The sequence below is a fragment of the Cyprinus carpio genome, chromosome B8 (genome assembly GCF_018340385.1).
Source record: "Cyprinus carpio isolate SPL01 chromosome B8, ASM1834038v1, whole genome shotgun sequence".
Taxonomy (NCBI): domain Eukaryota; kingdom Metazoa; phylum Chordata; class Actinopteri; order Cypriniformes; family Cyprinidae; genus Cyprinus; species Cyprinus carpio.
The window spans coordinates 18,296,841-18,368,929 of record NC_056604.1 but is presented as its reverse complement, the minus strand read 5'-3'; the positions used below and the strand labels follow the sequence as shown (position 1 = coordinate 18,368,929).

General features: G+C 39.9%; 2 protein-coding genes across 2 annotated transcripts; both read left to right on the top strand.

Moving 5' to 3' along the window:
- Window positions 1–18,616: 18,616 nt before the first annotated feature.
- Window positions 18,617–22,939, top strand: LOC122138147. The gene is given in 2 exon segments (XM_042729096.1): window positions 18,617–19,127; window positions 21,402–22,939. Coding segments are annotated over 2 exon segments (1,839 nt in total). The 3' UTR covers window positions 22,730–22,939.
- Window positions 22,940–37,820: 14,881 nt separating this feature from the next.
- LOC109073532 (globoside alpha-1,3-N-acetylgalactosaminyltransferase 1-like) lies at window positions 37,821–44,716 on the top strand (the record flags this gene model as incomplete). The annotated part of the gene is made up of 7 exons (XM_042729095.1): window positions 37,821–37,936; window positions 38,495–38,524; window positions 42,665–42,700; window positions 42,788–42,832; window positions 43,124–43,156; window positions 43,245–43,379; window positions 43,527–44,716. Coding segments are annotated over 7 exons (1,086 nt in total), but the record flags the coding sequence as incomplete, so codon positions are not given.
- Window positions 44,717–72,089: the final 27,373 nt, after the last annotated feature.

The following is a 72,089-nucleotide window of genomic DNA, read 5'->3' as shown; positions in this document are numbered from 1 at the left end:
ATACATACAAAACTAGCATCCTGCATCTCTGATTTGCCAGATTCATTATAACATCCTAATTAATCAATAATCACTGATGAAAGTGAAAACATTTTAAATTTGTATCTCACTCATATACGTTCTTTTTCTCTCTTTTTTGTGTTTGTGTCTACAGCAGCTACACACACCACAAAGGCTCTTTTAAGAGCCACATCTTGAGAACGTCTGACTTTGTAAGTATATATTTTAAATGACCACTCAGTATTTGGGTTAAGATCAATTAAAGCAACATCACGCAGCATGTTAGTAATGTCTTAATGAAGAAATTAAAGAGATAATTCTTACATAAATAAATACTAGCATCCTGCATCTCTGATTTGTCAGTTTCATCATAACAATTGATTTCTTGATATCAGCAATTCACATTTTTAAAGGGATAGTTCACCCAAAAATTTAAAATTCTGTCATTTAGTTCACCCAATCCATGTCCTTTCATCTTCGGAACACAAATTAAGATATTTTTTTGATGAAATCTAACAGCAACACAACTGAAAATGCAGGTCCAGAAACACAGTAAGGACATCAGTAAAAACAGTCAATGTGACATCAGCTCAACTTCAGTTTTGCAAAGCTATGAGAATACTTTTTGAGTGCAAAGAAAACAAAAATAATTTATTCAACAATTCTTCTCCAACGAGTTACGTCTTCTGCCATTTTAGAGAGAATCACATGCTGACATGAACGCTAATTATGCACATTATGTTCATGTGCGCTCTTTCTCCCCTGAATGTAAACAACGCTGATTACGTCGATTACGCTCTTGGGTACTCTCCAAAATGGCAGAAGACGTAACTCGGGAAGAATAGCAGTTAAAAAAAAAATTGTTATTTGTGTTTTCTTTGTGCTCAAAAAGTATTCTCGTACCTTCGTAAAACTGAAGTTGAGCCACTGATGTCACATGGACTGTTTTATTGATGTCCTTATTACGCTTCTGGACCTGGGAACATTACAGTTGCGTTGAAGTTGATATCAGGATTTGCCCATGCAACTAGTGAAAATAGAATATATAATAAATAATATTTATATAATAGAATAAATGATATTTTAACTAAGAAGAGATATGGTAATGAGTTAATGAATATTAATGAGATCTGCTTTTCCCATAATCTTCTTTTTTAGAGTCAGTGTAGGAGAAAGATGGAGAAAGAACATTCATGCACAGAAACGGCCCTCTTTTATTTTTTTAGTCAATGAAAATAAAAAATTATATTATGGCAAGAATTTTTTAACAAATATTTTTTAGAAATAGCCTTTGTGCACAGCCAGCCTTGTATTCTCCTAGGTTCACAAAACTGTCATCCATTAAATGTGTTGTACAAATTCGAACATCTGGGTTGTGCTGTTCTGTTGTAAATAAATCTTAACAATGATTCCTCATTGCATCTACTTTCGGAAGGCCACATAGAGTGCTTTTTGCTTTGTCTCCCTGACATGGCTGCTTCAACACGTTCGTTCTGCAGTTCCTGAAACCACACCTTCTTTCTTTGCGTGAACATTTGGATGGCATTACGCAAAATCTTTCCACATCTTGACATAGACGTGTGGGGGTGTGTGTTTGAATGAGCTTTTTTAGAACGGTCTGGATCAGCCTTATCTCTTAGATAGAATAAATCCTTTAGTGGAGACTTTAAGTTTTGTAACTCTGCAGATCTTATACATGTACAAATACCTACATAACACACTGAAGAAAAGCAAAAATAGAAATCACATCATATGACCCATTTAAGAGCCCTTGAGCCAGATTTACTAAACAGGCCAAATTAGCATTAGAGCGCAATTCCATAAATGTTCCGATGGGAGGGAAAATTCTGTGTGTGATTTACTGACAATGCACACTTTAAAGAACAGATGCAGCCAGATCATTCCCACAATGACCAGTGCAATCTACCAAGAGCAGCGCAAATTACCACCTGCTTTAAGACATGCCTTTTTTGGGTATTAAAAATTTAGCAAATAAAAATAATTTGAAGAGCACAAATCTTATTAAATCACTGCGTGATCCATCTTAATACTCTCCTCCCATAAATTTTGCGTCTGAAAGGAAAACTCCTACAAATGCATGTTCAGTAAGGTTAAACACAAAAACAACTGTGTCCACGTCTTTTCAGCACTAATTCTTTACTGCGTCTCTTTAGTAAATCCTGACAGTACTATTTTAACACCAAAAGAAGGTTTGTGCTGGCGCAAGCTGTTAGTAAATCTAGCCCATAGTGTATCAGTGTCATGCACTGTCATGGTAGCAAATACAACTTACCAACTTGACCTTTCTTAACTCCAGCTGTTCCAGTGAGCTTGTCCAATGACAATGAGGATGCTTGGGGTGAACACCCATCTAACTTTCAAGGTAAAAGAACATTCATAAACACATGCAGGAAACACATACACTGCAAATTAATAACACTAGGTAACATTACATTTTCTGTACAATCCATCAGAGAACACAATCTCTGAACAGAGACCCTCAAAGTACCTACCAGGCAAGAACAAATAGTAAGTCATTTGTATTTTTTTTGCCTGTTGACAGCAACAGTTGCCCTGTGTATCATCAGCCTAAGGCTTTAAGCATGTAGCCATATCTTTGGCAACACAATTTTTATGACGTGTTAGTTTTATCACATTTAAACGCTTTTTGTGCTTGCAGATGCTTCTGGTGTGAGACGATGGAGCTGTATCACTAATCAATGTACACGTACGTTAAATTGAAGTGCTAAATTTGTAAAATTATACATTTTATAGTTTAAAATACTCTCCCAGATAAACCTACTGTGTTGCAGCTGTTGAGAGGACAATTCTGGAGGCACTTAACGAACTGGACATGAAGATCAATCATCTGTCTTCAGTGGTCCAGTCCCTTGCAGCTAACAGTCGTTCCAGTGCTCCAGTGCTGCTGGTGGACAGAGAGGATGATGTCTTTCCTCTCACAACCATGGAGGAACTAGACAAACTGGAAAGACAATTATCAGAAAAAGCAATGATGCAAAAGATGGTCAAAATCATTGACATTTGTAGGTTTAACAGTTGTACTGAAGTAAATAATGTCTATTATATACCCGGTTTCACAGACCAGGCTTAAGGCTAGTCCCAGACTAAAATGCATGTGTGAGCTGTCTTAACTGAAAATAACTTGCAATGACATTCCTTACAATATGTCAGTGCCATTGTTTCATCTCAAGATGCATACATGCAGCATTTTTATAAAAGCAAAACTAGGACCTATAGTCCTGATTTAAACTAATCCCTGTTCTGAGCTCAGCAGTAACTGATTACATGTAATCTGGATTACGTAAACAGATTCCAGTAAATAAAGAACTTGTAATTAGATTAAATTAAATTTTATAAAACTCATAATCAGACTACAGTTACTTTTTTATGGATTACATGATTAAATATTATTTACAAAATAGCAATAGATTATTTTTTTTCTGAATTTAATACCCCCCCTAATTCCTCTTTTTAATCTTTTAAATTTTCCTTTCTAAAATAGCAGGCTGCTTATATACATTCAGAAAAGTCTTCAGGTCTTCAGATCCGTCATTATCAGGTGGCAGCGTTTTGACCACTGGATTTACAAAATAATTTTCTGTTCATGGGTTCTGACACTGGTTATGGTCACAATGACTGCAGGTAAACAAATTAAAACCGATTATTTTTTTTAGTAAGTTTTTTTATTGATTTAAAATGCTTTATTTTTATGTTTAACATCTTTTTTTTTTGATTTAAATATTAGTGTTTTCATTAAACTCACAAGCCTCCTGCAAGTTCCGTCAAACAAACCCAGTTTGATAACCTTGACAGCATATATGTTTAATGCACTTCATACTGTTAATAACAACAATTAAAATATATTTACTTCTCTTTGTATGTTTAATGTCCATATGGTACTTTGATTCTCCTATTTATTTGAATAGACGAGTTAGTCAGGGGGTAGCCAAGTTCAGTCCTGGGAGCTGCAAGAGTTCGCTGCAACCCTGAAAAAAAAAAAACTCACTTGTTGCCTGTAGCCTATAGTGTCCTGAAGACATTGATGAGCTTGGTTCAGGTGTGGTTGATTAGGGTTTGAAGCTGAAAACTCTCAGACGTGGCTCTCTAGTACCGAACTGCCTACCCCAGAGTTAGATCGAAAGTAATCTTAAAGTATGTCGATTACATTATTTAAAATTTGTAATGTAATGGTTTCTTGCTAACTACAAATTTTTCATGTACTTTGGAATCCCGTAACAATTACAATTTGTAAGTACTACGCTCCCTCTGTCCCATGTCTGTGAAACAATGACAGAAGTTTTGTGCATTGTCTTAGTTTTTTTGAAATTTGTTTTTATTTTAAAGGTAAACAGGGGTTATCCGCAGCGTATTACAACACTGAAGAAACCAATTATGAAGAATAGCTCCAAGGTTTCGTCCGGTCGCCAACCTGAACTGGTGTGGGAGAGGGAGACAGCAAGGGATCAGGAAAACAAACATAGTAGCACTCCTAATAGCGTACGTTTACGACGTCCCAAGTTTTCCAATGACAGTGTCGGGAACACTTTACATTAAGGTTCATTATTACTAAGAATTACAATACTTGTCTACACAATGTATTAAATCTTAATTAATGTTAATTTCACCACGTATCAATGCATTATTAATCATAAGTATGTTCGTTATCGCACGATTACTTACTCTCCACGTGAGCTTTTCATACAGATGAGGCCTACATAACATAATATTCATTATGCCTGTGCCTACCATCCGATCAATGCCGTTTTAATCAGTGTAACACTTGTTGTTTCTGCACACCAAGAGCCGTTTTTCGAATGGAAACTATGTTTTACATTAACAGTGAGGCTACAAGTGCGAATAACGTTTGCATGGATCACACAATCTGTTACCCTACCGTCGACTTCCTAAACCACAGAAACACCTTTCGTCAATGTGCAAGTTAATACTTTGTTTTAATTTTACTTATATAAAATCACACATAACACCACACATATCAATGACAATGATCGATCCGTACCTCAGGTTTCCCGTCAGCGATCACTTCCACGTGCGAATAGATGTATGATCAAGCGACATGGCGCAGTTACTGATGAGGAGTCGACTCAAAAGAGGTCCGATTCTTGCATCCTGACAGCCCAGTTTTCGAAGTAGACTTAATCTAAAATTATTAATAGTCCACTCAGGCTGTGTCTCCACTATTTGGAGTCACTCTAGAAGAACCTGAAACCGATTACCGAGAAGACTAGCAGTTTAAAAGTTTTTATGACTGAAGCAGATTTCAGCACAACTGGAAATAACGCTGAATCTCAATTGGTTTTCACTATCTGTGTTTTAGGTAAGTTTTCTCTATATATTTAACACAAATAGTACATTAAATTGTTTCTGACACTCTTTCATGTAAATGATACCTTTCCGTTTAATATTTGACTTTATGAATGGTTTATGTCGTCAGAAAAAGTCCGTTAGCTCTACACTGTAAGTCCTAACTACAAGAGTAACGATAAACTTGAGCTCTTGATTTATTAAGTTTGGAGCCTTTATATGTCCTATTTGGTGAGAGCGCTCTCCTCGCTCATCGATTCTCTCTTCCTCCATCCCGTCCTCTCTCGACTCTCTCTCTCTCTCTATATATGTTATATATAAATCTCAACCGGTTGCATGAATAAGCTAATTAAGTTAACCTAAAAGTATTCACTGTACAGTAACGTTTACAAAGTTCACTTACAATGGGCCGTAAACCTTCATGTTTTTGATCTTTCAACGTAAAGTTAAACATAATACCACTTGTCTGTTATTTCCGAAGTGCCAGAAAAGAAAAAAACAAAAACCTTATGACACAGGAGATGTTCCTGATTTTTAAATTTCTGAATGGAGAACATAATGAAAACACAGACACACACACACACCACACACACACACCCACCACACATATATATGTTGTGTGTGGTGGTGTTTGTTTTGTGTGGGTGTGATCTGTGTTTGTTTGCTGTTAGTTATTTTTTGTGATGTCCCGCGGTATGAGCATGCTAAATTAGTAACTAAAATGTTTAAGTCTTTTTTTTTATATTTCTGACATCAATTATTTTTTTCGTTTCTGCATTTCACCTCTGCTATATTTTATTTATACTAAACCTGTCATTGTATAGAATATTGTTGTCTCGGGACAGTATGACTTTATGATCCCGAGTTTTTCCTGCTATTGCTGTGCTCGAGAGCATCTTCTCCTGTCGAAGAACATTTTTAGACATTATGAACCAGGAAAAGTAAGTTAATTCCTCAAACAGACCTACCATTCAAAATGTCAGGTCAATTTGAAAAATAAATGATGTTTGCTCCTCACTGCTGCATTTATTTGATTTAAATACAGTACATAGTAATATTGTGAAAATTTACCATTTTAAACTATTTTCTATTTTCAGTATGTTTTTAACAGTGATCAAATGGCGATTTTCAAGCATCTTACTCCAGTCTCCTGTCACATAAATCCCCTTCAATATTATTCCATTCTTATAGTGCAAGAAGCTCTACAACTATTAATGTAAATAGTATTTTTTTCCTTTGGTGATTTGTATTGTATACCCAGAATGCAATGCACAATGAAGTGATTCCCATTCTCTAACTCAAGTACACACTCTCACACCGGTCCTCACTGGACGCACCAAAGTGAACTGTGTGAAAAATCATTGAACTTTGTCATTACATCATAAATAGAAAGAGGCCATCATTTTACCGTCTGTGATTTGTTGTGTCGTGCCATTCCACATCCAGTGTATAGATCGTTACTGATTAAAATAGCTCTGTTGTATTTTGTTGTGCCGTCCAGTGGAGCACAGTGTTAGACCTCTTTATTACATTATCATTAAATATATTCCAGGTATGAATGCTCATTCATCCACTGATAATCTTTTCTATTTTTCATTGATACACCCAAGGAACTGGAACATATTTAGAATTTAATAAAATAAATAAAAATGCATCTGTGAATTACTGTTAATTGCTTCTTATTTTTCAGTGGGTTTTGAAAGTTTTATTAAACACATAGCTTTATCTCATCTCTGTCATTTTCAGAACGTTGTGCATATTTCTGATCAGCTCAAGCTCTTTTTAACTTTTACATCATAATAGTTGGGTTGTCTTCTCTTGTTGTCGAGTTTAGCTCCAACCCCAGTTTCAAGCAGATCGGGTCCGCTGATCAAGGATCACCAGAACTCTGCAGAAACATTGTCCTCCATCCCAGGACTGGACACCAGTGTTGTATTCAATCAATTAGCAGTTATCGCTGCCTCTTTGAAGTGTCCATGTTCAAATATATACAGGAGATCTCGTATTGTGCGCTTTAAGGTCCACTTACAGTACATGCAGAGTTTTTGCTCCAACCTGCAGTGCACCCTGAACACATTAATCAGGTCTTCGTTTTACAAACTTAGTGTTGTCACTGTACCAAAATTTCAGTATTCGTACCAGTACCAGTGAAATCCATTGTACTCGTAGCCCCCCACCCAAGTTTCAGTACCAAAAGCAAAACACAAAAACATGCTAATTAATTTTTTATTAGTCATTAATTATTATTATTAGCTGCACTTATACTACAATTACACACCCTTATACTAACAATTCACTAACAAAACAGCGTTCATTTCATCCGACATTCAATGTTTATCAGGAATTATATACACAAGTATATATCTCCTATAACATACACAGAATACAGTCATCACTGAGACCTTTATGGGAACTGCTTTTATAGTTTTTAATAATTACTTTAATTTGTAATGACACAATACAGGATTTTAACACTGATTATTTGTTTTTTTTTACTTGAAGGCTTTTGGTCAGATGTAAATACAAGTGAATTATTATTAAGAAAAGAACTGCAGAAAAGATGCAAATGTTGCTCTGTGTTTTGCTTTGGAACCTTTAGAAAACCTTTAACCTTGATTTTTTCTCAAATTTGACTTTGCCAACTCTTTCAAACTTCAAAACTGGGTGTAGTTCAAGTAAGTTTTTGGTCAGATTTAACAAATTCTACATCATTTTTGAAGGACTCATTAAATGATACTAATATAATATTGAAAAAAGAAAAAAAACGCTTTTGCTTCATTTGTTGACTTATTTTGCCAGCACAGGTTCACACATGCTACATTAATTTCCACTTGAGGAGTGGTCAGATTTAAGTGCTGAGATTAGTCCATCAGTTCTTGAATTTCAATGACCTGTTTATGGTGTGTGTGTGTGTGTGTGGGTGTGTGTTTGTGTGTTTGTGGGTGTGGGTGTGTTGTGTGTGTGTGTGTTGGTGGTGTGTTTTGAAACAAGAGTGTCTGGTCTCGAAGCTGAAGCAAATAGGCCACACACCTTCAGAGGAAATAAGCGCCCCCTAAGTGTACGAAATAACCTGGCTGAGAAGATCAGTGCAGAACCATATAGAACTGTCAGTGGTAAGTTTATTTACTATAGCCATTTCCGAATGTAATTAACTACAACCTCTTATATATTTGAGTAAATAGAGACTTATGTACCATAAAAGTAAGCATGTAATTATTCAAGACTATTTGTGACCGCCTGGACCACGAAAACCATTTATAAGGGTCACTTTTTTAAAATTTAGATTTTTACCTATCAATAATATTAAGAATTATTTTCCATTGAATTATGGTTTTGTTAGGATGACAATATTTGTCTGAGATACAACGAGATGAAAATTCTGGGATCTGAGGAGTGCAAAAAAATCTCTAAATATTGCGCAAAAAATCTTTAAAGGTCCAACCAAGCCAGCATTTTTTTTTAATCTAAAAATTAAGTTTTGGATACATTTTATGGTAGGAATTAACAAAATATTCATGAACAGGAGCCTTTACTTAAAATCCTAATGATTTTCTGGCATGAAATGGAAAATCGATAAGGTTTTGTCGCGCGGGACAATGTGTGGGCTGTTGCCTATTGGCTGATAAATAAACCCCCATCGACTTAAACTGCTGTATGGGGTGCTCGCAGGGACACATGTGGTATTCACGGCGGTCACTCATACAACAAACAACACTTAGAACTACACCTAAAGCGGGCATTGAGATAAAAAGTGAGGGGAACAAAGCAACAAGATTTAATTGACACAGCATGCTCTATTAATGCATAGCATCTTTAAAGAGGAATAAGAGAATTAAATTATCTGATTTAAAAAATGTGGCCCTTAACACATTTATAAACATTAAAAAAAACATGATGATGTTTGTGTCAATCAACTAAGTTTTTGCAACTTTTTTTGAGATTGCCATATAAATATATGGTGGATAAATCTCACAACTGTAATTGTGGTTTAAGTGGTACATTTGTCCTAACAAATGTTCACGTCTTCTCTTGTTCGCCAGTCTAAGAGCATCTACAATGAAGTCCACAAATGCAGTCATAGTTTCCTGTATTCTATAATGCCTATTAATGTACTTATTAAAAAAAGAAAATTTAATTTCAAGTTTTGTGTTACTATCCAGCTATGGTGATATTCTGGTGAATAATTTTAGATGTGAGGTGCAATAGTGCTCATTCTTTGCAAACAACCTGGAACTGTTTGCTAGTAAAAGGTTGTATGGTAGTTTAAATAAATAAAATGATATTCTTAGACAAAACCTGTGTTAGTTGTATTAATATTTCAATTATTTAATTAATCAATGGTCTAATTTACCAGTTATCAGTAAACATTAAAATCAGAACCATACAAAACCTGCAATACGGAAACCAATAATATGTGCAAATAAAGACCAATAGAATCTTGTAAATGTAACCATCAGAACCATACAAAAACTGTGATGGCAACCAGTAAATATGTGCAAATAAAAGACCAATACAAACTTGTAATGGAAACACCATAACCATTCAAAACTGTGATGGAAAACCATTAAATATGGGCAAATAAAGACCAATACAAACTTGTAATGGACCATCAGAACCATTCAAAACTGTGTGATGGAAACCATTATTGCAAATTCGTGGACGCAATATAAATTTGTATGTAAACCTATGACAAAAAACAATAAATCCTAATGGACTATGCCCAAAACACACTACGTATGGAAACCCATTTGGGTAAATTGTTTTAATGTTACATTGCCTGATGGTTTTGGTAATGAAACCATTAGAATTTCTGTAATGGTTTCTAAGTTGTTTTAATTTCAGCAGGTAACCGTGTAATAGATTCAAACGGCCTAACAGTAAAACGGTGTGAACCATAACTTTAAACGATTAATTATGCAGTTCCAATGGATGAAGGCAGGGCTCAACGCCCGTTCGGCCCCACAACAAAAAAATAATAAAAGTAAAAAGACACGAAAATTGGCCGATAAAAATAAGCATAGATATTGTTTTTCATTGGCTTTGTTAGCATTTAACCTCAAATAATTAGTCAATTGACAACAAAAGGCTACTAATTAAACTTATATTTTAAATAGTGTTTAACAAATAAACAGTAAGTAAGCAAATAGTTACAAATAAGCAATTAACGAGTAATAAGCACAAATAAACAGAACAAACATATAGGCGAAATGAAATAACAAAGGTGTACAGAAGTTGTAATCTAATGGCATAGAATAGCTGAAGAGGCAGTTAAGAGATGCATAAAAATGTTTTTAATGTTGAAAATATAAAACGTTTAATACTGTGGAATTATTAAAAAAAAATGAAGACAGCACTTAAACCTGAAAGTAAACCCGCCAAGTAGGTGGCAGCGAATCACTGTTTAAGAGCAAAGCAGTGAGAAGTCAACCGATTCATTCAAGAGCTAGCTGATTCACATCAGGAAGTTTTGCTCCAGAGACCCGCAAAACAAGTCGGTGGCCTTTGGACCATTGTCGTTGGCGAAATAACCGCGAAACCAAACGTTTGGGTGCCCTAAAATTAAGTCCTTGATATTAGTCTTGTTTATTTAACCTGTAACGCTGAATAAAATCTCACATTTTGTAATCAGGCGAAGATTTGGAGAAAAACGGCACTCAGTGTGTAATATTGGTTTAACATAGATATAAAATTATATAAATATGAATATATATACAGGGGGCAGATTTGAATTCTAAGGCATAAAAACTAAATCACGTGCCAAGTCTCAATCACTAGACTACGTCCACATAGTGCCTGCGTGCACAGAAGGGTGTGTTTTTTGTGTGTTGTGTTTGTTAAGTGAGATGCATACGTCGATATATCAGAATCGTTAATTCAACAATTACGAGTATCATAGACTACATATAATCCACACCCTACACAGCACTGGCACCCGACCTGGGTCCAAGTGATCGTGCCGTGTTTCTGGAAATATTCCGTGTCTGAGATTTTCGGTGAACGCTGGGCGGAGTTTACATGAATATTCATGAGTTTTCCTGTTGCGCGTTAAAGCGTCTCTGAATAAATATTAGTACGTTTTGTCACTGAAAACATAAACGATTTTCAAAAAAAGGTATGTTTAAAGCGTAGCATGACATTATGCTTAGTGTATTGTTTGTTTTTTTATTACTATTGTTATATGCAAAATATATTTAAAGATTGTGAGTCTCTCAATGATTTACCTGAGGAGGTAGGCTAGCTCCCCAATGAGCCTACAACAATTAAGCATGGTTGGGTTATAATATTCAGAGTACCTTAAATGTGTCGTTTAAAATGTTCCAAAATGTATCTGTTGTTGCCATAATAAAATGTATGTTGATTATTCTGTGTCATTCCTAATCGTTTGCTCAATTATTCAAAAAATGTTTTTATAACAAAGCAAAAGATGAATTTTTTTTAATGCACACATGAACTGGAATATAAACATTCTTAATCTCTGTATTTATTTATTTATTTGTCTAAAAAATATACATTAGTAGATAAAATGCGCTATATATGCACTATATAGTTAAACAAAAATGTACAAATGTCTCTATACACTTTTATTATTGTATTTAATCATATACTGCATTGTGGTGCAACTTGAAAAATCATTTTGACTCAAATGGGTATTGGTCAAGTTTTGAAATCCACAACCTTGCAGTACTTTAAATTTTTTTTTGCTTATTTTCTACCAAACTTTATAACAATTAAAATGTTTTGTAGTTTAATAGAAAGTGGCTATATCAAAACATACAGTAATTTGTATATTTTCATTTCAAAGATAAAAGTAGATTGCTTTTGCTGAATAAAGACTTCAACTGATTCGGTGTTAAAAGTTTTTTATTAACCGATGTGGTGAAGGCATTACATAAATGGCATTTACTAACACCCCTGTATAATATAAAATACATGGTCATGTTTTGAAAAAAAAAAAAAAAAACCGGTGAAAGCTACACGAGGATGTAACAACTTGTAATATGTGTTCAGGGGATAGGCCTACTGATCAACATAAGCAAGCACATGTTATATGATTTCTGTTGTAAGTAAATTTATTAAATACATTATTAAAGTAAATTCCTATATGAACAAGAAATGGCAAACAGCAAATTTTTGCACCATGAACAAACTCAATGAAATCAGTCTAAATGTTGGGAGAAGAAACATGCTTCCAAAATCAATGGGATCATATTGTTTATACCACTGCAGAATAAGCCATTCAAGAATGACCCACATGTTTTTAATATTAGTGGAATATCCACCAACATGATCTTTTTTACAAACCCTTTATCCATGAAACATGTTTTATTAGGTTGTGCTTGGTTTTGATTACCTTTGATTATCTTGATTCCAAAAGTGTGGATTTCAGCACTGTTAGAAAAAGAGGTACAATACAGGTCCATTTTTGTTCCCTAAGGTACAAACTTTGCATCTGTACCCTTAAAGTACAAAAATGTATCTTTAAGGTACAATTGTGCACCTTTAAGGTACAATTATGCACCTTCCATTGTACATTGTGAGCTTTTCGAGGTGTAAGGTACATATTTGTCCCTTACATATTTGTACCTTAATGTTTAAATATAAAATAGCAGGAATTAGTGGATGCTGAAAATGTCATCTCTCAATATAGAAACACAAGTTAACCTATACTATCAAACTTCAATAATTGTCAAACTAAATTAACTGTAAAGTTTTGAGATATGGGCAAAATAAATCAGAATGTGTAAAGTTTTGAGATATGGGCAAAATAAATCAGAATGTTTTTTTGTTTTTGTTTTTGTTTTTTTGTGAAGTGTCCCTTTGAATCATTTTTAATCATGTTAATGAGGATTATGTAATCATTTATATTCACAAACAGTATTGAAGAATTTGATTTTCAAACCCTTTACCCTATTTATATTAGAATAAAACAGACAAATAATTGTTAACGCTTTGAGTTGTGTTTTTTTGTAATTTTTAATCTTGTTGATGAGGATTGTTTGATTCGGCGGAAGCATAAATATTGCAGCGCGGAAGGGATACATGAGTGAATCGACAGTGATCCAACTGTGTCAATAATCAAAGGTGGGAGGATGGCGCTTCGACATTTATCCACGTAGGATTTAATCACCGGAGTTATTTAATTTTGGGATAGAGGTCACTGAAGAGGAGAGAAGTAAATTCAAAGGTAAAGTATTTGAATTTTTAATCAGTGTTTGTGGTGTTAATTCAAAGTTGGAAGTTAACTTTTACTGTTAATGTTAGCGCTATCCAAGTTCATACTCTGTCAACATTAGCTAGCTAGACTCACATTGACGATTGCCATTATTAACGTTAACTAGTTAACGTTAGTTAAAACATTATTATATAATAATAGTATAAATAAATATTATTATTATAAGTAGCAGTGCAATCTTGGCTACAGTTCACCATCGAGCTAACGTTAACTTTTCGGCGGCAAAAACGCTTCTCATCCAACTCTGCCGCCGAAAAGTTAACGTTAACGTGAAATATTAATGAAATATTAAAATATTTCAGAACAAAAGTCTAATGGGCGGCAAAAACGTTTTTTTTTCTTTCTTTTTTTTTTTTTTTATCATTATAGCTTAGCTATAAAACTACTGCGTCAGAGTTGGATGAGAAGCGTTTTTGCCGCCGAAAAGTCTTTTGTTCTGACTTATGTGAGCTAGCTGGACTGCGTCAGAGGAGAAGGAAAAAAATAAAAAAAAAACCTTTTTTTGCCGCCCAACAGTCTCTTGTTCTGGAATATTTTAATGCTAAAGCAAAGCCATATGGGCGGAATGTGACTATCGATAGCCAGTGAGGGTTTGAAAGTATGATTTAGTCTAGGGATGCACCGAATATTAGGCCTCCGAAAATTTTCGGCCGAAAATGGCCCAAAAGTGCATTTTTGGTTTTCGGGCCGAAAGACTTTTTATCACCGAAAAAAAATACGGCCGAAATGTTGTAATGACGCAAACAGAAACCGCGAGCTGCACGTGCACCTGCATAGCGCAGACCACGAGCTCCTCGCGACATTCACTTCAAACCAGTGGGTCTTAATAGAGAACATTTCTCCCTCTTCTTGCCCCCTTTGAGCAGCTAACTAAAGAGATCAGCTCCTCTGATGCATCAGTAGCGGACGATATTCCTTTAATCGCAGCACTAAAGCGTCTTCTAAGCAAAGAGGTTGAGGCGGACCACGGAGTGAAAACAAAGAAAAGTACACTCTTAAAGTCTGTCAGCACACGTTTCACAATGAGATCTATTCGGATCCACTGCACTTCATCGCGACTGTACTTTATCCGCGTTATAAAGATCATTACTTGAATGCGGAAATAAAGCAGCGTGCACGAGAAATGATCCAGGCCACGATGGATGCGGAGACGGAGCAGCGCACGGAGAAGGAGATCAGAGAGCAGAAAAAAAGACTGGTCTCTCTGCACTCTCGTTGTCTGATATGTTAAGTGAAATCCTGCAAGAAAGTGCCTCAAATAATAATAATACGTAGGCTATTATGTTCTTAGGCTACTATATATGTGACTATCAGATTGTAGCCATATTTCTGCTAGATATTTTTTTTTTATTTGATATAACTGTTAAATGTTTATTTATGCCCTGGCCCTATTTAAATACACTCTCTCAAATCTTTCTCAAATGTCAGGCAGATGACAAGCTCAACCGCTCAACAGGTAGATGGTTATCTGTCTGAAGTCCCCATACCCAGAAGTGATAACCCTCTTGCCTATGGAGAAGTAATGCACTTTTCTTGTAGTAGTCCTACAGAGAAAAATTACAAATGCACTTGACCTAAATGCACTTTGTTTTTTATGAGAGAACATTTAATTTTTAAAACCTTTCTGCAGGCCAGTAGGCCTGTACATTATTTTTCAATGTGCACATGAGTAGGGTCAAGTTAAACATTTTAGTTTGAATTTTATTTTATACTGTGCATTGTTGCAATGTGCTAAATAAATATTTGCATAATTTGTAATTGATTTATTCTTTGAAACTTTAATATTAATTTATGCAATTGCAATGCCTTGATTTTAGTAAAGTTAGTACACAGTCATAGCCATAAATGCAATGGTACTAATAATCGGCCTAATTTCTTTCGGTGTTTCGGTTTTCGGCCTTGGTTTTTTCTCTTTTTCTTTTTCGGTTTTCAGTTTCGGCCAAGAATTTTCATTTTGGTGCATCCCTAATTTAGTCTTTATTTTGTCGTCAAACGGTCTTAGAACATCTTCGTAAAACCATGTACGTTAACGCTAAGACTAACGTTAACGTTAAATTACAACATCAGGTTAACTGACAGAACTGACCAACGGTTGCTAACCTCCCTTTCGAGTAACGTTAACATTACTAAGGTTATCTAGCTGCTGTTATACAAATAAACCGATTACTATCATTAATGGTTTTAACTTATTTCAATACTTTCCCTGCTGTCCTGAAAAAAAAAATGAGATAGGCCTAACGTTACATTATATTAATATTCAGGGCTGTGTGTGTGTGTGTGTGTGTGTGTGAGAGAGAGAGAGTGAGAGAGACGCATTTCTAGCGTCTCTAATGAGGTAGCTATGCCTAAATACTTTCAATGTGTTTTATATGGATATTAGGGCTTCTCAAAGTCCGGACCAAACGGCAAGCCCATAAGTTACCTCTGTATATGAGAAAAATACGCACTGAACCAAACTGGATCAAAACTATTTTTTCCCCATTGACTTACACTAATGTTACAATCTGACATAATGTGCCTTTTTAAATTGTTGTATGTTGTTACCACAGTGGTGGTTAACATTGCTGTTTTTCTTTTCTCTACTGTCTAGATAATGAAGTTGACGGAGAAGCAGTGGACTATGGATTGACTGAGAGGATGATTTCATGCCTCTTTGAAGGATCGTTTAAGAAGCAAGCCAAATTCAACCGATTTGTTCAGCAGTTCTAAACATACACACAGATTGGGCATTATGTGGAAAACTATTAATTCCTCTTTCTTTCTGTCATCACTATTACGCCTACTTGGTGAATTATGAACAGGACTGGACTGTCCTTGCTATTTTTGAGGTGATGGATTTTCATGCTTTGGATACATACGGTGTCGATGATAAACTGTTTGTTAGTATGCGGCATTTATGTTTAGCTGTGTTGGGAGGGTTGTAGAGCATTGTGGATGAGCTCAAAGCTTGTGTTTTTTAATCCAGAACACATCAAGTGTCATGTAGTTTATCCGTTAAGTGACTCTCTTTACTTTGGTGTGGTGTGCTAAAGTGTTTTGCTTGGTCTTTGATTATAAACTTATGTTTTTCTGCACTATATTGCTGTTCTTATTAGTGATGTTCATGAAATTGAAAGAAGGAAAATATAAATGGTTCCATTGTATTTATTCCCTGCTATGCATCTATTCTCTGATATCGCTGTTCATTTTGTTTTTGGAGTGGCAGTAAGTTGTCAGTTGGTCAGTGAAATGCTTCTTAAAAAATGTAATTAATTATTTTTAATGTTTTTTTATATCAGACATGACATCCTAAACATTGTGGCATTTTATTTTGGGATGTTACATTGTATGGTTGTGAGATGAATTATTATTGAATCGGTGAATTAAACTGTTTTCCATTTAAGGACTAAAATAAATGTCTAAAATTCAGTTAGTTGTTGTTTGCCTTTATTTTCTTTCACTCCTTAAGGAATAAAAAGGAACTTTTTTGCCACCTAAAGGTACAAAATGGCTTTGTCACTGGGGTGGTACCTTAATGGGACAAAATTGTACCTTTTTCCAGAGGTACTTTATTGTACCTTTGTCTAAGGTACATTATTGATCCTCAAAGGTACAGTATTGGCCCTTAGAAGGTACAAACAAGTAAGGTACAAATTTGCTCCTCTGACTCAAGGTACAATAATGTACCTTTGAGGGTACCACCCCAGTGACAAGCTTTTGTTCCTTAAAAAAAAAGTTAAATAGCTGTTACTACATAAGAGTCTTTATATCGTTCTTCATTTCTCACCTTACAGTCTTACAATACAGTGAGCAAGTTTGTGCCACCATATGCTACACAACTTCAAATGACGTACTTTTAATAGCAAAACAGAGGAATATGAGAAAATATTTAACAGCTACTGGCCCATTTACTTGTAGCGTATTCTAACGATAGGCTGCTTCTGGCAAATCAGTGGCTGTAATCGTTGAGTAAACATTTAAAACAGCAAACAATACCATTTTGTGTACAAACGAACAATTATATTCAACGTTTGCTTATCTTCGTTAGAAGCTGAAACGTAATTAACCTACCTTGTTGAACAGTTTTTGTGATCCGGTGAAAACGTACTAATATTATCAGAGTCGCTTTAACGCGAAACAGAAACACATGAATATTCATGTGAGCTCCGCCCAGCGTCACCGAAAATCTCAGACACCGAATATTTCAGAACACCGTTCCGTCTACTGTCCCGAGCGTCAAGGTGCAATGTGTAATATTTACAACGATCTATTTACAGAAATGCAATATATTATACATAACTATGTTTTCAGAGGTGTGTAAAGACCTTTCTTAATGAACCGTTATATTTTTATTACCTTAGATTGAGCAATTTCTATCTAACGTTACATACACCATGGGTTCCCTTACATGTAAGTCGCCACTATGTTTCTACAGTAGCCCTAAACGGACAAACTGCTCTACGGAGCGCGTTCTCTTTCATCATCTCGTGTTCGAGATCCACCTATGGGAAGGGCATCCGTACCTGACCTCTGCAGAAGCATCCAATTGCACCAAGTCTGGCTAGACAGACAGAAGCGCGCAGCCAATGCCAGGTAAGGCCCTGCCTCCTTACCTAGGGGTATATAACGGCTGCAGCGCTGCTATTCTCCAGTTGACATTCGCTTCTCGCGATCTCTGCACTGACACAGTTCGGTTGGATTACGCTGCTCACCTTCGTGTCTTCAGGAGGACATATCACCTGATCAGCCTCCGCCAGACGTGACTTCGTCTTTTCAGCCTTCTGCTGTGTTCTGCATTCAGAGCCGCCCGCGCTCTCGTCGGTTTTCACCTGCCCCTCCTTCCACGGCTGCCCGCCACAGATTTTTTTGCCGAGTTCTTCTCCGGTATGTCGCTTTCTAAACCTACCGCTTCTCCGGGGAATAGCCTATCACGGGCCTGTCCGGCCGCGTGTGGAGCGCTCATCGCCGCTAAGGAGCTTCACCCGTTCTGCGTGGTTTGCTTGGGCCTTAAAACACGCTCAAGAAGCCTTGGAGAACCCGGAAAATTGCAGTCATTGCCTGATGCTGCCCAAAAAGCTTTTACGACGCTGTCTTAAAGTTGCAGCGACCCAGTGTGCCGAGCTCGGCCTTTCTGACTCAGATGGGGGACACGGTGACGACGACGCACTACCGGGGGACTCCCGGGGCTCCTCCTCACTTGTTTGCTTACCAGGCGGAGATTTTGGACGAATTAGGGCAACAGCTGGAAAAGGGAACCCCTTCTCTACCCTTGTGGAGGAGATCCTCACGGTGAACGACCTCGTCCTCCTTAACGCTCGGCAGGCCGTCCAAGCCTGCGGGTGCTCTATGGCACTTTCTGTGGTGGAAGAGCGCATGCTCTGGCTTAACCTGTCAGGCCTTCCTGACAGTGAGAAGCGGCGCATCGCGGGCGCGTCAGTAGAGCCCGGCCGGGCTCTCTTCGGCCCCGCCGTCGCATTAATGCAACAACGGTGTGACGACAAAAAGAAGGAGGACGAGGCCTTCAAGTTATGCCTTCCTAGGAAGGCGGCCCCACGCCAGGCACCCCCTGCGCGTTTGCCTAACACTCCCTGCCATGGGACGACATTTTCCACCAGGGCAAGGAAAGGCCCCGCAACAAAACCCCTCCACGGCAGAATAACCCACCGCCTGCTAAGCACTGGGGAAAATCGACTCCCGCCGCGGCCGCGGCTGGAAGACCATCTAACCCTACCCCCATCGACTCGAAACGTAAGCGGCCTGCCTGATGTTCGTTTGATGGGGGCATCGAGTCCGCGTTCACGGGCCGCGAGCCCTTCGGACTCTCTTCCTGTCCCAGGACCCCCGTTCAAAAGATGCAGGGTCTCCCGCGGATGGATCGGTTCCTTTTTGCTGTCCCAGGACCCCCGTTCAAGTTTAATGAACGTTGTGTGTGTTCCCCCCCTCACGTTCAGGGGGACTGTTGTGAGGAAAAGTGCAAAAGCAGTGTCACCACACCGCATACACTCTGTTCCCCTCACCCAATCAATAAAGGCTTCGGCCCAAGTGTTTCCCCAACAAAAACACACACAAAAAACAAAAACACATTAAAACAAACAAATCAAATGAATTCGTTACGGAGAGAGGATCTCTCTCCGCAGAGAGAGTCCTCTCCCTGCGGAGAGAGGAAATCTGTCTGAACCCCTGCATGTTGCCCCTGGTGTGGTCCACTAGATGGCGCCATTGCATCACAAATAAACCAGCTGGGCTTACACAGCTCCGCCGCGGCTCGGGTGGGAACACTCGCAAGTCACGAATGGGCTTGGCAAACTGTCTCGGCTCCCGAGTGGGTGATGCGTACTATAATGCAGGTATACAGACTGCAGTTTGCAATAAAACCCCCCGCATTTCAACGGCGTTCTCTCTTCACACACGGAGGAGAATGCCTCACACATTCTGAAAGAGGAAATATCCTCCCTCCTAAACAAGGGAGCGATTCAGGTGGTGGTGCCCCCCAGTCTGATGAATCAGGGATTTTATTCTCGTTATTTCCTGGTCCCAAAAAAAGGACGCGCTCTCTCCGCCCTATCTTGGACCTTCGTGTGTTGAACAAACATTTGAGGAAATACAATTTCAGAATGCTGACTCATGGCTCGCTCGCCCGCGCCATAAAACAGAACGACTGGTTCACATTGGTCGACCTGAAAGATGCTTTCTTCCATATAAGCATTTATCCGCCACACAGGAAGGTTTCTTCTTCTTCGTTTCGCCTACCAAGGCACATGTTACGAATTCACAGTTCTGCCGTTTGGGCTCAGTCTAAGCCCACGGTGTTTCTGTCTGTGTGCGGAGGCGGGCTTAGCACCCATGAGAATGTCAGGTCTGAGGATTCTGACATACATAGACGATTGGCTCATCATAGCCGAATCGAAAGAGAAAGTGTTGCAGGACACCTGCCGTGTGCTCACGCACATCACGTCTCTCGGGTTCAGAGTGAATGTGAGCAAGAGCAATTTTACACCCAGTCAGAATGTCATTTTCCTGGGTTTGGAGTTGAACTCAGTCTCCATGCGAGCGCGTCTCTCTCAAGAGCGCGTTCTCTCCTCTGTAATGAACTGTCTGTCGCAGTTCAGAGAGGGGGCGAAAGTACAATATCGCACATGCCTCAGGCTGCAGGGTCTTATGGCTTCATCTATCCAGATTGTACCGCTGGGACTCCTGAGAATGAGAGCGTTCATGAAATGGGTTTTGTTAGTACATTTCAGCCCGACGCGCGATCTTTGCCGCTCTGTAATAGTGACGCGCGCCTGCTCGGCAGCCTTGCGCCACTGGAAGAGCGCAGACTTTTACGCACAGGGAACCCCTCTGGGGACGGTTTATGATGCGGAAAGTTGTGACGACAGATGCGTCCTTAACAGGCTGGGGCGCCACCCAGGAGGGCAGAACGGTGAATGGTCTGTGGCCGAGCAGATTACGTTCAGCGCACATAAATTATTTAGAGCTTATGGCCGTATGGAAAGCTCTGAATCATTTTCTTGCCTCGCCTGCAGGGACATCATGTGCTCGTACGCTGCGACAATACCACAGCAGTGGCTTATATCAACCGTCAGGGCGGCGTGCGCTCGTCGAAACTTCACGCTCTAGCTTACAAGCTTTTGGTGTGGAGCAGACGGGTTTTCCTGTCGTTACGCGCGACTCATGTTCCGGGCCTTCTAAACAGAGGCGCGGATCTTCTATCGAGGGGAAACCCAATCTACGGAGATTGGCGCCTTCACCCGCAGATATGTTTATGGATGAGATTCGGACAGGCAACCGTAGATCTATTCGCCTCGCGCGAAAATTACCATTGTCCTATGTTCTCTCGCTAAAGGACGTGGACGCGCCCCTCAGGGTAGATGCACTGGCCCACCCGTGGCCCAGAGTGCTGCTGTATGCTTTTCCTCCCCTGTGGCTGATAATTCCTACACTGGCCAGGGTGAGAGAGCAGGGCCTGTCTCTCATTCTGATAGCAAGACCCAGGTGGCCCAAAGCACCATGGCTGGCGGAGATAATATGCCGAGCCGTGGCGCCTCCCCCCCGCCGCACAGATCTATTGTCCCAAGCGAACGGGGAGATTTATCACCCGCACCCGGACAGGGTGGCTCTTTGGGCTTGGCCCGTGAGAGGATGAACCTAAGCGCACTGGGGCTTTCGCCGCGTGTGATTGCTACTATACAGAATGCCAGGGCCGTTTCTACGCGATCCTTGTATGGCACTAAGTGGCAAGTGTTCGAAGGGTGGTGTGATGGGCGTGGCCTCACATCTTATCAGTGCTCAGTTCCTGATATTTTGTGTTTCCTCCAAGACCTCTTGGAAAAAGGCAGGTCTTTTTCCACAATTAAGGTCTACTTGGCTGCTATTTCGGCCTGTCATGTGGGCTTTGAGGGCTCAACAGTCGGGCAGCATCCTCTAATCCGCAGATTTATGAAGGGTGCCCGTCGCTCCTTGCCAGTCGTCAGGAGAACTGTTCCTGAGTGGGACCTCTCCATGGTGTTGGAGGCTCTGTCTCAATATCCTTTTGAACCCCTGGGAAGTATTTCCCTAAAGCTGCTGTCCTTCAAGACAGCTTCGCTCTTGGCCTTGGCATCAGCCAAACGTGTCAGTGAGCTTCATGCACTTTCGGTTCATCCCTCGTGCACTAAATTCTCTCTTAGTGGAGATATGGTTTCCCTTAAGCCTAATCCGGCTTTCATGCCGAAGTGCTTCCCTGCGTTCACTTCGGAGGTGTTGGAGCTGTCCGCTTTTCACCCTCCACCTTTTTCCTCCCCGGAGGATGAGAGGCTAAATGCTCTGTGTCCCGTCCGTGCTTTACGGACATATATTAACAGGACCAGTGCTTTCCGGAAGAGCGACCAGCTCTTTATTTCATAGGCACCCCCTCATGGAGGGAATCCTATTTCTAAGCAACGCCTCTCACATTGGCTTGTGAATGCTATAGCTTTGGCTTATGAATCAAAGGGAATGCAGCCACCAGGGGACATCAGAGCTCATTCCACGAGGGGCATTGCCACCTCTTGGGCTTTGTTTAGGGGAGTGTCACTGCAGGACATCTGCTCCGCTGCCAGTTGGGCTTCTCCTCATACCTTTGTGTGTTATTACCGGCTGGATGTCACCAGTATCTCGGTAGCACATTCGGTTTTGGGGGTGGGGTCTTCTTAGCCCTTCCCTGCGACCCCGTTGGAAGTGATGAAGAAGGAGTGAATGGGCCGGCTGGCCATGCACATCCCTGTCACTAAGCATGTTTTTCCATTCCTTTTCTGGGTGTATTCATATGCACATTGGTTATCATGTGTGTTATGCTAACATGTTTCATGTGCTGCATGTGCACAGCAGTCATGTGGGTGCATCAGTATTGCAGGTTCATGAATATGGGACGTGTCAGGCACCGCCTCCCTGGGGCGACCGTCCTTCTCTGGCTTTTAGAACCTCACTGTGAGTGTATTGGGCAATCGGGGAGCTGTCCATGTCTCTCCCATAGGTGGATCTCGAACATGAGATGATGAAAGAAATCAATAGGTTACTGTCGTAAACCCAGTTCTCTGAAACATCGAGTGGAGAGATCCACCAGCTTTGCCCTGCTTACTGCTCAAGAAGCGAATATACTTACTGGAGAATAGCAGCGCTGCAGCCGTTATATACCCCTAGGTAAGGAGGCGGGGCCTTACCTGGCATTGGCTGCGCGCTTCTGTCTGTCTAGCCAGACTTGGTGCAATTGGATGCTTCTGCAGAGGTCAGGTACGGATGCCCTTCCCATAGGTGGATCTCTCCACTCGATGTTTCAGAGAACCGGGGTTACGACAGTAACCTATTGTTTTGTCACTTTGCTGTTCTTGCGAATAAAACACTGATGTACATTAATATTCGCAATTACATTGATTTATTGAATAATTAAGTAAATATAATTCCTTAATTTACCTCTGTAAAGAAATCTCATTGCTCTCTGATGTCTTTACCGACGACCATCTTTACCTGTGTCGGCCACCAAAGCTTCTCTAAAGGGAGAGGTGAGCAGGGGACTGAGCCGTTGGTTAAAATTCGTGCTAGTATAAAAACTAGCTTTCTGCGACGTTCACTTGCAGAAAGCAAGCTTCTCTATAGAAGGCATATAAGTCTGAAGTAATAAATTTAGGTGAAGGGGTGCAGAGCCAGTGGTGGTTTTGTAGGCAAACACCAATGACTTGTATTTTATGCGAGCAGCTATTGGTAGCCAGTGCAAATTGATAAAAAGAGGTGTAACGTGCATTCTTTTCGGCTCATTAAAAATTAATGTTGCTGCCACATTCTATATTAGTTGTAAAGGTTTGATAGAACTGGCTGGAAGACCTGCCAAGAGAGCATTGCAATAGTCCAGCCTGGACAGAACAAGAGCTTGAACAAGGAGTTGTGAAGCATGTTCTGAAAGAAAGGGCCTGATCTTCTTGATGTATAATAAAGCAAATCAGCAGGACCGGACAGTTTTAGCCAGTGGCGGACTGGGAATTTGACTCCCCCTCAGGCCACCTCTGTTGGTGCAGTCACCACCACCCAATTCATGTGTCCACCAGACTGCTAAACTTGTAGGCTAACCCTGTTAGTTGATTTAACAGGTAGACTACCATACATCATATGAATGGATAAATAAATAAACCCTCAAAAACTCACTAGGAATACAACATCTATATCATCTTTCCCTGAATCCCTCTCTCTCTCTGCACATCTAGTTTCTCTGCTATATGAAATAAGCACTTGCAATAATCTATATTAATTGTGCAGCCATCAATTGTATGTGCCCATGATCACAGTCCTACGATGATCTTAGAAATCATAAAAGCACATTTTGTTCTAAGAGTATAGCCAGCATGTTTAGTTTTGCTTATAGCTTAAACTTTACCTGAAGGTTCCTGCTCTGACTCAAAAGCTGAACTGTCCATCCTCTCTTGTTCAATAGCAGGAGCGCCGTTGCTTCCTTTGACACCTTCAAAATAAATAAATAAACATTGTAGACTAGGCTACATATTGTAGGCTAGAAATGGAAAATCAAAATTTCTGGTCAAATTTGGCACTTAAAAAATACAGTATCCCCATATGTAAAACAGTGTGCTAGTTTGTCATTAAGATGCTCTTTTAAAACTTCTATCATTATATATATTTGTAATATATTTTTTAGAATAGTTTGTATCTATTGTAAGTCGCTTTGGATGAAACCGTCCGTCTGCCAAATGATTACGTAAATTTAAGGGGTGGAACAGTTCAACTTTTTCACGGTTCGGTTTGTTTCACGGTTTTAGAGTCACTGTTTTGGTACCGTTGTATGTGCTATGTTTATGGAAAAACTATATGTGACGAGTGGGGCGGGGCCGAGAGCCGTGGGAACGGAGCGAGGCCGGTGGAGTGATTGGGAAATGAGCGACACCTGCTCCACTCACCGGTCTCGAGTCCCACGGAGGAGATTGGGAGGATACAAAAGAGGAGCGACGACAGTGAAGGATGAGAGAGGACCAGGCCTGGGTTTTATTTTGTGGTTTGGTTTTTGTTTATGCGCGGCAGTCGCCCGTGAGGGGCTGTCGCGCTGTTTTGTATTTATTTTGTCATTAAAGTTTTATTTGAGTGTTCGCCGGTTCCCGCCTCCTTTCTTCCCGTAATTATGGAGTTTTTATCGTTACTACAGTATTTATGGAGTTTTTGTTGTTATATTGTCCTTCACTGTCGTCGCTCCTCTTTTGTATCCTCCCAATCTCCTCCGTGGGACTCGAGACCGGTGAGTGGAGCAGGTGTCGCTCATTTCCCAATCACTCCACCGGCCTCGCTCCGTTCCCACGGCTCTCGGCCCCGCCCCACTCGTCACACTATACTTTCAAATAATATATATATTTTATCATATTAATAAGAATATTCTAACTACAAGCAACAGCACAAATAAATACAATAGAGTAAAGATACTTAAATAAACTGACTTTCAGGAAGGTATAGAATTAGTTTTTAGGTACAGAAATTGAATAAAGCAATCAAATGTAAAACAGCATTGCATTTTGGACTATAAATTAAAGATTATTCTTTATTAAAGTTACAAAAGCTTTTCAATCAAGAGCAGTGAGTGATTTATTTGTTGTTGCTGTTCGATTAATATAAAGACTGTTACTTTAAGAGAATGCACTGATCCAGTGTTCATATTCGTATTGGACAAGAGTAAATGGTTTGTCCACGTTTTTTTTTTTTTTTTTTCTTCTTCAACGCTGTTGTTGTAATGTCTGGGAAGCCAGAATGTTCATCCATCAACAGAAACATATATTAACTGAACCCTGTTTGTTTTACGTGTTATTTATAGTAAACTATATTACAGATGCTTTGTCAGATTTAAGTTGAACAGCGTTTCCAGCGCGTGCCGAACCGTGTGTGGTGAACCGAACAGTTCGATTTTTTCAGTGAACCGTCCCACCCCTAGTAAATATAATGTCAATGTAATTCTGCCCGACCTGCGCCCTTACTGGCGAACATGGCTGGGATTTTGCATCAACTTGCTGCGTCTGTGGCCAGGGCTTTTCTCTTTTTTTATACGTTCCCTCTTTGCTCCTCCTTTGCTTTTACGCTCCATTTTTTTGCACGGTTTTCTAAGATGAAGCAAGCCTGCCTCTGGATATAGCCAATTAGGCAGTGCTTCGCTGATGTTGGGTCATGTGGTGGTGTAATTTTCACTCCGCGATCGCCTGATTCGTAGATTCATAAGTCCGTCAATTAATTCGCAGTTGCATACCAGCCTACTGCACGTCACCCTGATCGACTGCACAGCGGCAGCCGGCAGGCCAGAATGACCATCAGGCCACCGGGAAATGTACCGGTGCTCCCGATGGCCAGTCCGCCCCTGGTTTTAGCAATGTGGTCTGAGAAAGGCAGCTGATCATCAGTCATAACTCCAAGGTTTCTGGCTGTTTTTAAAGGAGTTATGGTTGATGGTGAAATTGTGATCAAACTATGGGTTTGCTGGAACCACAAGCAGTTCTGTCTTGGCAAGTTTGAATTTGGTTGTCCTTCATCCAGCAAGAAATGTCTGTTAGGCACGCTTAAAAATCTAATTTAAGTCTTATTTTTACTTTAAAATCTAATTTCTGTGATCAAAGCTGAATTTTCAGCATAATGACTGAAGTCTTCAGCACTACCGCTGCTCCCTATACACAGACTACGCAGTTTGCGTAGGGCGCCAACTCCCAGGGCCAACCATCCCAGTTGCTCCAAAAAAAAAAAAACACAAAACACACACACTTCTATATTAACATACATAAAAATAAACAATCATTTAAAAAAAAAAAAAAAAAGACATCAGCAATCTGGTGCAGAGAAAAGAAAAAGAGATGAAGCCCGAGCATCACTTTTAGGTACACTCATAACCCTGTGAAACTTTTTTTTTTTGGCTGTGTAAGTTAACAACACGTTTTAATGTCGGTTATAATTTAACCACCAACTACGCATCTAATATTCTTTTCTATATAGTTTCCATGTTCCCTTACGAAAATTAGCCATGGTCTTACTACGAATAAAAACAAAAATCATGGTTCTTGTAGCTATAACAGAAGAGGTCTGACACAACAGGTTAGAAAGTACAAAGATGTTTATTAGGTCACAGAGTATGGGTTGGGAATCCGGTGATGTTATAGTGAGTATAGTTAAAAAAAAAAAAAAATTTTCAATTTCAATTTTATTTGTATAGCGCATTTACGACAGCCTCCAGGCTGACCAAAGTGCTTTACAGAAGAGCAAGAATATAACACATACATGAAAAATAGACCAGACAAAAATTTAAAACCACCCATTTCAAAATTTAGCGTATCACAGTAGTCAGTACACTAAGGAAAATAAAAAAGTTTTTAGCAAGGACTTGAAAATAGACAAGGAAGGGGACAGTCTGATCTCTAAAGGCAGGGTATTCCAGAGTCGTGGCCCAGCCACCTCAAATAACAGAAGGATTGGTAACAGATTAATAATTGAAAACAAAACCTTAGGTTTAGAGTGATTAGTTTCAATTAGGTTAGAAAAGTATGCAGCTTTTGCAGACTTAGCTGCAGTCTGGTAAGAAGTAAGAGAGTCTCTGAACATTTGAAGAGAGATATGCAGCCTGTCTTGTTTCCATTTACGTTCTGCCTTTCTACATTTTTTTCTTAGGAGACGGGTATCAGAGTTTTGCCACAGTACAGATTTTGATTTTTGCTTGTGAGGCTTAAGGGGGGCAGTTGCATTTGCTGCCTTAAGCCAGGCAGAGTTCAAGAGGCTAAGATGTTGATCAGCATCCAAGTCAGAAAACGGTTGATCCAAGTGCAACTGTGAGCAACATTCAGCAAAACACAAGTTGAAGTTTGTGCTAAACTGTGGAGAGTAGAAGCGAGAAAGACTTACAGTTGTATTTGAAAAATAAGAGAGCTCTGGAAGAGACAGTGTGAATAATATAGGCTTATGGTCAGAGATCATAAAATCTGAGAGCACAATATCAGTCACATAAAGACCATATGAGCGTACAAGATCCAACGTATGTCCCTGAATATGAGTAGCTTCACTGATCCACTGGGATAGATTAAAAGCATCGATAATATTAAGAAACTCATGTGATAAGGGGTTAGACGGACAGCAGACATGGATATTAAAGTCGCCCACCAATAGAAAGTGATCGTAATTTGTGGCAATATTGCCGATCAGTTCAGTGAAATTCTGTATAAAATCCTTAGTGCAGTGCGGAGGACGGTAAATCACCACTAGACCTACAGGACCATTCCAGTCCAAGTGAAGAAACTGAGCTTCAAAGCTGGAAAAGGCCGTTCCAGGGACCAATCGACAGCGTGCAGAGAGAGAGTTCTTTAAAATTGTTACTATGCCACCCCCGCGTCCACTTCGACTAGGAGAGTTAAAAAATGTACAGTCATTAGGGATCAGATCAGAAAACGGAGTTAGATCACCAACCTTTATCCAGGATTCCGTGATAAACATAAAATCCAAGTTGTGAGCTAAGTAAAAGTCGTTTAGTAAGAAGGTCTTATTCACCAAGGACGGCCATTTAATAATGCCATCTTTGGTGGAGAGATAATAACAGGAGATGAGTACGCTCTTTCCAGCGCGCGTAGATTTCTGTGAGTTACTCCCCGTTGCGGGAGCCGAGGCCGATTCGGTGGAGACCGGAACGAGAAACAGGGCTCGGGTGCAGGGGGAGAACATGACGAAGCCACCGGTATGCCACGTCCAGTGGGCGCCAGGTAGTAGAGCCGCCGTAAAGCGATTCGTGAGAAGGATCCGAGAGAAAGCCAGCCCGCAGATGAGCTTTCAGCTTCACAATGTATCCTCCGCGGTTTCCTCGTTTCCTCCTTCGCTTTCTCCGAGGGATGTTGAGGGGCCACCGGTGGATATGTCCCGGGATAGCCGATGTGAACGACTCATCAGTCTTGTTAAAGGAGCAGTCCACATCTAAAGTGTAAGATTTTGTGAAAGAGGTCGCAACCGAGTTGCGAATATCCAAGAATGCTTGATGGTCGTAGATTAAAAGCGTGTAGCAGTTTAAAAATAGAGCAGACAACCAGACAAGCAACCACAAGAGCGACAGACGGCAGGCCCAGTACACAGGCGCCATCTTGTATCTTGTATATTGAAAAAATCTGTTCAAAGGATATGATGAGGGTGGAGATCAGAGTATTTGTCCTTACAGGAGTTGGGAAGTGCACAGGAAGAGCACACACCTCAGCAGTCCGGGACGAGGAGGGAACAGAGACACTGGGAGACGAGGAGACACTAGTAGGAACACAGGAGGTAAGGCAGGCAAGCATTTCCAATAGAGGTAGCCAATTCAGAGAGTCCTCTACATGTGTATGAGATCGGACAATGGGGGTGTCTGAGGTGTGTGCTTAAATACAGGCCAGTTTGATGAAATGCTGATGGGTTACAGGTGCAAGTGCTCAGAACTCCGGTGATAGGGAATCACTGTGATTGGGTGGTGGTGGAGCCTGGCCGATCCAATACAGTACCCCCTCCTCCACGCCCCGCTCATGATGGCCGAACACCCCGATGTTGCGGTGGTCTACCTCTGCCCAGAGGTGCCAGAAGGTCAGGATGGGCAGCATGGAACTCTGACATTAAGGCGGGGTCTAATATATCGGTCCTAGGTACCTATGAACTTTCCTCGGGTCCATATCCTTCCCAGTCCATGAGGTATTCTAGCTGACCACCACGGCGCTGTGACTGCAGAATCTCCTTCACCTTGTAGACCGACCCCTAATCCAGGATCAAAGGAAGAGGGGTGTTCCTCTGTCTGGCCAGGCTCTGTGGGGAGAGAGACAGGTTCATTCTGTACTGTGAGGGGAGTTGTTGTCTGTAGGTGACCAGGTTAATTTGTTCCACAATGGTGAAGGGGCCAACAAATCTGGGACTGAGCTTCCTACAGGGCAGGCAAAGTCTGATGTCCTGAGTTGACAGCCATACCTGGTTGGTAGGTAGGTGTTTCAGCTCGAAGGTCCGTGGCCGTATTTTTCCTGCAAACTGTCCGTTGGAGATGGTGGTGAGCAGCGTCCCAGACCCTTCCGCTTTCCCGGAACCAGTAGTCGACGGCCGGAATATCAGAAGGTTCCCTGGACTAGGGGAACAATGGAGGCTGGAATCTGAGCACATACTGGAAGGGAGTGAGACCAGTAGAAGGCTGTCACAGGGAATTCTGGGCATACTCAGCCCAGCCCAGGAACTGGTTCCAGGAATCCTGGTGGCCATGGCAGAAAGTTTGTAGAGAAAAAAATTTTAAAAATTTAATTTCGCCCCACCTCCTGAATCTTCCTCTCCATTTGACCATTCGACTGGGGATGGTAGCTGGATGAGAGGCTTACGGTCACACCTAGGAGTTTGAAGGCATTCCATACTCTTGAGATAAATTGGGGTCCTTGGTCCGAGTCTTTAGGAATGCCATAATATCTAAAGACGTAGTTGAAGAGCAGTTCAGCGGTTTCCAGTGCAATGGAAACACCTCTGAGGGGTAGAAGACGACATGACTTTGAGAATCAATCATCTATTACCAGGATGCACATGTTACCTTCAGAGGGTGGAAGGTCGGTGACAAAGTCCACTCCTAGTTGTGACCAGAAGGTGGGTAGAGTACCCCAAAACTGTACTCAAGTAAAAGTACTAGTCTGAATAGTTACTTGAGTAAAAAAAATAAAATAAAAAAAAAACCTACTCAAGTAGTTAGTTACTAGTTACTTTGGGTCATATACTGAATATCTATAGTCTATTTTTATTTAAATATATAGATAAAATGTATGCATATTGGAAATATTGGCTAATTATTATTAAGCATTATCTTTATTTTTTTTCATTTTTATAAGAAAAATTCCCCAGACGCATGAACTATATCATGAAATATCTCGATTCTCACCTTCATAGATTATGTTAGATAATATGCGATGGTCAAAATACGACTGACTTTGTATTAAATGTGAATTTAACATTGAAAGTTAATGTGATATAAAAACGGCTACTAATCTTTCATTGTACAGAAAGAGATCAAATTGCATTCATAAGCTCAACAGAATCTTGTGTGATTGATTATAATGCGCAGTGCTGTCTCTGGCTCAGCGCCAGCCAGCAAACGCAGATCTGAATTTAGCAGCTAATGATATGACTTGCTGAACGTTCTCACGCCGGTGTGATTGTATCAAATATAAAAAATATTAATCGGCTATTTTTTGTATTTTGGAAGCTGCATTCAACTTGGCTCCCCTCTGTTATAAGATGCACATACAACAAACATACAAAAATGTCATAGTGGTATCGTGTACTGTAATCGAATGTAGCCTAAGTTATAACCTGTTGGACAGTGGACAGCACACGCGTTCATCTAATAAGGATCTCCATCGCAAGCAAAGAATAGCCTTTGCAGATTAGCTTTCAATTCAGTGCAGTTCCATAGCCCCGTTTTCAACGCTGCTGATGTTCTTAAACTTTGTTACAACTCTGAGTGAACTGCTTCAGACACTCAACACGCGCGGCAGGGAACTGAACGAATCATTCAAACTGATTCGCAAACCAATTCACTGCTTTGCCAACTGGTTTGATCAAGCTTTTGAACAGAACTGTACTCAAAAGAATGAATCATTCCCGAATTGGCATCGCTCATTGCCCAGAGAAAAAGTAGACGCCACGTTTAGAATAAACTGAAGCATTTATAACTTTTATTGCATTAAGATAAAGTAACGAGAGGAGCGTCACCCACAGTAACAAAATAAAAGTACAGATTTTTCCCCCCAAAATTTACTTGAGTAGGAGTAAAAGTACCCATCTTTAAATACACTCCAAAAGTATTAGTTACCCAAAAAACGTACTCAAGTAAATGTAACGAAGTAAATGTAACTCGTTACTACCCACCTCTAGGTGTGACCAAGAGTGATTGGGTACAGGTAGTGGCAGGAGTTTTCCTGATGGTAAGTGGTTCGGACTCTTGAATATGGCACAGTCTGGGCATCCCTATACAAACCTTCTCACGTCCCTTGTCATATTAGGCCACCAGAAGCGATCTCGTAGCAGCGAGAGGGTGTTGTTGGCCCCTGGGTGGCCAGTGCCCCGAGAAGAGTGAGCAGAGTGAATCAGTGGGGTGCATTGTGTTCGTGGCAGGTACTGGCATCCTGGAGGACAGCCCGGCAGATTGTTGGGAGGAATGTTTGAGGCTACTGGAGGGGAGTTCCATTCTATGGGACTGACGATCATCTTAGGTGGGATGATACTCCGGTTCTTCAGTACCTTCCACATGACTGTGGATACAGGACAATGCGTTTGCCTTGACGTTTCTGGAATAGGGTCAATAAGTAATGGTGAAGTTGAATCTGGTAAAGAATAATGCCCATCGTGCTTGGTGGGGATTCAGACGTTTAGCCTCACGAAGATATTGAAGGTTCTTATGGTCAGTCAGTACGGTAAAGGGATGGGCTGCCCCCTCCAGCCAATGCCTCTATTCAACTTGGTGGCCAGTAGGTCTCTGTTGCCGATGTCGTAATTGGTTTCCACCGGGCTGAGCTTCCTGGAGAAGGCACATGGATGGGTCTGGCTGGGTTCACCTGCTGCTGGGACAGCACTGCCCCTACTCCGGTAGTGGAGGCGTCGACTTCTAAGATGAATGGGAGGTCAGGATCAGGATGGACTAGGAGTGGGGCACTTGTGAAGGCCTTTTTGAGGGAGGAGAAAGTTTCTAAAGCTGCGGGTGTCCAGGACAGAGACTTGGGTTTTCCTCACAGAATGCTTATGAGTGGACTGGTAATACGGCTGTAATTCTGTATGAAGCGATGGTAAAAGTTGGCAAATCTAAGAAATCGTTGGAGTTCCTTGACTGTGATGGGTTCTGGCCAGGAGGTTATAGATTCCACCTTCCCCGTGTCCATCTGGATTCTGGTATGATCTGTTATATCCCAGGAATTGAACCATGGGTTGGTGGAAGGTGCAATTCTCAGCCTTGAGGTATACGTGGTGCTCTCGCAGGCATTTTAGGACCTCCACAATGTGCTGCCGATGTTCGGCCTGGCTCCGGGAGTAGATGAGGATGTCATCTATGTAGACAATGACGAAGAGATGAAGAAACTCCCAGAGCACCTTGTGCATAAAGTCCTGGAATACGGAGGGGGTGTTAGCAAGTCCATAGGGTATGACCAAATACTCATAGTGACCAGTAGGGGCTAACAAAGGCAGTCTTCCATTCATCCCCCTCACGTATCCGGATGAGGTTGTATGTGCTGCGGAGATCCAACTTGGTGAAGATGGTGGATCCACGGAGATGTTCCAGGGCATTTGGGAAGAGGATACCGGAACTTGATAGTGATATTAAGGGCTCGGTAATCGATACAGGGTCTCAAGCCTCCGTCCTTCTTTGCAACGAAGAAGCTAGATGCAGCAGGGGAATTGGATGGATGTAACCCTGGCCCAGCGCCTCCTTGATGTACTCCTCCATGGCGACAGTGGACAAATTTTCCCACAGGGCACTGACTCAACCGGAATGAGGTCTATGGCACAGTCCCATGGCCGATGTGGTGGTAAGTGGGAGGCTTGTTTGGGGCAAAAAACGTCAATGAAGGGGGCATAGCAGGGTGAAATTTCTACGTACTGCTTCTCAATGGGACTTTCAATGGAGGTAGAATTTACTGGAACGACCTCTGCAGGTTTTTTGGCTGGTGATGGGAGTCACAGGGGAAGCAGCCTGGGCAGCAATCCGTGCCCCACTTCAAGACTTTCTGTTCTCCAGGACAGAATGGGGTTATGCTCTACCATGGGCGCCCCTAGGATGACGTCAGCAGTAAACCCCTCCAGAACCAGAAGATGGATTTCCTCAGAGTGAAGTAGGCCAAGACTAATAGTGATGGGTCCCACACAGTATTGCACATGTCTATGACATAGTGGTTTTCCAGTTATCGACTGAACTTGGTAGACCTTTTCGGAAGAGGTAGTTTGCAATCAAAGCTGGCGGCAGAGGTTCCTGGAGAGGAAGTTTCCTGCTGACCCGGAGTCGATAAGGGCAGATACTGAAACAGCAGAGGCAGTAAGCATTAAATAGGCTGTGAGTGGTTCCAAAAACGGTTCTGGTGCAACACGTGACCAAGCGCTGTGAGCAGCCTTGCGCTGGTGTTCTGATGATTCGGCGTTTCCCATAAAGGATGTCACAAACCAAATAACAGAAACGTCACCCTGCCTCTTTAATTACTGAGCACATTTTTTCTAATGACGCACACTCCACAGACACGCACGCCGTGTCGTGTCTTTAACTGCCGAATACATGTTTCTCACGACTGTACTGCACTCGCGCCTTTGATAACTTTGCACGTCGTTTTGTCTGACTGTACATGTACCGGCAGCGTGCAGCAACTGCCGCCACAAAATTACATTTGATGTATAAGATCCTTTATGACAACGCTGCTCCTCCACTAAAAGAATTCATATCTTTGGGCTCTGAAATAACAGCTCGAGCCACAAGATCTACAGTGCGAGGTGAATGCAGGATCCCTAAACGCAGGACAGTATTTGGAAACTCTGAAAACTCCGGAAACTCTGCTTTTTCTTGTATGGCCGCTCGTCAGTGGAATATGTTGCCTAAAGAGCTAAAAAAAAAAGGCACAAATTCTTACAGGTTCACACGCCAAGCAAAGAAATGGCTTTTATCAAATCAAATTTGTCCCCACATGTGACCAGATATATGTATGTGTGTGTAAGTGTGTGTTCTAAGGTCTGAGTATATGAAAGGTGTGAACATGAACTTTTGTACATTTTTTTTTTTTAATTTGGGCAAGTGTAAATCTTATTACTCATGTATGTTTTATATATTGTAGCTTAACATCAGCCTGCCCAGGGACTACGGGTGAAAATTAGCTCTTGAGCTAAAACCCGGTACTATGCATCTCTCCCTTTGAGGACTTGCATTACTCAACATCACTTACTAACTTCCAGCAACACTACATTCAATGACGGTAAAATAATAAAAAAACATAAGTTTATTTAAATGGAATCGGAACCAGAAAATTTGTATACTGTTATATATATATATATTGAATTTTGATATTGACAACCTTTAAATTAAGTTGACAGTAAGTAATAAACAGTATTAAGCATCGAGTATTGTGCATTTTTCCTTTCCACTATTTTTTTTAATAGTTGTTTAATGATTTGAATGGAAATGGAATCGGAACCGGAACTGTTAGGCGGAACCGGAACATGTCTAACGATTTCCAACCCTAACTGTGCGTTCACACCGCCGGCGTTGGTGTTGGTCCGATCTTCTATAATGGAAGAAGTCTGACACAACAGGTTAGAAGGTACAAAGATGTTTATTAGGTCACAGAGAGTATAGGTTGGGAATTCGGTGATGTTATGGTGAGTATATAGTTCGAGGATCTGTTTAAAGGATATGATGAGGGTGGAGATCAGAGTCTTTGTCCTTACAGGAGTTGGGAAGTGCACAGGAGGAGCACACACCTCAGCAGTCATGGACTAGGAGGGAACGGAGACACTGGGAGACAAGGAGACACTAGGAAGAACACAAGAGGTAAGTAAGGCAGGCAAGAATTTCCAATAGATGTAGTAACTAATTCAGAGAGTCCTCTACATGTGTCCAAGATCAGACAATGAGGATGTCTCAGATGTGTGCTTAAATACAGGCCGGTTGATGAGGTGCTGATGGGTGACAGGTGCAAGTGCTCAGAACTCAGGTGATAGGGATCGCTGTGATTGGGTGGTGGTGGAGGCTGGCCGACCCATTATAGTAGCCATGGTAACCACAAATGAACCACGGTTTTGTTACTTCAAATAATAGTTTACAAAGTATTAATATATATATATATATATAGATATTTGTGTGTGTGTGTGTGTGTGTGTGTGCGTGTGTATGTGTGTGGTTATAAAAACAGACCTAAGCAAACAACAGCCTTTAAAATTACTTAAAATGCATTATATAAAAACTGTGAGGCAATAATGATTGGTTCAGTGTTGTCAACTAATTTTTAGGTAAAGTTGCTAAAGGCCGGACAATTTGTTGCTGAAAGTTGCTAAATGACGCTGTGATGTCACTGCTTGATGACATCATTATTTAATTAATGCAAAACTGCACAGAAAACACAATCACATCACTCCATTCTCAGCAAAAAAAATATATATATAATGAATGTGATTTGAAATGTTAATTTAGATTTGTTATTAAAAACAAAAAATAAATATAATAATATTAAAATATAAATATCTTATATTTTTAATACAACATTGATTTATTGAATATTTACACATTTTTGAACAATTACATTTTATGTTTTTTTTTATTTTTCTTATAGTAAAACTACAATGTTAGTTAGTGCTACACTTTAGAAAAAGTCTGTGTTAATTTGAATGAATTTCCTGTATTGATTTGCATTGTATTTTGTGTTTTCAGGTTACAACAGATAACGTACTGGCAGAAAATTACCAGTACCTTTTCCATTGTTTCTACATATTTTTAACTGATCAACAAGTGCAGTTACAAACATAACAAGGTGTTATCATAAATGAACAATGATTATTGAACAATTGCAACTAGCAACTTAATTCACATATGTGTACTGCTAGACACCTTTGATTTCCTATTTTGTGTAATTTCAAAGGAAAATATGTGCCTTTTTATCATTTGGGTCACACTTAAAAGTAGCTAAAAGTTAAAAGTTGCCAAATAAATTTTAAAAGTAAATTTGTTGCTAGGTGCTTTTTAAAGAAAAAGTTGCTAGGGTAGTCCGAATAGTTGCTAAATCTAGCAACAAAATTGCTAAAACACTGGATTGGTTAGTTAATAATTATTGATTTACACTGTTAAAATCCATAATATAATAAAAATTAAACAATTTATGTACATTACATATTATTACAAATGCCTGTAAAGGGCGCCAAAGGCCTGGTAATTGCTGCAGTTACACTTACAGGACAATCAAATCCCTGTTTAATATTGACCAAACATTTAGGCTAATTCAAATATCCACTTAATCTTTAATTTTTGGCCACCTTTTTTGCAATAGAAATGCTACAGCCTCTATAATTTCTTAAACGAAAACATGTGGACATCACAACCTTTCCAAAAATTAACCAGGTTTTTTTTTTTTTTATTGTAGTAAAACTGCTTAACTTATTTAGCATGATTTCTAAATGCTTGAGTCTATAAAATCAATCAGACAACTGTATTAATAAAATCGTAGCCATATAGGTAATTGTCTAGAGATACAATTGTAATTTGTAAATAATATAATTTAATTACAATTTCTTTATTTATATTTATTTATATTTTATTAAAGTTCTATTTTGACCCCTATAATAGATGTTTGTTTGTTTTTTTACTTCCATAATATTTGACAGAGGAGGCACAACAATACAATTCTGCTTAGGGCACCCATTTGGCCAGCAGTGGCCCTGCTGTTCAGATGACAGTATCCGGTGAAAATTCTTATTTAGGTCATACTTCCAAGACGTAGGCTAGAATCTATGATTCTAAAGTAGTCTACAGTATCCACACCGGTGCGGTGACTGACAGCCACACATCAAAAAATTTGATTCATTCAAGCTAAGGAGCTGTCCCATTAAAAATAATAATAAAATTCCACAAATAACTACAATTGCAGGTTTTAAACAGAGATGGCAACAAAGAGGCAACATTTATGGACTGCAGCTTTAAACTGCGGTTTGTTTCACTCTTATGCAGGGCCCCACCCCTGTGTTTATTTGACTATAAAATGCACACACTTCTCCTTTCTTGATCCACATCTCTCTTGCTTTATTCCTCTCATTTACTCTTAAGTCTCTAACTTCATGTAAGTACATTAATATTCCAGGAACAATTTTGGTCCGTCAGAATGTTCTCATCGTTGTGTTCTTTGGGATAGTATTATGTGGGTATGTAATTACTTTTTTTTAATCAATATTACAATATTATTACATTGGAAAAAAAAATATTACAGTTTGCCTTTGTGTTTGGGTTGTGAATTGATGTCATAATAATGCAGTATTATTTCTCAGAAGTCAGTAGCATTACCACTGCTTGATATGTTGCCAGGAGGAGTACATGAAGTATTTAGCATATTATTGCCACTATATTCTGCTTATGCACATTATTTTTGATGCAAGAATCTTTATGAACTAATCTTGAGAAAAATATTCTACATTTCTAAACTGCATTTTTATGAACCATTTAAAAAGGCATACATGTTTATTTTATTCTCAAGATGTATCACATTATATGGTTCAGATTATGGGAGTGCTGAATGATAGGTTTGGGCAGGAAAGCAAAAGTTATGGTTTATTTTCAACCATACAATATTAAGCAAATTATTAATCTGCATTTTCTGTGTACATGACAAGCATAAGATATAAAACTCTTAACTCTGAGAAGAAGATTACAGTTACACATTTACAGAGATTTCTCCTCATGAAGTTATGTGTCTTTCTTCACAGGCTCATTTACCTGAACCATATCCAGTGCAGGTGAGTTTAGTGCAGCTAGAAAAAACATGGAGCAGATGTAGTGTATGTGTTGTTCTCTTGATTTGAGAAGTTTACATTACTACATTACTTACATTACTTTTTAGCTGCAATCAGCAGGTAACAGAACATCAAAGTAATGATGTGCATACGCATACATCACTCTTCAACACACACACAAAAAAGGGTTTCCTATACTCTGATTTACTTGTGGTGGCCCTCCACAATATCCACATTGACCACCACAAATATCCACCGCCCCCTGTCATCATCTCCCATGTTTCACACACGAGCGTGACTTGAGCACTATATTTAGCAAATTTAAGACCCTTTTGGTGTCTTTTTTCCAAAAAAGGTACATACTGACTAACAAACCTAGTGACTTTTTTGGATAAACCTTAGGCACAGTGTCGTCTCTTTTAGCATCTCTTCTGTGCAGTGAGCGGCAGAGATGCAGCACATTCAGTTGGTCGTACCGCATCTGACTCGTCTGTAAATTAGTACAAAACATAGTTTCCAAGCAACTGTCACTTATTGACTGTTTACTAAATCTAAAATATGAACACACAGTAGTTCATCTGTTAAAATGCATGTAGTTTGTTACTCAGACGCAGGCAGCGCTGCATGAAACAAAAAAGTAATATAGGCAAAACCAGGGACGTCACTAGGATTGGAAGACAGGGGGGGCTTAGCCCCCAGGGTATTTGTAAATTGCGTTTGCAAAATCTTTGCACTCACATACAAGCATTTGTATGTATTTATATATACCGGTATATAAAATAATTATACACAGATCTGGTTCAGTTGTGGCTGACATATGTCAGCCAGACTCAGGTTGAGTCATCGCCGTCATTCCGCGAGGTATGTGGGCCAGAAGAATGTGGGAGATGTGGGCCAGAACTGGGCCACATGTCATTTGCTATCTGGGATGTTTGCTACAAAACAGCTTTGACTTGCATATTGAAAAATACTATGGACGTGAAATGGTGGCAAAAACCTGCTTGTTTGCAAACATTCTTCTAAATTTCATCCTTTGTGTTCAGCAGAACAAAGGAATCGATGCACATGATGACAAAACAGTGGTATTTCGATTACATTCACTTCGTCTGCGATAAAAAACGCGAACGCGATCTCCTCCATTGCTGACGTTTGCAGGCGACAAAACAGCGAGGAAGTGTCCGACTTCAAAGGTCTTTTTTGACCCCTTCCCTTACTGCAGCCGCCTATTCTCGCCTACATTTCAGGCGAGGCAAGGCGCATCTCAAACAAGCCTAATGTTAACCATAACTGTCAGAAGTCAGCCACAACTGTACCAAATCCATGCCGCATCTCACAAATGGCATGGACGACACCTGGCCTAGATGTCACCCACGCCATTTCTGAGATGTGGCCCAGATCCGTCCCAGTTGTGGCTGACTTCTGGGTTAGATATGGCCCATATTTACCCTTTCTAGACACATTCTTCAGAATTTCTTTCCTTGTTTTAAGCCAGACCCTGATACTTCTCAGATGAAACCACACAAAGATGAGGCATAATGGCTAAACAGTCCATTTAGATATGTATGTGTGCATGTATATTTTTAATGGATTGATTTATTAATTCACACAAACATACAATAGAATAAAGTGAAAATTACAACAAGGAAGAATTCTAATTAAGAGAAAAATTAAATAAAATAAACGCATGTCCTAATTCTTAACTTCAATAGGCGTGTTTTGTTTTTGTTTAGTTCGCATGTAATATATAAATGGGTAATCTAATTCTTAGAATAAATAGAAAATGTATCAGTTGACATTCTCAGCCAATGAGCTTTAAGCTGTGTCGTCAGTCAGTCGTTTCCCATCATGCTTTTGAATAGCGCAGTCGGTGGAGAGCAGCTGTGCTCGACTGCTCAGTCCGACACAGCCGCCTCGCCATCGCGAGAGTATTTTGGCACACGTCAGCAAGACATCAGAGCAAGGCGGACGTAACTCGGCCACTTTTTTAACCGGCATGCATCTCGCGGTGATCACCGGTGATCGGTTCTGTGCAGATTTTGCTCATCTCAAACAAGCCTATTGTATTAATGGGTTGTGTTTAGTCACTATTTATATTTGTTTTATGTAACAGAAAATATGTAAATGGGAACAGCTTTATTGGACATTCAGTTATATTACATTATGTGACAGTTTAGATAGTACAATAGATCCAGTGTTGCTAACTTCTTTTAATGGAAATTAGCTAAACCCCGCCTGAAAATTCGCTAAATGTCGCTAGATGATGTCATACATTAATTAGCATATTCATGACGTGCGTCGTATAAGGCATGTTTGAGATGCACCTTGCCTCGCCTGAAATGTAGGCTAGAGTAGGCGGCTGCAGTAAGGGGAGGGGTCAAAAAAGACCTTTGAAGTCAGACACTTCCTGAATATCGCTGTTAGGTCGCCTGCAAATGTCAGCAATAGAGGAGATCGCGTTCGCGTTTTTTATCGCAGACGAAGTGGATGTAATTGAAATACCACTGTTTTGTCATCATGTGCATCAATTCCTTTGTTCTGCTGAACACAAAGGAGGAAATTTAGAAGAATTTTCGCAAACAAGCAGGTTTCTGCCACCATTTCAAGTCCATAGTATTTTTTCATACTATGCAAGTCAAAGCTGTTTTGTAGCAAACATTCTTCAGAATTTCTTCCCTTGTTTTAAGCCAGACCCTGACACTTCTCAGATGAAACCACACAAAGATGAGGCATAATGGCTAAAAAGTCCATTTAGATATGTATGTGTGCATGTATATTTTTAATGGATTGATTTATTAATTCACACAAACATACAATAGAATAAAGTGAAATTTACAAGGAAAAATTCTAATTAAGAGAAAAATAAAATAAACGCATGTCCTAATTCTTAACTTCACTAGGTGTGTTTTGTTTTTGTTTAGTTTCCATGTAAATATAAATAAATAAATGGGTAATCTAATTCTTAGAATAAAGAGAAAATGTATCAGTTGACATTCTCAGCCAATGAGCATGAAGGTGTGTCGTCAGTCAGTCATTTCCCATCATGCTTTTGAATAGCGCAGTCGGTGGAGAGCAGCTGTGCTCGACTGCTCAGTCCGACACAGCCGCCTCGCCATCGCGAGAGTATTTTGGCACACGCGTCAGCATGACATCAGAGCAAGGTTGATGTAACTCGGACACTTTTCTAACCGGCATGCATCTTGCGGTGTTTACCGGTGATTGGTTCTGCGCAGATTTTGCTCATCTCAAACAAGCCTATTGTCTTGCCTCCCTGTGCTCACATACTGCATTTTAATGCAGCCAAATTCTCAATAAAACTGTTTTTATTATTATATTTTAATGTTTCTGTTGACAAACAACGAAATGAATATTATAATGACTGAAATGCAGTCCATTAAGACTACATAACCAGCTCTCAAAGATATTAATCTGCACTAAAATCCTATTCACAACATTGTCTAATGAAATCAAATACACATACGATTAAGACAATGGTTGTGCTGTGATTTCGGCTCTACTCGCATGTAAAATAGAGTTAGAAGCAACAGAATATATATATATATATCTTTTTTTTTTTTTTTACTGAAAGTGCTGCTCCTCTCTGCGCTCGCCGACCAGAGCAGATGCAGAGAGAGAGAGGTGTGTGCGCTGGGAAAGCAAGACCTCGCGCTCATGTGGCAGTACTGGAGCGTCTCAGAGATTAAATAAGGTTTGTCCAAGAAAGTCGCTAGATTTGTCGCTAGTTGCTTTTTTGGAAAAAAGTCGCTAAGGGGGTCTGAAAAGTCGCTAAATCTAGAGACAAAGTCACTAAGTTGGCAACACTAAATAGATCTGAAGTGCCAGAACATGTCTGAGCGAAACTTGATGCAATGACGTCATAAATATGCAAATTAATAAGTGACATCACGTTACCCACCGCCACAAGTCTCACAAAATCCTGTTGGAAACATTGACAGATGCTAATATATTAATGTACATGCTCATATTCATAAACACATGCACACACACACACACAACATAATCAAATTCAACTGAGTATGAGTTTGACTCTATTATTATCAGGCGATAATTATTCTCTTGATTTGAGAAGTTTGCAATACTGAATTATAATTATTATTGTTATTATTCTTTTTTTACTGTTTTAAGCTGCAAACAGCATATAACTGAACAAGGCATCATCAAGTGAGTAATGATTACAATCCATTACAATCAAACACACACAACATAATCAAATTCAAATGAGTAAGAGTTTGACTCTGTTTCAATCAGGACGAGATGGAAGCAAAAGATCGTTGGATTGCGCTCATTACCAGGGTGTGTAAAACTTCATCTTCGTAAAAGTGACTTTATTTTTTGCTCCTTTATTTTTTTAAGATCTTTAGTTAATAAGGACTACTGTTCAAGACAAAAACATTCATGGTTGATGGTTGTTTTTGTGGTTCTGATCAGATGACAAATGAGAGTTAAATGATGTCTTCAGTGCATTGATGGAAGTAAAAAGCAACAACAACAACAAAACTTGTAAACCCATGTTTTTAATGTGTATCAACTTTATGAACCAATAAAATGTATGTTGTTCTTTCTGCTTGTTCATTTTCATTACAGGTTGTTATACAACCAGCCGAGTGTGTTGGGAGGGTGAGTATTATGTTTTTAGTACCAACCTGTTGATAACAAATGGAATGGATGGAATGATTACAGCGCTGTATGTGTGTTTTTAATGAAGTCGGACAGATGTTGGTTCTGTGTCACCATGGTCAGCTCCAATCATTTGGGAGGGAAACTTTGACTCCACACTGATCGACTTTATCTACAAACAAAAAAATCTCACCATAGCAACTACTGTCTTCGCTTTGGGAAAGTGAGTCTTCATAATACCTTTCATTTTGTATTAATAATTATCATTTGTTTCACCTCCTCTGTTTTTCCTTGTTTCTGGAAATAGTAATCAATAAAGGATAAATTAACTATAATTTATCTCCCTGTATTTGTTTTCTCTGTTTGTTAGATACACACGTTTTGTCAAAGATTTTCTGGAGTCAGCAGAGCAACATTATTTTGTTGGATTTCGAGTACATTACTACTTGTTTACAGATCAACCAGAATCAGTTCCTGAAGTGAAGATGGGTGAAAACCGTGGTTTGATAGTTCAAAAGGTTCCGAGTCTGAACCGATGGCAGGACATCAGCATGAGCAGGATGGAAAAACTGGAAAAACTCATAGAGAATGAACTAGTCAATGAGGCAGACTATATTTTCTGCCTTGACATAGATGCAAAGTTCTATGGCCGGTGGGGTGCGGAGACTTTGGGTCGTCTGGTAGGTGTGATACATCCTTGGCTCTTTAATGTTCCAAGGAGTCAATTCACATATGAGCGCAGACCAGAATCTAAAGCATACATTCCCGTGGAGGAAGGTGATTATTATTACGCTGGTGCTGCATTTGGTGGCTCATTGGAGGATGTACATCATCTCACAAAAACCTGCAGAGAGCAGCTGCAAATTGATGCTGCAAACTCCATTGAGGCGGTATGGCAAGAGGAGTCTCACTTGAACAAGTATTTCCTTTTGAACAAACCTAGTAAACTGCTCTCTCCTGAATATATGTGGTGGGACGTCAATGAAAAAGCAGCCCAAATAAAAATAGTTCGCTTGACTAATGTACCTAAAAACTATGCTGATGTTCGTCCAAACCCATAGCAACTGTTGCCAGTATTCAGCTACACTTACATGGTGTGTTCTCACAGTCCTCCAGTAAGACAATGTGAGTCTGTTAACAGATAATACTGGAAACAGGGAAGACGAGATCTGCCAGCAAGAAATTAATAATCACAGAAATGTACAGATGTTTATGAGCACAATATGGCATCAGAAACAATATCTGCCAAAATCTTTTTGAATGAACACTCACAATCAGAGGTGTAAAAAGTACTCAACAATTTTATTCAAGTGAAACTTTGCTACCTCAATATGCTTCCTCAGATTTGATGGTGAACTTTTGAAGCCAGACATTTACCTGATGAAAGTCATAATTGAAGTAGAAATGTGTGTGTTTGATGCATGAAAATATTGATCATTAGTTCTCACATCAGGCACACATGTTTGAGCTTCTGTTTACCATATTTAATGTGCATAAGATAAAATAAAAATATAATGTACTTTTCAAGATGAAATAAATTTTAAAGAAGTAGAAAGTACTGTTTTTTCTTCAGAAATGTAATCAAGTAAAAGTACAAGTAGTCAGTTTAAATTGTACTTGAGTAAAGTACAAATCCCCCAAAATAATACTTAAGTACAGTAATCAAGTAAAATTACTCAAGTATTTTACACCTCTGCTCACAATATCTAATCAGAAAAGAGCTTTTCCAGACAGAAGTATTTTCTAGGGATCAATATCAGCAAACAGTGCCTTTCAACCCTCACAATACTCAAAAACTTTTGTTTTAATTTCCCATTCGCTTTATGTCATATCATAAACAGTAGACATGACTCTTTTATATATAATAGAGTATTGTTGGGACATCCCAATCTTAATAGTACACTCAAGATATTAGGGAAGCATCAAAATGGACTATGTGAACAATGCAAAGCAGAGGAAAGAGTAACCCATGCAATTTTTGAATGTAAGAAATATGTGGAAGAAAGAAGTAATATGATAGTTGAAATCAAGAAGAATGGAATTCAGGTTGTACATTTGAAATCTTTAAATGGGCAAGTGGAATAAATAGTAAAGCTTTCTTCAATTTTCTTAAAAATGTTTCTTAATGTCTGAAGCCCTTATACCATCACACCAATTTATTGGCCAAAACGTGATGGCCAATAGCATCTCGTTCCCTATTCAGGGAACCATGGTTACATACGTAACCAAGATGTTTTGGAGCTTTAATACATCCCATAGCGATGACATCATCGTAGCATCTCATTCCCTGTTCAGGGAACGAAGGTTACATATGTAACCGAGATGTTTTGGAGCTTTAATACATCAAGGTAAGTTAATTCTTCTTTTAAAATCTCAACTAACGTTAACATATAGGTTTCAACCATTCTTCTACAGTGCGTTTCTTGACTGGCTTTTTGTTTATGTTTAACTCTTTTCTGTCATTGGATTTCAATTGCTTTTATGTTAAAGGTACTACAATTATTCTCAGTCACCATTTACAGTGCATTATATGGCCTCCATATAAACATTTAAATCAATTTTATTGTTAAAGGTAGTTATTCACCTGCTTTCACTGGATCACAATAATAGAATTTAAACTTTTTTCCCTAGGCTTAAGCCTAGTCCCAGACCCCAAGTGTTTGAGGCAACCCCTGGAGTCTTAGTCTGCATATAAAGTTAAAAGTATGTATACTGCACTTATGTAAACATCCTTTCTGTATAAAGTATGTTTAATTTAAAAGGCTAAATGGTAGAAAACTTTTCAGATTGTTCTGATTTTTACATTCTATCTTCATAGATAATTAAAGTGAAGCATGCTGGAAGCTCTACTGGATGAATGAGACTGATGAGGAGGCCACCCCACCCATAAAAAAGTTTATATTATATTAGTGGTTCTATTATATAAATTATATAATACAACCACGATCCAAAAGGATTTGTTCAGCTTCTAATAAGTCCTCTAGGACAAAGACAAAACCACCCACTGCAGGCACCGTGGCCTCCAGACCCCAGAGAAAAATCCTCTCAAGCAGTGACTCTTTGATAAGATTTAAGATTTCTCTTTGTTTTCTATCATATATTCACTGTTGGTGTAAGGCTCATTTCAGAGCATCAGAGCATGGGTGGTATGGTAAACCTTTTAATTCCTATGTTTAATGTTTCAGCACTTCTCCATGACATAACTAACAAAAAATTATTATGGAGCAGCAGAGGAACATTATAAGGATGGTGCTATATCTTAAATCAATCAATGTTCATAACATCACAGGATCGAATCATTTAAATCCAATATGGTTTCCAATTAAAGACTGAAGGTCATTAACTTCCCTGGAAAGTGATCTTCAATCCTGTCCGGAAACGAGATAAAAAGTGGTAGGTAACAGTCTCAGTTATGCATAGTTGCCTACTGTTTTCACTCTGATCTGGTTGTAATTACTGTTATAAGTAAAACACTAAGATTGATCATGTGTGTGTGATGATCAAAAATGACCTGGCTAAAGCGGTGAACTGGAGAGGTGTAGATGGGAAAACACAAAGTATTTGGGATAAATAAAGTTTGGGATATGAATGAATGACAGCCCCCCCCCCCCCCCCATGTCATGAATGAATGTTGAAAGTCATAGTTCTTATACTGGTGGTGTCTTAAATGTTTTTTTAACACTGTATTTGTATGCTCCTATTGTAGAGGCTGTAAGAAGAAATCCTGTATGTGCACAAAGCTGACCTGGAGGTCGAAAAAGTTTCATCTAGCTGGTGACCGTGAGGGTGGCAGAAAGAGAAGAACGACTTCACATGATGTTAATGTAAACGAAACAAGTTATTGTTAAGAGTGAATCCTTTAAATTGTTTTTTTAAGTTATATATATATATATATATATATATATATATATATATATATATATATATATTTTTTTTTTAAATTTGCACATCTATAAATATGAGTTGTATTTCTTTTGTCTTTTGTTTGTTGGTTTCTGTATTTTATGACCTATGTGTTTGCAACAGTTTAATTTGGTTTCTCTAGTTTTTTTTTTCTTCTTCTTGTATTGGGACTATTTATTTGTTGCTTTTGTTTTGCCTTATTCTAGTGTTATTGGTTTATCTTTTTCCCTTTTTTATTTGTACTTTTACCGGGCTGAGATTTTTTTCCCCTCTGCATCAATAAAACACTCTACTGCATTTGCGTTGTTTTGTTCTTTTATTATACCTTGCACAATATATAAATATTATATAGGGTAATTTCTGGTTTAGTTTTGGCATAATATTGGTCCAGTTATGGCTTCTTCCAGAGCTTCTGGATAAGTTGTGGCTGAGTTCTGGGGTAAAGGTGGCACTGCATGAAAAGGTGCATTTCCGGACTGTTCACGTCAGTGCACAAACCCATAAATGGAACGTTTCAGGCAGTTTCCGTGTATGTGCCCTGGCATTTCTGACTTCTGGACACTGACAGTTTTCCAGTCCGCTCACTGACGCGATAAACTCCCAGACACGGATGGAAATGTTTACTCACTCACCGATAAATCCACGTACATCCCTGTGCATGAGTAGTCGTCTCCACAAAATCGCAACCACATGTGACGACCCCAGGCTGGATGTCGCTTCATCCACGGTGAAAGTCGATTCGGTGATCCACAGTGCAAAGTTGATGTATTTCCTCAGCGACCAGCATGGATCAGCCCCAGGTATGATGAAGTGGATATCGGCCTCATTTGGAAGACCAAAGAAAGTAGTTTCGCTTTAACAGTGAAACACACAATGTCTATACGTCATGGCGGTGGTGGCAACAACAATACTACAACGAGAATAAAAGGTGGGCCGCCTTTCTTTGCGTGAACATCTGGGCGGCGTTATGCAAATCTTCCCACATACTGACATAGATATGTGGGGGCGTGTTAGAACGAGCCGTTTTAGTGGGGAGTGGACGAGTCTTAACTTTTATAAAGAATATCTCTTTGGGTTTGAGACTTTAGTCTTTGCAACTTCACAGATCTTCTTTATTTACCAAGAGCTTGTAACACTCCAAAGAGAAAGGAAAATTTGAAATCGCATCATATGACCCCTTTTAAACAAACTCAGTCATTTAGATTGAAAAAATATTTCAAATATTTTGCAAACACAGTAACTAACAGTAAATCATTAAACTGATTAAAAAAATAATAATTTTGAAAAGAAACAATTAAAAAATGTATGCTAACCAAAAGACAAACACAATAAGGAATACACTTGCAATGGACACTCGATCCAGGACAGTGATTACCGCTCTCTCAATCAGACAGTCACACACACATATTCTACAACTCTTATAGCACCATCAGGACCATGCCATATTTTTTCATTTAATTCTGCCTCTCAGAAGCTACAGGAGATACTGCTATGCTCATAAGTTTACATACCCCAGCATAGAGATGAGCAAACTCGGTCCACTGCCCTGCAGAGTTCTGCTCCAACCCTGATCAAACTCACCTGCCAGTAGATTTCTAGTAATCCTGAAGACCTTGATTAGCTTCATTAGGGTTGGAGTGAAACTATACAGGACAGTAGCCCTCCAGGACTGAGTTTGCCCATCTGTGCCCTAGAAGAATATGCAATCGTTATAACAAAATAAGAGGGATCATAATGTATGCTATTTTTTTATTTAGTACTGTCATGAATAAGCAATTTTACATAATAAATATTTACATTTACTGATTTTATAAAAATGAACATGTAGAATTTATAAAAATGTTCAGAAGTATACATACACTGGATGACCCACAGCTGTTTTTATGTTTTGGGATAGTTTGAACCACTATTTATTTTTATTTAATCAGCTATTATTCTGACTAGCAGACTAAATGTAATTCAATTATATTTAATTTCAGTGAAATATCAATACCCCTATCATCCTCTGCCATGTACATTATATTTATCTATCTTCAGATGAATGGTTGGGTCTGGGAACAGAGGATCTTGTAAAAATTTAATAAAACACACTTTCTCCAAATACATTTTACAGTTTTCATTGTTTAAACATAAGTTAGTATAATGAAACATAACATGATAATATAAATGTAATGAAAACAGGCGGCTATTTTGTTAGCTAAACTATACAGCAATTCACAAGGTCACATATGTATACATGGTATATACAGAAATCTTGGCGTTAACTTGAATACCTTTTTAAGACCTTTTTTTTAAGCCTCTTTCCATACATTTTAAGACTTCATCGCCACTCTAAGTTTTAACCGGTTACATCTGTGACACTTTAACTTATATTTACTATAGGCCTATATTGATTGTAAGATAGCACAACTAAACAGACCTACTTTGTGATAACTCCTTACCAATACAACATAATTCAGAATGGTGGGAACGAAGCACAAGATAATTAATTGAGTGACTAACCTATGCAACCCAAGAAACAAGAATTAGACCAATAAACAAAACAACTGACAAAACTTATTGAGGAGGGAAAATAAAGCTCTCCGAGGTACTGGGACAATGAGTTCACACAGTATATTCAAAAGATGTATTTGTAACATCAAGTTTTATAACTCTCTGCAAACCATAGCTGTTTTATGGAACTATTCTCATGACAAACATCTGATCAGACAGTTTACCTGTGATTCCGGAGTGCTTGATTTGATAGTGTCAGTACTGCACCTGATCAAGTGAATGATCATGGAAAGTAAAATAATGATCACAACTATTACATCCTTTTAATTGTGCATCCCAAGCCCATGCCAGTAAAAAAAAAAAAAAAAACCAAAGTAGCGCAATAACCATGTCCCAATTATAAAAATGGTCATTTACATCCATAAAATGCAGTCACTATTATGCACATTTATCATAAACACAGCTCAAATGCTTCCTACTAGTGTGGCCCAAAACATTTTTATCACAGTTATTACGGGATGAATGCAAAATGCTTCAGTGCAAGCATTAACCAAATGTAATTTATGCAACATTTCAAACCTTTAACCCACTGGGGGAAATCAACCTATGGCAACAGTTTAAAAGCAGCCCAATTTCGTGGAAAAAAACAAAAACAAAAACAACCCTGCATCCAACACGAGCTGCAGAAGTCAGATTGACGGGTCAAAAGTAAGGAGAGAATACTGACAAGATGTTGGAGGATCTGCTCCTCAACAGATCGCGAGCTCATTGACAAATATAGATGTGCTCCCTTTGCACAGTGCGCGCACGTGATCTCGAAATCGAAAGTGAACTGCCAGCGCTTATTTCAAAAGCGATTTTAATACCCAACAGATTGATAGCGGAGCCCTGATGCGCAAAAATTAATTACAATATTATAATGTTTGCGGGAGCGGATGGGAGCATGTGGTAATGGTCAGAAATTCAGCGAGAGCGGGATCAACAAGCCCCGTGCTATCACGCAGCAGCGCATTCAGTCAGTGAGCGCCGTAACAGATGACGTCAAATCTTGCGGGATTCCATAAATAAACTACACAGAACCCAACTATTCGGACAAATATAAATAATGAAAAGATTATACAAAATGTATTACTTTGGTAAATAACATTTAAGACTTTTTAATAATTTTTAAGGGCCTTTAATTTTCTATAAATTGTTTTATCAACTTTTAATGCTTTTTAAGACCCCACGGACACCCTGGTATATATAAAATAGAGAGAATAAGCATATTTGGCCTGCTGTCGTCTGGGAATGGAGGTGAGAAAAGCGGCGATATATAGACTTCCTCTGATGCTAACTGGTTGGATTATCTGAAAATATTTCTCCTAAACTTTGTTAAAATAAACTTAATTAATAATTGGGGGAAAAGCAAAGCTAGTCAAAGTGATTTAGTAACTGAATGAAATATAAGATAACATATAAAATAAAAAAATAAAACATATACATAAAATCACATCATAATAAAACAAAATACACTGTAGATTTCTAAACATTAAAACTAGAACACTGACAAAACAAAAGGAGTGAAATTTATGCTGCACTTTGAAAATTATGATACATTAAGAAATTAAGAAACACCAGTTCTCCTCCAAGGCTGTCTCCGGTGAATGAGAAATCAGCTGCAGTTTGGAGCTTCTGAAATCAGATTAGCAGAATGTGTCTGCAGATTTGTAAGTGGGAAAATGTTAGCAACTTAACCACGCTAGCTAAACTAACATTAATTAATAAACATGTCTATTGTTTATATATTGAGAATTACAATGAAAGTACACATTTTGGCTGCGTATCAATTTTAAATGAAAGATTAGTGAACAGTAAAGTAGATATTAAAAATGAATCCACACTGTGTACTTTTGTGTCGGGCCGATTCTGGCTCGGATGCGGCTGTGTTGGCTCGCTGATGGCCGCCGCATCTGGCCCAATTGACTCAGGACAGAATCGGGCAGTGAGTCCACAGGTATCCGGCCCACGTGCGGCAGACAGAGTCGGGCCGAGTGGTAAATCTCAGGCAGGCGAGAATCTAACTGGAACTGGCCCGACTGTATTTTGCTTTCTGGGATGGTACACTAACCGTAGCTTAATGTGGTAGCCTATTTGTAGTAAAACTGTTGTTATACAAATAGCAGTCAATCTGCCAAAAAAAATAGTATGTACACTTTTATAATAAAAACCATGGTTCATTTTCATGAGGGCTGGTGTACTGGAAATCTCTGAATAAGTCTAGTGTGTGCAATCAGAAATATCCTATATCTGGAAATCTCTGTGCATTTCAAGTGTATGGTCGTGAACGGGACTCAGCACACTTGCCTGGGAAGTTTAACTAAAACTTCCCATGTCAGATTTATCCCGGAAATTCCTCTTTTCACGCAGTGTGGTGGCAGTTTGGCTTTTGTCCGGCTGGCATCTGGGGCTTCCGGCACTGTTGTGTGCCAGTTATAACTTATGGCTGAATTCTAGGGACACTGTGGAGTTGTAGGTGAGTTTTGGTCTTTCAAATCTCTCCTGTCCCACTCCCGCAAAAAAAATCCCATCCCGTCCCAATCCCACAGAAAAACTGGGGGAGAATCCCGTCCCATCCCAATCCCAGAAGAATGACTCCTGTTCCCTCCCACTCCCGTGTTGTATTTATTTTTTGGCCGGAATCTGTCAGGTACAGTAAAAAAATACAGTACAGATCACAGCATGCCCACTTTAGTTGAATAAAAATGTATTTTATTGAACTGAAAAACATTTTAAACAGTGCACATTGTGCATTGCACACACATTAAATTTCATGTAAATCATTCAATTCAATTCAATTCAAGTTTATTTGTATAGCGCTTTTTACGATACAAATCATTGCAAAGCAACCTTACAGAAAATTAAGTTTCTACAATATTTAGTAGTAGCTTATCAGTGATGACTGTCAGTTTATGTGCATACGGCAGAAATGTTTAGGAAAAAATCTATGAAAGACATAAACAAACAGACGATTAACACTATTAACAGCAATTATGCAATCAAACTTATAGCAAAATGTGGTAGTTCTGTATGTTGTCTCTGGGTTAGCATCATCTGAGGTCCTCTGAGGGGTTGGCATCATCTCTTCTCAGGTGTTCTGGATCCAGAATGGAGATTGTGTAAATCCTGCAGAACAGAGAAACAAATAGAGACATGATTAGCGTAGCTGCTGTTCCAGCCAAGTTAAAATTAATTAGTTTAACCCAAGCTGAAGAATAATAATGCACATTTGATCAGATATAACTGCAGTCCAAAATTATGAGATGCATTATTTGAATGCTTGGCCAAAGAGGTGTGTTTTTAATCTAGATTTAAACATCCATCCATGCTAAATCATCCACGCTAACACACACGTTTTCTATTTTAATTAATTATTTTTTTTTGGAAAAAAAATTTCACTCTCTATAGATTTATTTTTCATACACAGAGTTTCTGAGTTTCTCGCTCAAGTTTACATGACCGAGACGGAAGAAAGTGCATCTTGTTTGCTTTAATTATTTTACAGAAGAGCAATGTTTCAATGTTATTCTGAATGCACACAAATAAATGTTGAATAAAGTTGGGGATCAAAGTGTTATTACGATTCCCGGCCCCGCCCACTCCCACTGACATTTTTTCCTGTCCCTACCCAATCCTGTGATTAATAGTGATTTTGTTTGAAAATGTCAGCCTCTAGTATGTGGGTCACAACAACAGCCTAAATTCAACCAGATAAGGCCCACAACCAATTTGCTATCTGGGTAGTGACAGGGTGAAGACGATCAATTGGCGTGCCACGTTTCAGATGCATATCTTAAGTGAACATGTTCCTCACTGTACAGCCAAGATGCGGTTTGATACCACAGAAACAGATTTTACTTCAGGTCTCACTAACAGATCATCTGAAACACTAGTGTCATCAGGCTGGTCTATCAGTACATACGCATCTGTGGGTTTTGAAAAAAAACGTACGTAGGTTTACCCTGAATCTGACGTGACTCTCCAGGTCTTATAACAATCCCTGCAAACATGTCCTTGCGGGGCCCATGCAGGTTTTTGTGGACACAGTGGGCTAGTGCCAGCCCACACCAAACCTAAACAGGCCCAATGCGAGCTTGCCCTGGTGAGGCCCACAGCTTTGGGCTCACTGCAGGCTTTCTGTGAGCAGCCCACACTATGAGACTGCCCACATTAATCCAATAATGGCCCAGTGTGGGCCAGACATGAGCCTGTGAATAAGAATTTTGTGGGCAGTTTTTCTTACTTACCTAGATGCTAGAGTGTTTTAGGTTTCCTTATGTAAAGCCATGTGGTAGAGAGAGTTGTCAATAGCAAGCGTTCTTTTGGACATGAAACCATAGTCTGGACAATTTTTGATTGTTTCTGGTTAGGAAGAGTCTGGTGTTTGAGAGCTGTGGCTTGTTTTCATTACAAAAGGTTGGATTATTCATTATCAGCCAACTTAAGCTATGGATAGTGTTTGGACATTAATGTACTACAGATGATACTTTCACACAAATCAACTTTCACATGCAAAAATCCTACAATCTCACAATGAATGCTTTGTTTTTTTTTTGTTTTTTTTTTTTTTACTTTTGTGTATTTACTTTTTTGGTTATATGTTGATGTATTAGAACTAAATCAAAACACAGACACGTGACAACAAATTGTTTTGAAATGAGTTTGACTGATGTTCATTTTTGAAAATATAGAATTATTTGGTGACTGCATCCATCTCAGATGTATAATAACTGATTTCCAAAGACTTACAGTAGCTGAAAAGTATTTAAAGTGAAACAGATGTATTGTTATAGATCAGGGGTGCATCCTGTTCATGAAGATCTACCTTACTACAGAGTTCAGTTCCAACACTGATTAAACAAACCTGTCTGTAATTATCAAGTGCTCCTTCAGATCCTAATTAGTTGGTGCCGGTGTGTTTGATCAGGAGTTGGGCACCCCTATTGTAGATTAATAGTGTGGGCTAAGGCCATGTCCACATGTACACAGGTATTTTTATAAAGTTTTCTTTATAATTTTTTCCTTCTTCAGTTTAAAAAAAAATCTTCATCCACATGAAAACGTAACGCATGCTATGACGCACTGTCAAGAGCATGCCAAACCAACAGGTGGCGATATAATCTCAACCGTTAAGCCATGTTGGCCAATCAGAAGCCTGAAAAAGTTTTCCATAGGCGGAGATAACAGCGCAGACGCCGACATTACAAGCCAAAAATTTTGGTTTGACTGTCTACATAACACTACAACCAGAGTTTCTGAAAAACTTCACTGTGGCAGGCGTTTTCAAAAATATCCGGTTTCAATGAACTGGTGCTGTGTTTGCGTGTGGACGAACTGCCTAACCGCGTATAAAAAGCTGTGGTTTTAAAAATAGCCGTGTTCGTGTGGACAGGGCAGTACAGATATCTTACCAGAAAATGACTTTGGTAGAAGTTGAAGTCACTGTTTAGAATATTACAAGTAAAAGTCTTAAAGTATGTCATTTTTTTATTGTACTTAAGTATGAAAACTATTTTTTTAATAAACATACTTGAGTATTGGGAGAAAAAGTACAAGTAAATGCAAAATGTAAACGGAGCAAATATATGTTTTTAAAAATATTGTTTAAACAGTTTGAGTAGCAAGATTTTGTTCAGTTTTAAAGGGGTCATATGATGCGATTTCAAGTTTTCCTTTCTCTTTGGAGTGTTACAAGCTGTTTGTGAATAGATAAGATTCCTAAAATTGCAAAGACTTAAGTCTCAAACCCAAAGATATATTCTTAATAAAAGTTTAGACTCGTTTACGCCCTCCTAAAACGCCTCATTTAAACATGCCCCTACATGTCTTCGTCACTGTGTGGGAAGATTTGCATAATGCCGACAAAATGTTCACGCAAAGAAAGAAGGCATACCTTTTATTCTCCCTGTTGCCACCGGTGCCATGTTGTGGAGACGCTGTTTCGTTGTAAAAGCGAAAATACTTCCAAAAGAGGACACAACTAGAAATCAGTGGTTAGGTTGTATTTACAACACTGTTCCAGAACAGTTCAACCCAGATTTTCAGATGTGTGCAGCACATTTTATGGATGACTGTTTCCTGATCCTGGAAGAGTAGACTACAATGCCGGCTGTACGCTTACATATTTAAAGGATTTGCCACTGATGATTCAAACACGAGTTTTGAGCAGTGTAGTTGCTGTTGTTTTTTCGTTTCTCCGATCATAAATGCAGACATGGATTTATGTTTATGCGGCGTGATGCAACGTGTAAAAAGTAAGTATAAGTCATTATAATCCGTAATTATGTCCCCACTGGATGCAACAAATGGCTTGTTTGTAATGGGTTTTATTGTTTTTGTCTTGTCGCGCTGGTGTTCAGACCGGGACATGGATCACAGTATGGCAATGGGCATAACATTTCCATCACACGCTTAAGGCATTCAGCCAATCAAAATGCACTGGATAGCTGGCCAATCAGAGTACACCTTTCTTTTCAAACCGATGAGAAAAAAATGACGCATTTCAGAAAGGCGGGGCATAGAGGAGAAACAGTAATGTACAGTATGTGGAAAATAATGTGTTATTTGAACCTTAACCCTCTGGGGTTGACAATCGCGGATACGTGTTTTGTGGCATCTTCTCCTGCTAACACCGAAAATAACTTAAATTACACTTTCAGTTTTGATCGTACAGATAAGATCAATACATCAACTGAATCTGTAAAGGGTCTAAAGAAAGAAAACAAATAAAGAAAACAAACAGGGTGCGCTGTCTGCCGCCTTGCTCTGCAGTGATCTTCATTTAGAAACGCGTCAATAAAATGAGAGATATATCTATAGAAAGCTTGACATATCTACTTTTAAACTAAGCAAATCTTATCTAATATTAACAAATATTCTGTGATAAAGTAATCCATATGAAACCAACGTGATGTCCAGTCTTTTACGTCTCCCGTCATTATATCTAATACGACCACGTCCACGTGATAAGCTCGCTATTGATATTACAATCATCCACGTGAAGCTCGCAGCAGGTAACCGCCCACATCAGAGCAAACAAAGAAGTGAGTGTTTTAAATTTTACTTTTCACTTCACTCTGAGAGGAAAAAGATAGAATTCCCCATCAGGAAAGACTCATTGTGACAAATAAGACAGAATTCACCCCAAGAAGCTTTGGATTACCTTTGGATTATTGATCATAAACATGAGTAAGTATTTTTTTTATTAAACTACTTTTAATTAAACTACTTTTACTGTATTAGTTTTCACATAACTTGTACATGTTACTAGTTAGACTTTTCCAAACTATAATTCCTGACTAAATGTATAATCAAGTGAAACATTATAAGTTTCATTCATAGCATCTAAATGTCCTACAATGCCAGGGGTTTATTTGAAGGGATATAATGAAGGGGGAGACTTGAAAGACTGGATATTGCGTTGTTTTCATATGGATTACTTTATCACATAACATTGGTTTTCGAGTTACAGTTCATTTTAATGACACATTTCTAAATGAAGATCACGCATAACCAAGGCAGCAGACAACGCACCCTGTTTTGTTTCTTCATTTTATAAATGCACAAAGTTTTGTTGTTATTATGTGTGTACACAAATAAAAGTAGACCCCTTACAGATTCGATTGATGTATTGCTCTTATCTGTATGATCAAAAACTGAAAGTGTAATTTAAGTTATTTTTCGGGGTTATCAGGAGAAGATGCCACAAAATGTGTATCCGCGTTAATCGACTCCAAAGGGTTAACTGGCCCAGTTGGTGCAGTACTGTAGTTATTGCAGGACAGATTTCCCCACATAGTTGACCCACTCCACCTTAAAAGTCTACGTGGCGGCCATTGTGATCTACCATGCCCCCCCTCAGTGGGCAGACACCGCCTAGTTTACACTCTTCTTCTGTGGAGCACTGAGGCCGAGGCCTCCGGTACAATCTCGTATCCCCCCGTGGGACCTGGCTGTGGTGCTAGAAGCTCTCTGCAGACCTCCTTTCCAGCCTAAAGAGGAGATATCTGATCGACATTCTCACTATTAAGACTACCTTCCTTCTGGCAAATTTTTTTCTCAAAAGAGTTGGCGATTTGCAGGCCATCTCAGTGGCTCCCTCTTATCTAGACTTTGCGCCCAGTCTGGCCAAAGTGTTTTCTTTACCCTCGTGGTGGTTATGGACCTAAAGTTCCATCTTCTGCACCACAGCCTGTCATACTTCAGGCCTTCTGTCCGCCTCCCTTCCGGGATCAAGAACAGCATACGATAATTGTATGCATACGAATGCGTCTATAGGAGCTGCCCTGTGGAGAAGGGTGGACCAACTGCTAGTGTGGTTTATGGTACCCCCAAGAGAGATCTTCCTGCTACTAACAGACCATCAGCCAGTACAGATAGTAGATGCATTTGTCTCTCCTAGAGTCCTCTGATTTTCCCCTCGCCCTTAGAGGTCAAGGCTCACTCTACCAGGAGTGTGGCGGGGCTCCAAGGCCTTTCTGGCAGGTGTATCTCTGCAGGACATCTGCAACGCTCTGGGTTGGTCCACACCCCTAATGTTCGTCAGGTTCTATGGCTTAGATATGTGGAACCATTCTGGGCTTTTCCTGTTCTCTCACCCTAGCTGTCCTCAAACAAGGTTTTAAGTTTCAAGTTTTGTTTTTCATTTATATATTAGCACATTTAAAAACAGCAAAGCATGGCTGACCAAAGTGCTGAAACAACAAGACATTAGAACACATGGCAAACCCATAAAATTCATACCATAAAACTCACAATACATTAAAAGCCAAAGAAAAGAAATAGGTTTTTTTAAGAGGATGATTTAAAAACATTTAAAGACTGTCTGATCTGCTATAGGCTAGAAGGCTGTTCCGCCACAGCTTATATACAGCAACCGCAAAGGCTCTATCCCCTCTATGCTTTAACCGTGATTTGTGGGACAGGAGAGAAGTCTTTGATTCCCCAGACCTCAGATGCCTTGTAGGATTGTATGGATAAAGTTGATCAGGATAGACAGCTCGGTGCCATTTTTATTTATATTTTTAAAAACAGAAAGAGAATTTGGAACTAAATTCTAAGATTGCACAGGTACACCAATGCAACAATTTACGTGATCAAATTTACGTTGTCCTCTTTTGAGGAATTTAGCAGTTGTGCTGTGTACTAATTGCATTGAGCGATGGAAGATTTAGAAATGGGGCCCAAGATAAAGAGACTTGCAGTAGTCCCAAGCAAGATGTAATGAGCGAGTGGATAGCAAATCTCCTAAAGTTTTCACAGAGAGAAAAGATTTAATTTTGGAGAAAAGGCATAGCTGAAAAAAAAAAACAGGAACTAATAACCTCATTTATTTGTTTATCAAATAACAATAAACTTCCACACTAGGCAGGGATTTGTAAGTCTGGCGGCATGGGGCATACTCTTTCCCATAGTTTTTTTTTTGTTTTGATGGAGGCAAACAAGTAGTGGGAGCAAAAGTGAAAGTGGACAGAAATACAAAAACTTCAAGTTAAGTAGAGATACTCCCCAAAAATACTTAAGTACTTGTAACAAGTATAAGTTTCTTCATTACATTACACCACTGAAACTCCTTGGACCAATCAACGCCCAGATGGAATTCCAGAAGAATCAAGTGATTTCTTTTTCAGAACAAGATACAGGATGGGATGGAATAGGAGTCCTGTGCCGTCCCCTCCACTGGGCCCCATAAAAGTTTCCCAAGAACCTGCTCTGACTAAAATCAGCTTTTTGATTTACTTTCCTCAGATGTTTAGTTCCCCGACACTTGTACCCAGAAAATTCCAGGCTGAGAAAATCTTTTGCTCTTCTTATTGGAAACTTCTGTACCATAGCATCTGCTACTTGACACAGGGCCAGTTGCTTTCGGAAGAAGGCTCAAAACACAGGTGTACGATGGGACTGACTTTGAAAGCATGTTGACACATGTGCTATAAGGGCACCCACCTCTTGCTTTATAATTCTCAATTCAGAACTAGAAGATGACTCCGGAAAAGAGGTAGTAGTGACTACTAATTTTCCTCTTTTTCACCATACCTAGCTTTGATCCAATCCTCTTCTTCTCTCACTTCTCGTAGCAACTGTGAAAAACTAGGAGGAACACCCAAATTGTGGGGTCACGTTTCCAGAGCAACCAAATAATCAGTAGCTGTAGTAGCTAGATTACTAAACCGTCAGAAAACTGGATTATGTCTGAAGCAGGTTCTCTCAGAATTTCAACAATATGCTGCCTTTTTTCAGAATCAGCACACTGCCACTCGCTGATCATTTGAACCGCCTGCTCCATCCAAGGGGTCATATTCTTCCACCCCATCAGGTACTGGTTTTCATACCTGAAAATGCTCTTAACCTCTTGGTCACTCAAGGGGTCACTGGGCACATGAATACACTTTCAAGGGTCAAGGTCCAGATTGACGTTTAGCTCCAACACAGCCTTCACCTCCTCCGGTAACTTTCCTTCCTGTTGCAGCAGAGACAAACAATTTTTCTTGAAACACAACATCACCCACAAAACGATCTGAAACCATTATTTCAGATAAGTTACTCTCTCTGTGGCCCTACCTCATCAGGACTGCCTATCTCTGGTGATACAGTATTTGGATCAATATCATTACTGGTTTTAAGCAACGGGAACAATTTGGGTTTCCTGTAGGATCTCCTGTCTACCATGAATCTTGGTACAATCAAATACTTCACTGTATTAAGCACATCTGCAATAGTCTCATCCCTCACATCTATTTAAATCTCAAAATGGTGACTGCTATGAGCAGTGGAAAAAGAGAAAAGAAAGTAAGAAGGGTAAGTGATGGATTTTAAAAATACATTGTTGCAAAATGGTGGTTGATGCTCGTGCTGAGAGCACTTTTAAGGACTGCAATACCAATGTTAAACAATAGTAATAAAAATGAATGGTATTGTTTATCTTGGGTACTTCAAAATACAATAATAAATTCTAGACATATTATTATAGGAATTTTGGGAACAACACATTATCTTCTTTTCCAACTACCAGTTAAGTTTTACAACACTGACATTTGCTGTGTAAAAGTTCTGTCAGACTTACAGATTGATCTGAACCAAAAGTAGCAGATGTGCTGAATAAAAACCTCTAGGTTACGTATGTAACCCTCATTCATGAAGGAGGGGAACGGAGACGTTATGTCAGAAAGAGACTGGTGAATGGGGTCTCTCCGAGAGCCCAATCACCTTCGAGTGGTAACAAAATGAGCAAATGGTACACAGAGTACCTTGGTCTGCTGGATTTGCATCGCGAACTCCGCCCCGCTGTGTGGGTATATAAAAAGCAGCACGAGCGACTCACATTCAAGTCTTCGCTGAGGAGCCGAGCCATGTGACCTGGCCATTCAGTGGAACAGCGATGTGGCAAAAGGGACGTAACGGTCTCTGTTCCCTCCTTCAGGGATCTAGGGTTACATACATACCTTAGACATTCCCTTTCAGTCGGTCATGTTCGACGTAACATCAGAAAGAGACTGACCAATGGGGTCCCCTACAAAACGCCACATGGCTGTCTTACAGTGACCTCTGTAAGTGATAGCACCCGGTCATGAGGCCAGCACGAGTGAGGGGCCTATACCAGGCAACAGATAATGCACTGGGTAGCATATTCCAGTTGGACGTATGCTAGCAGGGCTGCCTGCGAATAGGAGGACTTTGTACCAATTATTACCTGCTCGTAGGAGGACATGTACCAACCACGTAGTGGTGATACACATGAATCTCTGAGTTTACCCAGCCCGCAGGGTCGAATGTTTCAATGGACAGAGCCCGGCAAGGTCGGCTTGACAAGGGAAAGGGACACATGCTACCGAGGAGACTTACTGTGGAAATACACATTTGGGGATTACCAATAAAGGGGGAATCACACCACATGGCCGCACTCTACTCCAACACAGGGGCCTGACCGATAGGGCATGCACGCAAGTGCTTGACATCAACGTGCTGGAGGAACCCAGGGTTCTTGAAACTGAGGAACTCACCTGAGGAGGATAGCGCACACATCCCAGTCGGGAGTGCAAATTGATTGACACAGAGAAGGTCCTGGTACTGGCCCGAAGGAGCCAGTACTCGGGAGGACAACACCGGCTCGACACAGGGGATTATAAAATCTCAAAAATGTGTTAGGTGTCGCCCAGCCCCCAGCTATACTAGAGGTCTGTTAGCGAGGTGCCATGCACCAGTGCCCCAGGAGGAAGCCACACTCCCTAGTTGAGTGGGCCCTCACCCTTGGGGGACACGGCAGGTCTGAGCCCTGATGAGCAAAGAACATAGCATCCACTATCCAGTGGGATAAACCTCTGCTTGGAGACAGCCTTTCCCTTCTGCTGGCCTTCAAAACAAAACAAAGAGCTGGTCTGATGGTCCTAAAGCACTGAGTTCTGTCTACGTAAGCGTGGAGTGCACGTACTGGGACAGAGCAGTGTAAGGGCTGGGTCTTGCCTTCTCCAAGGGCAGCGCTTGCAATTTCACACACCTGATCTCTAAAAGGTAGGTTGTTGAGAACTTTGCGGGCATGTATCCAGGCTAGGATCTCAAGATAACATGAGAGCTGGCCGGACCCGAATTCCAGGAACGCCTCGTCAACTGAAAATGCCTGCAGGTCCCCGACCACTTAAAACCGAAAGCCAAAGCCATCAGGGAGCGCAGTTTTCAATGATTAAAAACTTTAGCTCTACTGAGAGCAAGGTTTCGAATGGAGCCCTCTGCAGTGGGGATAGAACCATTTCGCGATGTCCCAAGAGGCAACTTGATAAGGGCGAGGCGGATTGAGCCTCCTGGCCCCTCTCAGGAACCTGATGACCAGATAATGCTTTCACAAAAGACTTACCGTCAACAGGGTCATGGTGAGCAGCAATAGACCTGGTCAGGGTGGTGGAAGGAGACAGCCTTCGTTCCAACCCTTCCTGAAGAGGAGAATTGAACCAGATCGGGGATCTCCAGGGGTCTTCACGACGTGAAGAACACCAAGTGATTGAAAAGAGAGGTTCCACTTCAGAGCATAGGCGTGTATGGTGAGACAGGCCCTAGCCGAAGTGATGGTAGCTACCACCTACAAGGAGTACAAGCTCAAAGAAACAGGTCTGGGCCTGGCCAATAAGGCGCAAACATAAGGACCTACTCCTCGACCTCCCTGATCTTGCACAACATCTGTGCAAGAAGGCTCACTTGGGGAACGGCATACTTGCGCAGGCCAGTGGCCCAGCTGTGCATCAGAGCGTCAGTGCCAAGGGTTGCCCTCGGTCAGGGAGTACAACAACTGGCAGTCGGGAATTCTCTAGAGAGGCAAACAGGTCTACCTGTGTGTCTCAGAAGAAGCGTTCCCAAATTCAGCTGAAACCGACTGGGGGTGGAGTCTCCATTCCCCCGGGGCAAGACTGCTGAGCGTGAAAGCTTGTCGGCTGCACGATGGAGCCTGCACGGGATGTGAATAGCACGAAGCTACTCAGATGCTTCTGACTTGCACAAGAGGAGATGGCGAGCGCGTTTGCGAAAAAAATGGGGGACATGGGATGTAGACTGCCCTGAAGTTGGATTGTACGCTACAGTCACAGTTGTTGTCCGTACGGACCAGTATGTGTTTGTCCCTCAGGCAAGGCCTTGAGAGCAGTGCAGAGCAAGCCATTGCCAGGCAACTCGAGGGCAATTGGACATGCCACTGAAGTCGGGGTCCTATCCAGGAGCTGACACAGCATGTTCATTGCACATGGCACCCCAGCCCATGGCAGACGGGCACCTGTTGACACAACACCATGCCTGGGACACTGGTTCTAGGGGAACACCAGCCCGTAGAAAGGAGGGGTCCATACCACAGGGTGAAGGTCTTCGGCGGCAGGTTGGAGCTGATTTTTTTTGATCACCCGAAACGTGCCCCATTGCCATGCCCATCTCGGGACTTGGCCATTGAAGCCAGAAGTGCTGAAGGCAGTCCTCTGATGAAGCCAACCCGAGAGTGGTATGACTGCCGCTGAGGATGCCCATATGCCCCAGGAACCGCTGAAATAAATTTCAGTGGAACCGCCCTCTTTGCCTTCGAATGAACTCAGGCATTCATCAGTGACTGCGCACGCGTTCGCTGGGAAGCTCTGTGTAACATGGCGGACCGTGAGAGTCTATTTGCATAGCCGAGAAAATAGATCCTCTGCAACAGGGGAGAGTTTGCTCTTCTCCCAGTTGACCCGAAGACCCAGGACGGGAAGTCGAGGTGTCTAAGCACCAGATCCCTGTGCTCTCACAACCTATGGCGTGCGGGTCCAGTCCCAAAAATAGGCTACATGATGACTTGTCGCAGGGTTCTTTCCTGGTTTCAATATACAATTGCCAGTAGCCACTGAGGCTACCACTGATAGGCCGGCGGTGATGCATCAATATACACACTCAACCTCACGCAGTTGCGAACGACTCACTTTCCTAACGCCAGTGATCGACTTCACTTCCTCAGCTGGCGGACTCACTTTCCACACGCAGGCGAAGACTCACTTTCCTCAGTGGCGACATCCACTTTCCTCACGCACCGAACGACTAATTTTCCTCATGCAGCGAACGACTCATTTTCCTCATGCAGCGGAAAACAACTCATTTTCTTCAGCTGGCGACTCACTTTCCTCTCGCAGCGAACGACTCACTTTCCTCAGCGAATGGACTCACTTTCCACAGCCGGTGACTCACTTTCTCACAGGCAAGCGCACGAATCACTTTCCTCAGCGAATGACAATCACTTCCTCCCAGCCGGTGACTCACTTTCTGCAGCCCAGCAAACTCACTTTCTTCCGCAGCAGCGACGACTCACTTCCACAGCGGAGACTCAACTTTCCGCAGCCCAGAGACTCACTTTCCTCACGCAGCGAACAAATCACTTTCCTCACGCAGCGAACGACTCACTTTCCGCAGCCCGTGACTCACTTTCCGCAGCCGGAGACTCACTTTCCGCAGCCGGAGACTCACTTTCCTCACGCAGCAGACCACTGACTCTTGCTTCATGTAGGGACCGAATATTATAATTAAAGTGACTTCTATAATGTTTCCAAAAGAATATTTAGATATGATATTTAAATATTCAGAAACGTGTACAATGTTTTTTTTTTTTTTTTTTTTTTTTACTCTCATTAAAATATTTAAATAAAATGATAAATAATTGCCTATTGCAAATTTATGAATGCTTGGTTAACTTTTTTTCTGCAGTCACTAGGCTATATGTATTGAGACATTTTAAAATCTATATTTTGTAAAAATAAAAAATAAACCTGAGTTACTGGCTGCGGAAAGTGAGTCATTTGGCTGAGGAAAGTGAGATCATCCTGGCCACCATCCAAAGTAGCCCTCTTACGAGAAGAGGAACTAGATTGGGGTGTGGCAGGGGAGACTCTATAGCTTTTAAGGTACTCGAGTCTCGATCTTAACGCTGAGATGGTCGTGTCCCCGCAATGGGAACATGAGTCACCCACAAACGTAGTCTCAGCATGCTGAAAGCCCAGACACATGACACGGCGACGTGGCCATCACGAGGAGCCATATATCAACCGCACACCAGAAACACATGGGCAGAATGACATCTTTAAAATGACGTAAACACGATCCGTATACCCTTTTAGAAAAGCTCTTTCAGAGGTGCTGAAGCGCTCAGGGGAACGCGAGAGCTGGAGAGAGAGGCAGGAAACTCTTGACGAACCACTGAACCATGATTTAAATATGCCATATATTTATTCAAACATTTGTTTACACTTCTTCTTTTTTTTTTGTATTTTAATCAGGAATAAAACATACCAGCCCAGAAAATAGCTTTATACTTTATTACTATTGATAAGAAGACAAAGAAGAGAGAGAAAAATTATCTTTAAAGAATAAGAAAATATTATCCTTAATTTTCATAACCCAGGTGTTCTTGCTTTTTTTAATGCATTAATTTCATAAAATTTGAGTGCATTTTTTTTTTCTTTTTTTTTTTTGGAAAGCAGAGATTAAACATTTAAATAGTGAAAGAAATGGTCAAAATGGGCCTCTTTTGTAAATCTGCTTAGGGCCCCCGAAAAATACTATAGGGCTGGCCCTGCACATATATGCCGTGCTTATCCAGACGCTATGCCATTGTCTGCTGGTACAGGTTTGGCTGTATTTGTGATGGGTCTCAAAACAGGTTCACATGATACTTTGTGAAACATGCAAACAGATCTCAAAATAGATATCAAGCTTGTAATCAAAAAAGAAGGTTTGGTAGAATTATGAGGAAGTTTTGATTAAAAAACTTGATAAAAACTTCCTAGTACAGAAAAGGAAGGAAAAAAAAAAAAACATTTATTCTGTATTATTATTGATAAGAAGAAGAAGAAGAAAGAAAAATTATCTTTAAAGAATAAGAAATTATTCTCCTTAATTTTCATAATCCAGATGTTCTTATTTTTATTAAAGCATAAATCTTTTTTTTTTCAACTTTTTATTTCTTTTTTATGCAACACATGTAAAAGAACAAAACAGACAGGTCACTAGGGGTATCACATAGCCATTATGTTGTTCATATACAGTTAACTTCATATCAGAGGTTGCTCTCCCAATAGTCTCGGAAGAGAAAGAAAGGGGGGGGGGGTAAAAAAATAAAAATAATAATAATAGAAAAATAATCCACCTGGTAAATATTTGTCCATAAAGGGTTCAAGGTCCTCTCATAAAGCATTAAAAGACAAAAAAAAAAAAAAAAAAAAACACAGACATTGCAGTCCTCTTACAATAGCTCACTATGTTCTATACTCCTATACTTTAACCATTTTGACCAGTACTTGTAAAATTTATCCATTTTAAATCTTACAGAGAAGGTGAGTTTTCTCCATATCATACATATATGTTTACAATCATTATCCATTCTGCTTTTGTTGGTGGATTCTCATGCAACCCATTTCTTAGTGTTTGTTTTTTTACTAGCAACCAATAATAGTTTAAGTAGGTACTTATCTTGAGTACTAAAATCAGTTGGTATGTTTCATAAATATATGGTACCAAAGCTGTTCTCAATTTCGAATCCCAATATCAGTTTTATTTCAGTGATTACCTCTAACCAATAAGATTGAATTGCTGGACACTTCCAAAATATGTGAAAGTAATCAGCCATAGAATTATTACATTGTCTCCAACAGAGTGCAGATTCCAGATTACCATCCTGTAAATATTTTCTTTTTGGAGGAATAAAAAATGAGAAATGAGAATTTCTCTCCACTGACCTGAGCTGGAGGTAGTATACTGTGTTTTACAAATGTTTAGCCATTCTTCATCAGATAAAATTATGTTTGCTTCCTTTATCCCATTTATCTTTCACATATAATGTGAAGTGATTTTTAGAAGATTGTATACTTGAATATATTCTCTTAATATCATTATCTTATGAGTTCCACTCTTATAAGCATCAATAAAAAAACATTGATGATATTCATTTAAATTTTTTCATTATTTTTAATATTTTTATTATAATGGTTCCTAAGTTGTAAATATCTAAAGAGAAGTCTGTGTTTTCTCTATATATAGGTGTCAGTAAGATGTTGGAAGCTCTTTAATCCTGTATTGGATGAGATTGTACAATATGATGTGATGCCTTTCAACGTCAATTGTGTTTAAACCTTGAGTCCAACTGAGCAGGTGTAAATCTTTGTCATAGGCCACCCATCTTAACAACCGTGCTTGTTTCTCGAGCTTAAAATTTTACATTCCTTGAACCAAATATGAGAGGAACCATTGTCCAATGGCTCCAGTTTATTAGAGTACTTAATCTTAATGGTTTTATACCCTAATAAGGAGGGAAGGGGAATGTCCAGCTGGCTGAATTCTAATTCTTTCCATCTTGCATTGTACTCGTTGTTACACACCAACAAAACTAAATATTTCAACTGTTTAAAGCATTAATCTTATTAAACTTTAATGCATTTTTTTGGAAAGCAGAGGTTAAACATTTAAATAGTGAAAGAAATGGTCAAAATAGGCCTCCTTTGTAAATCTGCTTAGGGCCCCGAAAAATATGCTATAGGGCCAGCCCTGCACATATCCAGACGCTATGCCAATGTCTGCTGGTACAAGTTTGGCTGTATTTGTAATGGATCTCTATGTTTCAAAACAGGTTCACATGATACTTGTAAACATGCAAACAGATATCAAGCTTGTAATCAAAAAGAAGGTTTGGTAGAACTATGGGGAAGTTGATTAAAAACGATAAAAACTTCCTAGTACAGAAAAAAAAAGACTGAATTTTATGAAGACCTTCATATTTGTAGTGAGCTCTCTGTACAGTTTTGAAAGACCTTAAAGGGATAGTTTCAAGTTTCTGTGATGAAATAAGATGGAATCAATTGCAAGTAAAAGGGAGTTTATTGGTAAAATGCAGGAATAGAGATGAGGATAATGTGAAACAATGTCCATGGAAGCAAACACTTAGTGACACAGGGACGCTGTAGTACAGCCCTGTCCAGACGTGAAAATCCGGAGAGATGAGTGAAGACGGCAAACAATCCAGAAGTAGACAGCGGTGATAATCCGAGCGAGGGCCGTTGAAGTGAAAAGGGACGTGCAGGACAAACGAACAGGCAGCAACAGTAACTGGTCAGGCAGGAACCATCCCCAAAAAAAAAAAAAAAAAAAAAAAAAACCATCTGACAAAAGACAAGGTGAGAACAGAGAGAAATAGACCGCACTGATCATCTCCAGCTGGCGTGCTGATCAATCCTGATCGGGGTGCTGATCTGCCCAGTAATCAGTGGCTCCACCCCCACACACACACACACACACACATCAACAACAAACAAGACAAGAGAGAGAGGCGGCGAATTTATGAACCCCTGACAGTTTCATTTAATTTATATAGCACCATTTATAGCAGCTGAGCAATGCGCTTTACAGTATCAAATAAAATAAATGGTAAATAGTACATCAAAAAAATACATAAAATCACAGCTGAAACCAAATTATATCAACATTTTTAAAAGATATAACAAAATATAAAAAATAAAACCAGAATTGTCATCAAAAATCGAATACAAAAATGGAACCTCCAAGGACATGAAAGCGATGGAGAAGTAATGCGTTTTGAGTTAATATTTAAAAACCTGTACAGTAGGAGCAGATCTAACATGAACTGGTAAAATTGTTCCGAGTTTAGGGCCCTACAACAGTGAAGGCACATTCACCCCTTTTCTTTAATTTTAAATCAGTGAGCAATCTAAGACAACCAGATCTAAGAGTTTGAGAGAGTTTATGTAAGGAAAGTAATTCAGATAAATATGAGGGAGCTAAGTTGTTTACTTGCAGGCCCTCTCAGTGGCCCCCTCTTGTCTAGACTTTGCACCCGGTCTGGCCAAAGTGTTTCTCTACCCTTGTGCGGGTTATATAAACCTAAATCTTCCCCTGCTCCCTTCTGGGTCTAGACCAGCAGAAACTTGTAAGTGTAATTGTATGTGTCCAGTGCGAGCACTGGATGCATAAGGCCACAGAGCTGCCCTGTGGAGAATGGCGGACTGACTGCTAGTGTGCTATGGTACCCCTAAGAGAGGTCTTCCTGCTACTAAACAGACCCTCAGCCAGTGGATAGTGGATGCCATTTGTCTCTCCTATGAGTCCTCTGATCTCCCCCTCGCCCTTGGGGTCAAGGCTCATTCTACCAGAAGTGTGGCGGCCTCCAAGGCCTTTCTGGCAGGTTTATCTCTGCAGGACATTTGCAACGCTGCGTTTTGGTCCACACCCCTAATGTTCATCAGGTTCTATGGCCTAGATATCTAAACCACTCTGGCCTTTTCTGTTTATCGCCCTAGCTGTGCTCTTCCACACCAGGCAGGGATTTGTAAGTCTGGTGGCATGGGCATACTCGTTCCCACAGCGATTCGACACAGCTTGAGTTCCTGAAGGGGAATGTCTCTAGGTTTCACATTAAACCCTGGTTCCCCAAGGGAACGAGATGCTGCATCTCAGTGCTATACTTCCAGCATCCCTGCGAGACGCTAGCTTCATTTACCAGAAGTTGCCGCTGTATCCTTCTTGATCGCTACTTCACCCCACCCATGATTCCTCGCCCATCCATTGGACTGATTACACATGTGATTTCAGAGCATTGACATGCTGAAGGCATTCCCATAGCGTTTCAAAGTAGCAGTTCGTTCCCTCTGGGGAACCGGGGGTTACACGCGTAATCTAGAGACGTTTCTTGTCATCAGTGTTCTTCTGATTTAATTTTGTTTTTAGTAACAAATATGCTTCAGGGAAGTGTATCTGAGTAAAATTAGACTAGAGTCGTATGCCTCTAGTCTGAGCTCCGTCACGTTATTTCTCTATCGTCTATTTTTTATAGTTGAAATCTATTTTATACACCATCATTTTCGTTTCTATAACGTGTGAATATATCCTCTATCGTATTCTACAACAAAAACAATCAGAGCGCCTTGTTATCACTAGTTTTATTTGAATTCCCGAGTCCGCTAGTAGCTCACCAGCGTGGTTGTCGCTAAACCCGCGTGCATCGCTAATACTCTATTCACACACATTACAATTGCTTTACTCACTGTTACTTGCTTTAATGGCGGATGTTTGTCTACCTTTGATTGCAGGTGACGACACGTTCGAGCTGCATTCGGTGCAGCTCGAGCTGGAGGCCGTGGGAGAAGCAGAGTCAGGTCCTGGAGCAGAGGCAGGCCCAGCTGAGAGAGCGGAGAGCCGCGCTGGAAACCTCCCGGGCTGACACTCACAAGTCCAGGTAAGTTTGCAGTGTGCTACTAACAATCCCACGACCTCCACCCCGTGTGTTTCTCTGCACAGGCCCAGTGCACCCAGGACGCGATCTGCCCAGATGTCCTTCATGCCGGCGCCCGGGACACCACAGAACCTGGGTGCATCCGCAGCGGAGGACGCGAGCCAGGCCCCGGGCGATGACTTCTCCCCTCCGGTCTTCGAGATCTCCACACGGAACCGCTTCTCTCCCCTCCGCGAGACGGAACGCGACGCTTTCGAAAAACGAACTTGGAAGTTTTTAGAATTGCGTGGAAAAACAGTATGTCCAGCTATAGACAGGCTCTAAAAACTGCCAGGGCCGAGCATATCCACAAACTCATAGAAAACAACCAAAACAATCCAAGGTTTTTATTTAGCACAGTGGCTAGATTAACAAATAACCAGACGCCACCCGATCTAAATATTCCCTCACAGTTAAATAGTAATGACCTTTATGAATTTCTTCACTGATAAAATAGATAACATCAGAAATACAATAACAAATGTAGATTCTACAGCATCTAATACTTAGTTTTATCTATCGCACCCAAAGATAAACTGCAGTGCTTTACAACTATAGGACAGGAAGAGCTAAATAAACTTATCACTGCATCTAAACCAACCAACATGTTTATTAGATCCTGTACCCACTAAATTATTGAAAGAGTTCTACCTGTAGCAGAAAAAAACGCTTCTCAATATTATTAACTCCTTGTTATCTTTAGGTCACGTCCCAAAACCATTCAAGCTGGCGATTATTAAGCCTCTTATAAGAAACCACAACTAGATCCTAGTGAACTGGCAAATTACAGACCCATTTCAAATCTTCCATTTATGTCTAAAATTTTAGAAAAAGTTGTGTCTGCTCAATTGTGCTCCTACCTGCAAAAAAAATGATCTCTATGAAGAATTTCAGTCGGGTTTCAGGCCCCATCGTAGCACAGAAACTGCACTTGTTAAAATTACAATGACTTGCTTCTTGCTTCAGATCAAGGCTGCATCTCATTGCTAGTTTTACTTGATCTTAGTGCTGCGTTCGGACCCATAGATCACGACATACTCATAGATAGATTACAAAACTATACAGGTATCCAAGGGCAGGCTTTAAGATGGTTTAGATCCTACCTGTCCGATCGCTACCACTTTGTTTATTTAAATGGGGAGTCATCTCATATATCACCGGTAAAATATGGAGTGCCACAAGGATCTGTCCTAGGTCCTCTGCTATTTTCAATATACATGTTTGCCCCTTGGTAATATCATTAGAAAAATACGGGATTAGTTTCCACTGTTATGCTGATGATACTCAACTCTATATCTCAACAAGACCAGGTGAAACTTCACAATTATCTAAGCTAACAGCGTGTGTTAAAAATGTAAAAGATTGGATGACCAATAATTTTCTGCTATTAAATTCAGATAAGACAGAGATATTACTTATTGGACCAGAAAAACATTACACAGAATCTCGTAGATTACAATTTGCAATTAGACGGATGTACTGTTACTTCCTCTGCTGTCAGAAATCTGGGTGTTATATTAGACAGTAACTTGTCTTTTGAAAAATCATATTTCCCATGTTACAAAAACAGCATTCTTCCATCTTACAAACATTGCCAAGCTACGAAACATGTTACCTGTTCCTGATGCAGAAAAACTAGTTCATGCATTCATGACCTCTAGACTGGACTATTGTAATGCACTGCTAGGTGGTTGTCCTGCATCCTCAATAAACAAGCTACAGGTAGTCCAA